Source organism: Hyalella azteca, unplaced genomic scaffold (genome assembly GCF_000764305.2).
Source record: "Hyalella azteca isolate HAZT.00-mixed unplaced genomic scaffold, Hazt_2.0.2 contig5032, whole genome shotgun sequence".
Taxonomy (NCBI): Eukaryota; Metazoa; Arthropoda; class Malacostraca; order Amphipoda; family Hyalellidae; genus Hyalella; species Hyalella azteca.
The window spans coordinates 100,545-164,086 of record NW_025935237.1 but is presented as its reverse complement, the minus strand read 5'-3'; the positions used below and the strand labels follow the sequence as shown (position 1 = coordinate 164,086).

Genomic DNA, 63,542 nt, shown 5'->3' with positions numbered 1-63,542 from the left:
ACAATACATCAGTTTTTACTTAGGTTACTTCACAATGCCAGACTTGGTTCCTCTGTTCACTGGGCAAGCGCAGCAATGCAGGCACAGGCAAGGGTTATAGGCGCACACTTGAGACGAGACTGACGGCTTCAGCGACTGCAACTCTTCATTGTGTGGCAATACTGCTGAGTTGCTGCCGCTACACTGCTGTGTTGCTGCCGCTACACTGCTGTGTTGCTGCCGCTACACTGCTGTACTGCTGCCGCTACACTGCTGTGCTGCTGCCGCTACACTGCTGTGCTGCTGCCGCTACACTGCTGTGTTGCTGGTGCCACTAAACTTCTGTACTGCTGCCACGAATAACAATTATTAAAAAACTACAATTTGTTCCTGCTTCTGAAAGATAAATGATATTTATGTGCTAACTGGTCAAAAGAAGCAGTTTAGAAAAATTCTGTACAGTTTGTTTTGCTCAAACTCATGATATTTTTTCAACGAATTTTATGCTCCGATTCAGAGTTGCGCATAATTACCACTCATATAGACGCTTAACGAGGGCATGCTTGTTCATGGCTGCCTGCCAATTAAGTAATCATATTGAGAATGTTACTGTTGTTTAATTTATTAATTAATATTACATTATATTTAGTTTATATATTAATGTAATTTTTCTATTACATAATTTAGTATTTTATTTATTTTCCATTTTAATATTATATAATTTTAAAAATTATGTACTATACTGTATAATATAATGCGTTTAAACGCTTATAAGAACACGCTATTGAGCTGTCGACAACGTTCAGATTCTAAACCTTTCAAATGACCGTAAACACTGAAATCGGGCCTTGTCTCATAGGATTCAAAGAGCGATCTTTTTTCGATTACCAATTTATTTTAAATTAATTTATATTAAAGACGAAGGTCCTATCATCTATCATCTGCCACGTGAAGCCATTGGTTTTCATGGCCAGCTTTGCCCAATTCCACACTTTAGTTCATATTTCTTTTCTTTCATATTCCGTTTCGTTCATATTCCTTCCTAGAAAGCAAAGCAGCCTGTTAGGTTAGAGGCTTGAAGCCAGTCCGTTGCGACGGCCTCGGCCATTCATAGAATTATTTTTGTTATAAAAACTCATCAAGAAGTCTGCATTTTCCATAAGTTCGTATATCTTAAACTTTTGAGGAGTGATTGCCTGCTTCAATTTTGAGGAGTGGACTGCTTCACCTTTTGAGTGATTGACTGCTAACTCTTGATGAGTGATTGACTGTTTTACCTTTTGAAGAGTGATTGATTGCTAATTGTTGAGGAGTGATTGACTTCTTTACGAGGAGTGATTGACTTCTTTACCTTTGATGAGTGAGAGGAGTGATTGACTTCTTTAACTCATGAGGAGTGATCGACTGCTTTACCTCTTTACTTGTATTGTTGTAACGCAAAAAATGTTCGTTCGCCAGGAATGAAAGAAAAAACACGAGTAAGACAAATACTATATTATGATTAGTACAGTTCCTAACATTTATTTGATGCGTATAAGTTACATACCAGGTAATTCTCACGAAACAAAAGAAAACACTGAAAAACACGTTCACAATATACATAATAATAGAGGCAGTTTATAAACATTTATATTTGTACTGTTGGTAAGTTGGTGGTGGCACGCAACTACTCTCAGAGGCAATATTGTACTATAATTTTAAGAAATAGATTTCATAATATGTACAAATATAATAATAACTAGCACTGAGCAAACATTATTTGTATTAACCAGGAAGAGGAAACAATCCTGCATCGGAAGGTTTTGAGACGAAATATCGTGGCCGCTTTGCGAGGCTCGTTTATCCTGAATAATTTCACCCTGGACCAAACACGCTGCGGTTACTCAAACAAATCTATACTGATTCGTAATTACTTCATAGATAGTGACATGCTTATCATCAGTGAGTTCCACGACTGTTCTGATACGATTATCGAATACATAAAATGTTCCAATGAACGCGATCTAATTTCTAGCGCCTGCTGGGTGAAGGAGACCTACAATTCTGGCGAAGAAGTTCTGCCGCGGACAATTTGGCGAACGACGCAGAACCTGCATTAAAAAAACTCTCGATTGATTGGGCAGTACTTCAACCGTGGAACTAAACCATTTCTGTGACCAGAAAGTTAACTCTTTTAACCAAGATCATGTATAGACTCTAACAAGGCGCCATCACACACAGGAACAATGCGCAAGCCATGACTGTAACCCACGAAGAAAACTTTCCTTCCTGTTCGGACTTGACGCTGATATGAGACTAAATTCCTTTTAAAAGCACATGAGCCAGAATTAGTTCAATCTAAAAACTACATTTTTAATATGACTCTACTAAAATTTCCGACACAGCGATTAAACTTTAATTATTAATGTACAATGAATTTCGCACCATAATAGGAGCAAAGAACGCAATTTCGCAAAGCATTTAATACCAGTGAAAACTGCATGAGAAACGCAAGACGGGACGCCAGGTACTCGTGTAGGAAAGAAAGTGTCTACCGTTGAGTCAAAAATGCAGAGGAGCGCACTAGTTGGTGCAGGACTTCATGCAGAGCCATCGTCCTCAATACTCTAAATAAATAAAACAATATCTAAATATTTCAGAGCCTAATAATTCCAGCTTGATTGTCAATCCAACATTCAAAGATACTGTGGGTAATTATACGATTTTAGAAAAACAGACGAACGACTTGAAGCTATGGCAAATGCTACCCCAGTGGTCAAATATTCACAACCGTACTCAAATAAACAATATAGCTCCAATTTAAAAACAAACAAGAACACCGATTGTAAGTTTGGATTTGCGATCGAGTAACAACTGATCGCCATAAAAAAACAGCATGTAATTTTTGACACTCTTAAGTACGCGACTGTCCAAATCAAGAATAAGAACGCCGCTCTCAATGAGATCGGATACGATGTCAAATCTTTGGCGAAAATCAGAATTTCTGCAATGTGAAGCGATTCAAATTGCAATACCTTACAAAATAGGGTAAAGAAGCCAAAGTTGAAAAAAAGCTTTCGTACTTTATAAATCTCCCACAGCATAGAGGGTTTTCGGCAGCATTTTTCTCCGTACCAACTCGCGCGCTTCCCGTAGCAGAGACCTCGAGACTAAAATGACGCTAAGCTCGTATTTCAAATTACAATCGAATTACACTAAAGTTAAACCACAAACTGTAGTGGACCTGGAGCCTGGCTAGTGACCCGACATTTCTAGTATGCCAGTCAAAAATATTATTAATGGACTGCCAAATGCAACAAACTGAAGCTTAGTCCCGACCCATGATACATGTACAAATAGAGATCAAAATGGAGGTAGAGCTCAACAGCGGATCATGAATATAATGTATAACACACAAATATGTGGCCATTCCACCAAACCAACGCCATCGTGAAAAAAAAGGCGAAGTAACCTCATTTTTCGTACTGCAATACAGATTAAATATAATTTTATAAGAAGAAAGTAGCAACGAACAGTCGGCCAAATTGATCAGAATTTTACATATTTTTACGTTGAAATTTTCTTAAAAAATTCAATAAACAAATTTTCGCGAATAATGAAGCAAACGTGTTAGATCTTCTCATCGTTCTCGAATGATTCTGTCTTTGACGACGGATTGCCGTAAGACAAATCTAGATCGTGAATTTCGTCAGATGCAACAATTTTATAGGAATGAATGGTAATAAAGATCTTACAATAGACTAAACTCTCAATAATGAAATAATAGTAGTAAGGATAACGACGCTTGAAATTATGCAACTGCAATCAAATCAAAATGAAGCCTCATCAGCTGTGCTGAGCATAGGTAACGATAACAGGTTATTTATTTCATCACTTCAAACAGGACGACATCGAAGAGTCCAGTCAACATAAAGATGCAAGCGGTAATTTGGTCAGCAAGTTAGAATAAAATAATATCTAGCGACATGAATAAATTTCACGACGTAGTCCATGCCAGCAAAAAGGGGTTCTTCAGACCTAACACATTTAATGCTCCAGGTTAGATTCAAGCAAATCGACCTAATCAAAAAAATGTACGAACATATGCAATGACATATACAGACATAACCTCCACACAAAAACACGGCAAATAATGACGATATTCTTGTACTTTAAAGAAGGCGCTGACCCATACCACACAAGCATGGGCGCTTGCTAGCTCATTGTATAAATGCTATTATCTTTTACATTGTATCAACCCAATTAAATTAAATACCTGGATTAAACAGCGAATACCTTGAGAAAACAACGACCATTGAAAAATGTTGCATAGTTTTTTGTACGATAATTGAAAGTTCGGCCAAACATAGAATGTACAAAGTACGGAACGGTAGGTAAGTCTTCTAGTTTTGTTCATATGAAATTTATCAAATGTTGAAGAAAATTGCATTTCCAGCTAGTAGAGAGTTTGTAAAATAAGATATGGTAAAATTACAATTCAGGAGCAACAGTAATTTCTATATAATTCTTATGCCTTGTATTAAAAAATTCACCAGAAATCGCACAAAAATAGTTTTTCTTACTCGTGAAAAAGAAAAAAATCGGGTTAAACGTAAATAAATCGATAATGTAGTCGGCTTGATAGTCTAGAGAACAAAATTTATTCGTCTAACTCATCAAAAGAAACCTGGGCCCGAGATCTCCTTCACTTCGGAGTCAGAAGACATTCGCACATCAGCCTGTTACTAGCTGTATTCAAGCTGCCTATACAAATTCGGATCTTCAGATTGTATAAAAATTGAATTGCATTACTCACACTAACAAACAAATGACGTAATTGCCCAGCACCAAAGTCCCAATTAACATGACTGGTTTGAAATGAATATGCCAATTCAGTTCAAACCACGCAAGTTCACTTCAAATCACCTTTTCAAAAGTAAATTCGAAATGAGTATTCATTTCGAAGAACAGCCTTAACTTGGCAATAGAAAGCTCACATGCATCATATAGTCGTTCACATACATTATTTTGAAACTGAAATTTCCACGAAAAAGGATGTGAACGACGTTGCGAGAATTATGTAGTTGATGCCACAGCTGCTCCTGGCCAACCGCTTGCTTGATTGTCAAAAAACTCTTTTTTTTTAATTCTCCCATCTTTAAGATTCTCATGTGCGGGCCTTTTAAATATACTCTTATTCGAGCATTTACAGTAAATTATGTTCAAGCGCGAATCGAAAAAGCAAGATTTCTTCCTCGCAGTCACAGCTAAAAATCGTATTTCTGTTGAATTCTAGCGTACATTTGTCACGACACTAAAATCTCGTATCTACTCGGTTGTCTTTAGAGTTAAATCCGATATCGAACGAATAAAGTCAAGGACAACTATCGAAGTACAAAAGCTACTCTTATGCCAGAAAAAAACTCATTTTTTTCAACGATCAATCAATAATTGCTAGTTTGAAAGCTGAGGATCATTTCGAAGAAAATATTCAACGGTGAAGAAAATTCACAACTTTTGCAATTCATGTCGAATTGTCGATACGAATTCAAAGATTTCATCGAATGAAGTTAAGCACGTATAACCTATAACCAAAATAAAAACTTTTTAAACAATATTTCTAGGTAAAACATTTTCAAATATTTCCTAGATCATTACGGGTGGCTAATTCACAGCTAAAAAAAAAACTGTGACTTCATTTCAGTGAAATTCACTCTCAGAGGCCACGAATTCCGTTGATCTTCGTCGAATTACGAAATAAGTAACGCTTAACTTCAGTGCTGAAATATTCACTAAACAAAGAAACTTAAACACTACAGTAAAATTAATGTACAATAATTACTAAGTTGAAATCCCTGAGAACAATAGAGAAGATGTGAACAAGAAAGTCTTAACGCTGATCGTGGTATCAGAGCAGCTCGATGACGTCATCCTCGATCTAATAATACGATATTTATAACGAAAATTGTTGAAGAGAATCCGGTACATGATGAAATTTAAATTAGAGCAAAATATTTCGATTGTCATAAACTACAAACACAACAAAGCAAGAATGCATACAGACTTTAGGAATAACTGAGAATATACGACAGAAAATAGAGAGAGAGAGAGAGAGAGAGAGAGAGAGAGAGAGAGAGACAGAGAGCCTCTCTCTCTCTCTCTCTCTCTCTCTCTCTCTCTCCTCCAGAAATACCCGTGAGTGCAGTGGGAATTAATGCAGTTGCACGCACTCTTGCTAAGCTTTACAGTCGAGATTAAAGTTCAGGTTCAGATTCTTCATGACAATAGGAGAATACTAACAGCACCCGTTAATAATAATATCTAGCATGGAATGATAGCCACATAGCGTTCTGTAAAATAATTGAGAAAGATGGGGAAAATGTTGATTAATTTAATAATAAATCTTAATTGGGCAGAAAAATCGCACAGTAGGTAAGAACGAAGCTGGATCTGTAACTAAAATCGAATGCTTTTCATGTAGTTCCAGACAAAAATTTCTGTCTAAAACCAGACGACATACTGTAAAAAAAGTAATACTGAAATTCCAGTTGTTTGCAGCAAGCACAGACGGCATTAAGCACTTTGCAATCAAGATAAAAACAACGAACATTCAATGAAATGAGTTCCCTCTTGAGTGGGTCATCCAGACTCAGTTTTAAAGGGCGTATCATTGCTACGCACGCCCGTTCGTTTCTACGTATGACCCGTTCGTTTTCTTGAGTGCATCCTTACAAACAACCATAATCATAATCAATACCCAGAGATGTTTTCTTCACAGTAAAAGATGGCACCAGAAAAGGGAAAGAAACTTGATATTAATTGACTAAGTTGACGAGGCGAGGCTCTGTAGCCGCGGCAGGAACGCTTTAATGCAACGTTTAGTGAACTGCAGAGCAGTGATGTCGAGGTATTTATTAATACTCAATACGTAACAGTTACTCATAGAAGAATTACAACTAAAAGAAACAATAAACTATAGCAACCGAACAAGTTTGGCTCGAGACGCTGATAGTCGCGAGTTGTAAGTTCTAGGAATAAATTATCGGTCTATTTACAGAAACCACTGATGAAAAATAAAGAAAAAGTACCTTTTAGAATAAGAAAAAAAAAGAAAATATCCTGTGAGATACGGGCTATTATGATAAAATAATAGACGAGTTCTAGGAAAAAATTGGCATTTAAATTAAATACATCATGAAGGAGTACAGACAGAATTCCTATTGAAAAGCGAAAACAAAACTTAACAGATAGATAATAAGGGAGAAGAATATATTAGCAGAACAGTACCCGTAGTAATGCGCAAGGAAGATAGGAACGCAAAGAAGCGATGTTGGTGGACAATGAAAGTATACATGATAAGTATACGAGAATACTTATCATAGATAGATAACTCAGATAAGTATCCGAGAATACTTATCCGAGGTCACGAGGGCTAAAGCTAACTGGATGCCGTACCCGTAACTGAGCTCAGCGTTTCGTACGTGAACGACTTACTTATAAATAGCCATCAAACATCGAAAAAATATAATAAGGAGATGGATGTAGCCTTGCACATAAAAACTATGCAATACTAATGGTCTAAAAGCCTGAACAGAAATAGAGGTATTGTAGATGAGAGGGCTCCGTGCTCTAGACTACCACCGCCTTCTTCGTAATCAAACACACTACGTACACTTAAATAATGTTTAACTTAGGCATAGAGTTTTATATGTTAGATAACATTCAGGTTGCAAGAAGCCTTCACATTTGAAAGCAGACGAATTCAACACAGGCTAACACGCCTTTCTATGTTACATTTGTTGATGTGAGAGTTGCAGTTAACTATCAAACCATTTTGTATAGTAATAAATTCAGGTCGTTTTGAAAATATCAGGTACCAGCACATATTTCTCAAAGTGAACTAGATGTGATCTATGTACATTCAAGTCTATACTTACTTACTAATTTACCGATAGAGCGTGATTAACATCCATCACAAAATAATAATCATTCAGTAAATAGTAACACGGATCTCCATATTATATGCCATTAATTTTCCTAGTCTCATCTTAGGAACAGATGCTAATGATAGTTAGAAGGTAAAGCAGAAAGCGCAAAACAAAACGAAGCGCAACGCATAACTCACTTTTCAAGAACACTCATTTCCATAGTACTGGAATATTCTAATATTCGAGTCCAGTCTCGTATAGAGGGTGCAGAAACATTATAATAACGTTATAATAACATTATAATAACATTATAATAACATTATAATAATATTTTATTTCTACTCGATGATATCCTCTCACCATCAAACCGCCAACTTCCATTTGACGCGATGTTGAAGTTTTCTACGCATCCAACTTCCGTTAATTCCGCAGAACTATTTTCACATAATTTGATGGAGTTTGCGATAATGAAGTTCTAAGTTTGCCATATCGTTTACACTTTTTAATTCGACCATATTCGTCGTGCTAACTCGATCTTCTTTGCAGTTGCAAAAGCAGAACTTCTACGCCATGATGGAAGAATCAATCATTGTCTGGATATAGTGATTAATTAAATGCTGCAATCATTACGATTATATTATATAGGAAACAGTTTACGAAGGTGGTTGCCCGATATCTCAGTAGACAGTCGTATAGTTAGCTTCAAGATGTTCCGATGTTAACAAACGTCATTTCATCTTCGTATAGAAATAAATGAGTGCGGAGAATTCTGATGTTAAAAAATTTCAGTTTTAACAGGATCACAAAGTGAAAATTCAAAGTGTACCCTGAATTTATCATAAAAACTTTTCCAAAAAACATGGCCATTTCAAGCATGGCCTTTTTATGTCTATAAAGCACAGTACAATCCAACTACACCATGGAAAGGAATCTGGTATTAGAGTAGATTGCGTCAAACTGAGCATTATTTTTTTCATCATTCTATTAATTTCACACTAACAATTTGAACGAACAAACATCATGAATATATTTACCCGCAAAAAAAAAACTCGATTAAAAAAGTGCAAAACTACGGGCATCTAAATTCTAAGGTATAAATAGCACCACGAAATTTGTAGCACAAGAGATGAAGCTGAAGATTTGTAGGGTAGCTTTGAATTTCGAGCTTATCCTCAGGAGCCGTACTATCAAAACTAGCCAAGTACACGTAGCGGCTTATGTACATGTAGCGGCTTAGGTACACGTAGCGGCCTAGGTACATGTAGCGGCTTAGGTACACGTAGCGGCTTAGGTACACGCAGCGGCCTAGGTACATGTAGCGGTCTAGGTACATGTATTGGCCTATGTAAACGTAGCGGTCGTTTTCCCGCAAGTGACAGGTTGGTTTAGGTTGAGAAGTCGTCAGTGTTTGGCTGAATACTACCGGTATTATTGATAGTACGTCTCCAGGGCCTATACTTTCAAAAAAAAAACTTTCAGGTATCGTAAGTTCATCAGCCAATCGTTGACGGCCTTTCAAGCAAAATCCACCAATCACAGACAAGAAAATAGAGCGTAAGTACTTACGTTCACTTAGTGAGTTTTGAAAGTATGGCCCCTGGCCGTCATACGAAGGCACGAACTAAAAACGTCGCAAGCTGAGACTGCAACACTCGCACGACACTCCCCCGCGGAAACTTTAAATAAATCCTAAATAATTTACATGTGCTCAGAAAAAGGATTTTCGATAAATTCGAAAAGGATAGTAGCAAAATTTCTAAAACGTTTGTTTTAAGTTCAATAAATACCGTGCGCTATGCTGCAAAATTAATTACTTCAAACAGCACCCAGAGCGCAGCAACCATAATTTGTTATGTAATCGTGTATTTAAAAATCTTTGTAATCAGATAGCAAATGAGACAAAATGTATCGTTTTCTTCACGCTAATAAAACAATATTAATTTGTGAGTGCACGAAGATCTCTCAACACTAGGGGCGGAATCCAATAAACATAAAATACGAAGATTCAAGTGTTGGACAAGAAGTTTAATTTTTTAGAATTCAAAAAAATATTTCGAGTTGGGACTTTTTAGAATTCAAACGTTTTCAGCACGTGTTCGTCGACTCAAAAAATGCAGCAAAATGTATTCTAGAGAATGTATATTCTTGAAAGAATATGCTAGTATTCTAGAGCAATGCAAGGTGCATTATCTAGCTTGCCTCTCCTAGACCAAATTAATGGCTGAGACGATGAACCTCCGTGGGCCGCACAATCTTGAGACTTTTTACTGAGATCAGAACTCGAGAGTTTAATTTCGGGAGCTTTTATTGGGGGTAATAATGCCTCGTGTTCAGACATGGCATTGTCTTTTCCTTGTTTACTGTGACCGCTTGCATTCACATGCGGTTGCTTACGTTCCATCATTTCAATAGTTTCGTTCTCACTATCATTTCCACCACCCAAGTTAGCGACCAAAAAATCATTAGTGCAGGAGCTGCCATCTGGATTAGTGTCACATCTTTTAATTTCGTTACTTAATGAAATTTTTGCTTTTAGTTTCGGTGCAAGATCACGTCCACTCTTATCCAGCTCTGCACCTATATTCTTTCCACTGCGTTGACCCGTATTTCTTATAATTTTGTTCTTTTCATTACTTTCCGGCATGGCAAGTTTCTTATCTTGTCCTTCGAAGGGGTAGGAATGCCTTGAGAGGGATCCTGATCCCAGTTTTGTCTGCCTTGAACTAAGATTTTCACTGCACTGGCGGCCAAGCTGCTGTTTAGGACACAAGTTCAGGTCTTTCTTGGCATCAGCGATGCTAAACACCGTGATGCTGGGAGGCGTGTAGCACTGCGAGACCTGACGCTTTTTCTTGAATGATGTGTTTAAATCCATTTGTTCGTGGCCTCTTTTGGCCCCCGTTTTTCCGAAGTGAGATTCAACAGTTTGGACCGCCTCTGAGCAGTGACTGTCTTTAGGCATAAAATATTCACGATTGCGGAGGTGAAACTTTGTCACATTCTCCAGCTCAATTCTGACGACGTCATTAGGTGTGCTGACTTCAAATCGATTTTCGAATTGGTCTTCACGTCGGAAAGTTCCATCGGGCATGAACTTGCTGCCTTTCTTGCGACAGAAGATCTCTTTCATATTATTTTTCCTGCTGTTGAGGAACTTTTTAGAGTTTTTACCTCCACATTTCCCCGTCCACTTTCCCCGGGGATGAAACTTCTGAGCCTCGCGTTTGAATTTCCCATTCATGGAAGACTCGTCATTTATAAAGTTTCCTGAAGAGGCTCCAGGCTGCGCGTCTTCGGGCGAATGATGATGGTAATGTTGATGATTCGGTTGTTGAAGATGTTGTTGATGTTGATGTTGATGATGCAGGATCAAGACTCGCTGAAGCATAAGCAGCTGGAGCCGGCGCGGGAACCGTCATGCAGTCATGGGAGCCTGTGAGGACGGAGTCGTAGAGCCGGAGTTTGCTGAGAGGTCGTAGCCAGAGTTGCGGGGCGCCGCCGGCTCAGGTCTATGTTGCCGACGCGGGTCTGGAAAATAATTTTGTGATGCTTTTTCTTATAAAATAATTTTTATGCTTTTTTTTAGAACAATTTTTTGATGTTTTTTGGTATAATAATTTTTAGCGCATTTTCTCATTTATGAAAAAAATGCACTATTGTGCTCGCCATGTAAGTCTGTCTGTCCGTCCGTCTGTCTGTCCGTCCGTGACTTCAAGCTTTCGTCGACGAGAAAATGCGCTCTCTGTCACTCACTGCATTGAGTACTGAGTTATATTTTTATGCTTTTTTGTGAAATAATTTATTGATGGTTTTTTGGCGAAAAAAATTTTTTTTTGTAAAATAATTTTTGGAGTTCTCACGACTCTCAAGGTAAGTTATAAATGACTATGTAGTTTCTATTCCGTACAATAGTATGATTATCAGTGCCGTTAACAAGTTAATTGACGCAATGGTCTGCTATGACTTTAATTACCTGTGGATGGGGCTCGTGGCTGAGCCCCAGTACCTGTATGCACGTGGATGAGCCCAGTACCTGTATGCACGTGGATGAGCCCCAGTACCTGTATGCACGTGGATGAGCCCAGTACCTGTATGCACGTGGATGAGCCCCAGTACCTGTATGCACGTGGATGAGCACAGTACCTGTATCCCAGTACCTGTATGCACGTGGATGAGCCCCAGTACCTGTATGCACGTGGATGAGCCACAGGACGCCCGTAAGACACACGCCAATAAGGAAGGATGAGATGGAGATGCCGATGACGATCTCCGTGGCCACGCCCTGGATGACCGTCAACGGCTGCTGGCCGGAGCTCGGCGCTGCTGCGCTCTTAATGGCTGAGCCATCCTCATCCATGGCACCTTAGCGAGGTAATGATAAGTGTATATTAATAATATTTATAGTATCATTGACTGTTGATTACGAATTGTTTTCGTTGAAACGACATTTTATCAACGATATTTCAACGTCAGATAACAAAAAACTGACCTTCAAGGTCCTCATCCGTGGCACCTTAGCGAGGTAATGACAAGTGTATATTAATTTATTTATAGTAATACTATTATTGGTGACTACGAATTGTTTTCGTTTAAATGACGTTTTATCGACGATATTTCAACGTCAGATGGCAAAAAACTGACCTGCGAGGTCCTGATCTTTGGCACCATGGCGAGGTAATGATAAGTGAATATTTAATAATATCTAGTATATCCATGATTGTTGATTACAAATTCTTTTCGTTGAAACGATTTTTTATTATCTATATTTCAACGTAAGATAGCAAAAAAACTGGCCTCCGTGGTCCTCATCCATGGCACTTTATCGAGGTAATGATAAGTGTATATTAATAATATATATAATATCCATGATTGTTGATTACAAAATTGTTTTCGTTGAAACGACGTTTTATCAACGATATTTCAACTTAGGATAGCAAAAACTGACCTGCAAGGTCCTCATGCATGGGCAGAGGGCCCGACACGAGCGACTTGAGCTGCGACGCCGGGGTGAAGCTGAAGAAGATCGGCCGCACGTCGAGCTTGTGGCAGTACAGGCTCGGCTCGCGGCACTGCAACATGTGCAGTATTACAGTGTACAGTGTCACGTAGTGTTACAGTGTACAGTGTCACGTAGTGTTACAGTGTACAGTGTCACGTAGTGTTACAGTGTACAGCGTTACAGTGTACAGCGTTACAGTGTACAGCGTTACAGTGTACAGCGTTACAGTGTACAGCGTTACAGTGTACAGCGTTTTAGTGTACAGTATCCCGTACAGTGTTACAGTGTACAGCGTTACAGTGTACAGTATCATGTACAGTATTACAGTGTACAGTATCACGTACAATATTACAGTGTACAGTATTACAGTATGCAGTATCATGTACAGGATTACAGTGTACAGTATCATGTACAGTATTACAGTGTACAGTATCATGTACAGTATTACAGTGTACAGTATCATGTACAGTATTACAGTTTACAGTATCATGTACAGTATTACAGTGTACAGTTTCACGTACAGTATTACAGTGTACAGTATCATGTACAGTATTACAGTTTACAGTATCATGTACAGTATTACAGTTTACAGTATCATGTACAGTATTACAGTGTACAGTTTCACGTACAGTATTACAGTGTACAGTATCACGTACAGTAATACAATGAAAATATATAAATATAATTTATATAATATGATTCAAGCGAACCTGTTGCAGGTTGTACTCCTTGGCGAGGTCAGGGTCCGTGGAGCAGATGCCCACCTTGCAGTGCAGGAACACTTGCTGCTGATGCTCGTCTACCTACATGTCACAACTCATATTAAATATACATAATAATATACAAGTAATTTAGATAATATGATATACTATAAGTGAAAATAATAAAAAAATGTATTACATGTATAAAATTACTAATAAACATATTAATATTACATATATAATAATAATTTAATATGAATAATAAATACCCATCTAAAATAGTATACATAATTTATAATTGTGCTTTAAGTCAAGTACTTATTAACGATGTTTGAATACGGGAATATGGATAATGAGTAAACTATTATAAAGTTCGAAAATTATGAAAATGAGGTAATAACAGCTAGCTGAACAATATCACACACGTAAGAAAAATTAAAGGTCCTAAAATTAAAGATATTTTAAAAATTAAAGATATTCCTTTAAAGGAATATCCTCACAACTTTGAGCACTTCTATCACAAAATATGATTAAGGTTGAAACGTTTGGGATTACAAAGTTATTGTAAAATTACAGCTCAGCAAGAAATAGAAGAAACGTCATCACCCCTGTGTTTACTGGTAATCAAAGTGTGATTAATCATTCTAAAATCTCATGTTTAACAGCAAAAAGGCTCTTACTCCAAAAGTGAACGAAGAAGAGTGATGATACTGTCGAGGCAGCATGGTGACGGTGGTGTTGACGCTACAAGACTTGCGTACGAGCGTCAGCTGAGGGCGTTCTGGTTCACGTTTACCTGACACCCAACAGTGCTCCAGCACCAGCCGTACCCATGCTTCTATTTCTGCTCAAATAAATATCAACTCAAATATCAACTTTAGATGTCAAATATCATTGAATGATGATACGAACGAACGTTTGAGAATAATATAGCAAAGGAGGTGCAATAATATAGCATTATAATATAGAAATACAATATAGCAATTAAGGTGCGATTTTTATACAGGCGTCGACTTCTATACAAAAAAGAATCAACTTCCTTATCAACCCAATATCAACTTCAGTATTTCAGGAAGGGAATATGATACAAAATTTTTGAAAACTGTCTGGTCACTAATTTTCATGTAAAATATCCGGTTTAATAATTCAGGAACGGGTGTACAAGTTCAATTTTGCACGCAGAGTGTAACACGTAGTTCCATCTTCAGCCGCACACAATTATCCAATACTACATCAAATCCAATTTTGTAGCAGCAATGTAGCAGCAATATTGTAGCAGCATGTGTAAAAAATATGACTAAGTGGTTTATATTATAAAAACTGCAATTCGTACAATACGGGAAAAGTTTTTAAGCGTAGAAATTAAAACAATTAATTTGAGGCGGATGAACGATAATCAGAGGCGGCGATCCATCGTGGCCTGGGACTGCTATGTCCCAAACAAATACTAAGGGAACTAAGGAAACTAAGGCACCTGAGGCAGCAGAGGCGGTGGCCCTGAAGCGTACCCACACCCTAGAGGCGTCCACCACATTAGGAATGCGCTCCACGTTCAGCACGTACGGCACGGGCTCCAGCTTCTGAACGTCATGGAATTAGGTGTATTAATTAAGATACTCTATTGGTATTTAGTATCTACCAATAGAAAATAATAATAAAGGTTTCATTGTTTTTCTCTTGTAATCAAGCTCGAGCTTCTGCAAGTGATGGAATTAAGTGTATTAATTAATATAGGTACTCTATTGTATTTAGTATATTCTAACAGTGAGTAATAATAAAAGTCTCATTGTACTTCTCGTGTAATTAAGCTCGAGCTTCTGCACGACATGGAATTAAATGTATTAATTAATATACTCTATTGGTATTTAGTATCTTTCAATAGTAAGTAATAATAAAAGTCTCATTATTATTTTCATGCAATCAAGCTCCAGCTTCTACAAGTGATATATACCTCAACAGATAAAGATCGTCCTATTTATCTTATTTATTTATATATGTTTATAAGTCTAATTTATCCTTTCTCGTAATCATAAAAATTACTTCTACTTCGTATGAAGAACGCCGCATGAAATGTCCGGTCGTCAAAAAGTTATTGTTATTTAAATCTATAATAAATATCTGCGGTCATTTGCACATTTTAAAAAAAATTACACCTGAATTCAAATTTACAGTTCAAAGACTTGAGATAAATTGCCACTCTTGCGGTTACTTGTTCGGCTCTCATCATCGCGATAGAAATTATAGTTTATTTTAATTAAAAAATTACGATTTTATAGTTGAAATAGGGATATTTTGAGCAGATGATGGTAAATCATTTACTCTCAATGATATTCATGACTTTAATAATACAAACAATCGTATAGAGACATAACGGAGGCGCTAGGGTGACGTTTACAGCCCGTGATATTCATTTAAACATCTCAATATATGACAGTTTTATATCTCTACAATGTGTCTTCTACATCTAAAGTAAAATATTTATCCCTATAATAAATGCAAAGAATCTTACAGAGACAGACGAAGGCGTTGGAGTGACGTTGCCCTTGGTAACGTTGGGGCGCGGGACGGTTGGCAGGGAGACTAGAGTGCTCTCCGGCAGCGCTACGGGGGCCGGGCAGTCAACCTGCACAAACACGATCACAATTACATAATTATTTATAATAATATGTATATTTATATTTTTCATTACTATTAATATATTATAGATGCAGAAACACGCCGACAATTATTTGTATATTTTTTATATGTTGTATTACTATTGATATATATTGTAGAAATTAGAAACTATTACAGTGTTATTTGTGACATGACATTCATGAACAATGGAAATCAACGTGTATAACTCGTGTAAGCAGTGAGCATCCCTCACTTCATGTAACCGTAAAGAAAAACATTATATATATGACATCCTTGTCAGCTACGTTTACTTTAAAATGATCTTTATTCCTAACATCATATCAGAAAAATTTTATGTTATAGTGTAAACTAATAAAATTTTATAGATTTTTGAAAGCGCAATAATATAATCGATGCCGCTCGGTTCTCTTGTCACTTTGGAATTTTGTTTTCATTATCTGCATAATTACTAACATAATATTCAATAGTTGAATTATGCAGCAATAAATTTATGTTTCATATTGCTTAAATAGTGACACATTCTCTGCATGTATCAATGACATGTCATTTTGCGGGGCCGAACTAGTTCGGGATGACCTATACACAACTGCAGAAAGCGCAATGCAATTATAAAAAACATATCTCTATTAGGATAAAGTCATGCTTATTTCTCTGATTGTTAAAACCTTAACATTGTTATAAAACCTTAACAGAGATGAAAAAAAGGATATCTCTGTTAGGACAAAGCCATACTCATTTCTCTGCTTAATAATACCTTGACAGAGACGAGGCTGGTGACCCTGAAGCGCTGGTCTTGGTCAAGATCTTCGTCGTCGTCTCCTTCGTCAATTCCTGAGCCGCTGCCCGCCAGCTCATCGTCGTCTGAGTACACCGATGACACCGTCTGCATCGTCACCTGTGAATGTGTTCCTCGTCTTAAATACAAGGAAAGTGAGTGTTCCTCTTCTTATATACAAGGAAAGTGTGTGTACCTCGTCTTAAATACAAGGAAAGTGTGTGTACCTCGTCTTAAAAACAAGAAAAGTCTCAACGTCCTGAACACGTAGTCTCTAAGACTTGATCGTTAAATATAATATAAAATACGTCTGATTCTAATTCCAATTGATTGATTGAAGGTTATTGCTTAAAAGATTTTGATTGCAATGGATAGGATTATCCCTCCAATAATTTTATAAGTATCCAATTATAGACTGGTTATCCATTATCTATACAATTATATCCCAAAAATCCAATCAACCCACAACATGCATAAAAAAAAATTCATTTACCGCTAAATACCAGCACCTCATTAATAAAAATGCCTTCCTATTTGCAACTCATTGGCAATGAAATAATTTGTACCTCATTAACAAAGTAATCATAAATACATCATTATCAAAGCAATCGTAAATAGCTTATTAACAAAGTAACTATAAATGCCTCATTAACAAAGTAACCATAAATAACTCATTACCAAAATAACTATAAATGCCTCATTAATAAAGAAAACATCAATACCTCATTAACAAAGTAACCGTCATTCTTCATTAACAAATAAAACTTCAATACCTCCTTAACAAACTAACCATAAATATCTCATTAACAAACTAACCATCAATACCTCATTAACAAAGTAACTATAAATACCTCATTAACAAAGGAACTATAAATACCTCATTAACAAATAAAACATCAATACCTCATTAACAAAAAGGCCTACGTATTTGTTCGAACCTCACTAACAAAGAAATAATTTGTACCTCTTTAACAAAGTAACCGTCAATACCTCATTAACTAAGCAACCATCAATACCTCATTATTCATTAACAAATAAAACATCATCACCTCATTAACAAAAAGGCCTTTCTGGCGGCGCATATACCTCATTAACAAAGTAACCACCAATACCTCATTAACTAAGAACCGTCAATACCTCATGAACGAATAAAACATTATTACCTCATTAACAAATAAAACATCAATACCTCATTAACAAATAAAACATCANTATACACATCTAGATGTGTATAAGAGACAGCATTAATACCTCATTAACGAATAAAACATTAGTACCTCACAAATAAACCATCAATACCTCATTAACGAATAAAACATTATTACCTCATTAATAAATAAAACATTAATACCTCATTAACGAATAAAACATTAGTACCTCACAAATAAACCATCAATACCTCATTAACGAATAAAACATTATTACCTCATTAATAAATAAAACATTAATACCTCATTAACGAATAAAACATTACCTCATTAACAAATAAAACATTATTACCTCATTAACAAAAAGGCCTTTCTGGCGTCGCATTTGCTTCCAGAAGCCGCAGCCGTTGAGACGGGCGTCCAGGACGAGGTGCGTGCCGTTGTTCTTGCTGTGGCACTCAGGATGGTCGGTCATGGCCATCACAAGGCGGCCACCTAATGCCTCTGTTACTTTGTCCATCACCCATCGTGGTAGTGATGCGATCATGTGCCGGGGTGGACACTCCACCACCAGCCATTTCTGCACCAGCTCGTCCAGCTCTGTTCCGTTATCATTCATGAATTTCATTGTAAACCGAGAATATGTTTACTGTAGGGTTTTATGTAAGAGTTTTATAAATAAGTATTTTTTAAATAAGTATTTTAATAAGTATTTTATTATGCATGAGTTATATATATTATGTTTGATAAAAAAAAGTTGCTGCAAACATATAAATGCAAACATATATAAATAAAATGGCGAATATCACCTTGATGAAGAGAATTAATTGTATAGTATTAATTAACTTACCGGGAACAGGCGAGATGGTGAGGCGTATACGGGAGGCTGAAGAGGAGGCATACCAGTTGAAGGGGCCGATGTTGTTCAAGACGTGCATCAAGAGCTGGTCAAATGAAGAGGGAAGTCGCTGCCGCTCTACGGCCACCTCCACACCCGCGTCAACTTTGGTCTCCTCCACAAGCTCTGCATCTTCTGGACCCTGCGAAATAAACACAAAATATAACTCGGTACTCACTGCAGTGAGTGACAGAGAGCGCATTTTCTCGTCGACGAAAACTTGAGGTCACAGACAGACGGACGGACATGACGAGCAAAATAGCGCCTTTTTTCCATAGATAAGAAAATGCGATATAAAAGGGCCATTAGCAAACGACATACAAAATTTAATTCAGTACTCACTGCAGCGCATGCTGTAGCGCATTTTCCAGTCGACGAAAACGTGAAGTCATGGACGGACAGACAGACGGACAGACGGACATGACGAGCACAATAGCGCCTTTTTTCCATAAATGAGAAAATGCGCTAAGGAGCGAACTTAAGCAAACAATATAAAAACATCACTAAACAACCGAGAAAAATAAGGAATTAAAGTGCTTATTAAGCGATGCAAATAACCCATAAGCGGATGAAACTGAGTTTATACGAGGACCTGTCGGGGCTGAGGGAGGTGGTATCCTGGGGCGGCGCTCCAGCGAAGGTTACTAAGGATACCTTATGGTTTTAAGGATACTAATGATATTAATGATATTAAGGATTCAAAGGAACGAAGAATACAAAGGATACTATGGATTCTAGGGATGCTAAGAATACAAAGGATTCTAAGGATACTAAGAATACTAAGGTTACTAATAATACTAAGGATATTAAGAATACAAAGGATGCAAAGAATACAAAGGATACAAAGAATACTAAGGATACTAAGAATACTAATGATGATAAGGATGCAAAGGATACTAATGATGATAAGGATACAAAGGATACTAATGATGATAAGGATACGAAGAATACCAAGGATATTATGAATACAAAGAATTAAAAAGACTCACAAGGACCACGGTGATAGCCCCACGCAGCCCCGCGGTGGTGAGGGTCCAGGTGGTGGAGGGGAGGGGGGAGGCCAGCACCAGGGTGAGGTTCTCTTTCCTGGTGGGGGGCGACGCGGGGTGGGGGTCGCCACCGCCCCCCACCACCTCCACCGTCACCGCGGGCTGACTTCCGTCCACAGCGATGATGTGAACGCCGCTGAAAAAATATTCCGTGTAGAGTTTAAATGAAAGTAAATAAAATCGGCAATAAGAAATGAAACTAATTGTCTAATTCTTATTGTCGATTAAATGAAACTAAATAAAATCTGCAATAAGAATATAACAGAAATATAATTCAGTACTCACTGCAGTGAGAGACAGAGAGCGCATTTTCTCGTCGACGAAAACGTGGTCACGGACAGACGGACAGACAGGCAGACGGACGGACGGACGGACATGGCAAGCACAATAGTGCATTTTTTCCATACATGAGAAAATGAGCTAAAAAGAAACGAACGTCAGAAATGGACAAAAAAAATCAAAAATGTAAATGCATCTGGAGTAAAAAGTGGAAATAAATTGAAGCGTTAAGATCACTTGATTGCTTGGATTGCAAATTTACAAGGAATTTAAAAACAAAGAAGATGGCACAATTGGTGTTGAAGAAAATGAGATGGTGAATTTTTGTGCCTTCTTTTCTGTTTTCAAATTCATTGTAAATAGAAGCGACATGAGAATTATTAAGGAAAAACCCGATCGTCAAGAATTGATGAATATAAAAAGAGATCAGAAAACGTCTCAAAATAAAAAGCAAGCGCAACGAAATTTATTTATTTAATCAATTTATTTAATTTATTTATTCATTTAACGGTTTTATTAAATGAAATAATTTTTCGGACGTAAGTGAACACAGTAGTTATTATATACTGAGTGTGTGGTGGTAGCTTGGGTACCTGTGGAACATGTTGGTGTGGTGGTAGCTTGGGTACCTGTGGAACATGTTGGTGTGGTGGTAGCAACCAGCCAGGGGCACTGGTCTGGTGACGTAGCAGGAGGCCACAGGACTTGTCTGCTGGACGCTCGTGTCGCAGCTCTGCGTCAGGTTGCCGTTCTCTGACACTGAATAAAATTATAATCAATATTGATAATTATTAATAATGTTGAATTTATTAACTAATTCAAGTCAGGTTGCTGTTCTCTGACACTGAATAAAATTATAATCAATATTGATAATTATTAATAATGTTGAATTTACTAACTAATTCAAGTCAGGTTGCTGTTCTCTAAGACCGAATGAAAATAATACCCAATATTCATCATTTTTAATGCTGTTGAATTTACTAATTCAAGTCAGGTTGTTGTCTTCCATGACTAAATAAAAAATTATGTTTTCGCCGTAACGAAAACAATATAATATTCCGTGATCAAACTACATCAGTACAAATGACATCATAATATTAGTACATCATGATGATAACAAAATTTAAATACTAAAATGAAACGGTTTAACATCTAGGTTTCGAGAAGGTCTAGGTCTAGCCTACGGCTACACGCACTGTCATACTCAAAGAACCAACTTGGACTTTGTCTAAACGGCAATATAATTATTGCGCTTATGTGTGTCATTTTGACCCAGTTTAACTCGGCAAAAGGTCGTATCAGTGCTACGTTTGTCCTCGTTTATTCATTAAATGAACATGTTTCATTATTTGGAGAAAACGAAAAATTTTATATTTCTGAGCGTGAACCACCGGCATCAAGTCGTATCATTTTGGATTTGGACAATTTGACCACACACATTTCTGAGCGCGAACCAACGGCATCAAGCCGTATCGTATAGGATTTAGACAATTTGACCACTCAACTTCTATGAGCGTGACGTACCGGCATCAAGGCGTATGATGACACGCGTAGCTTTACGCATGCGCGTGTACGAGGTGACGAAGCCGAGTTGCGTGTAGGCCGCGGCGATGAGTTGCTGCGTGGGGAACGCGTGGCGGTGGCGCTCTACGTGCGGGCCTGCGCCCTGTACGCGGTCTGCACCGCTCACCTGGATCATTGCAATGATAATAATATGATTACATTATATTAATATTATGATAATGATATGATTGTATCATGTAATATTATTATTTTAAAATACTTATATTATGTTAAGTATGATCAAGATCCTGTACGCGGTCTGCGCCGCTCACCTGCATGATTAAGATGATGATAATATGATTATATTATATTATTATAAATATTATTATTACAAAATCTTACATTATGTTAAGTATGTTCAATATTTTCAATAAAAAAGTTGATATTCGGAATATGAATAGAAAAATAGTTTTAATATCATGAATAAGAATTTGAATAGTAGGTTAATATAATAAATAATAATATGACTACTTTGGTAATATAATAAATAAGGCTATGAATTTGATGTTAATATTAATAATAAGAATATAATAGGTATTATCGTGATATTGTCGAATTAGCACTAATATGTTACGTGTATACATAAAATTGTCAATAAAATAAGAAAATAACACATCAAACAATCAATAAGTGAGTTGTTAACATTATTAAAACACGATAACGAGTCACGTAAGCAATATCAAACCATAAATAAAATGCACCATAAGCAGGCACATTCAGAAAATAAAGGAATTTAAACGAATTTATTAACAAAATATTGAGTATGTAGCACTGACACACCCTTTAACCAGACCAAATTAGGTCATGAGGATCTACTTAATGATAAGAAAGACATCACTATTAGGACCAAGCCTCACTTATTTCTCCGAGTAAAGTAAAGTAAGAAGTAAAATAAGTAATACTACGTGTATAAGTAATGCTAAGTGTACTTTCTGTCATTATAACCCACGAGCACAACGGGGGGCTTGAGCGCCGTGTGCTGAGGAGCGGTGACGGTGAAGACAGCGCCCTGACGGAGGGACGAGTGCAGCAGCAGGGCTACCCGCCCCCCAGACGGCGGTGACCCCCTCAACATCACCAGCACCCGACCTGACGTAGGCGCTGACACGTGCACCACGTGGACCTGCCCGGTGCACGTGAAGTGAAATACACGCGAATTGCCACGGTACAACGTGAGTTGAAACACACACGAATTGCCGTGAACCTGCCCGGTACACGTGAGTTGAAATACACACGAATTGCCGTGAACCTGCCCGGTACACGTGAGTTGAAATACACACGAATTGCCGTGAACTTACATGCCATCACCCGCGATATAATTAAAATACACGGGAATTACCGTAAACTTACATGCCACCACGCGTGATATATTATATTATTATATATTGTATGATTTTTATATGAACTGCTACAATTGCTCAAAATCATAAAAGATAAATTTGTCAGATTTTCTTTATAGTGACAAACTATCTTACAAACGAAAAGAGTAGAAAGAGGACGAAGTAAAATGGTAATACTAGAAACATGAATTTAGTTCATAAATAATAATGATTATATACAAGTATATACGTCACAGTACAAACATATATACGGCCGACACATATTTCTGCCTCTCTATAGGCCTTGATGGGCTCACTTACGATTAATGCTGGCCCCTCTTTGCCTCTCAGCCCCTCTGTGCCTCATATATAGCCCCTCCATGCATCAAACCCCTCCCTGCCCCTCATCCCTCCCTGCCCCTCACCCCTCCCTGCTCCTCACCCCTCACTACCCCTCAGACCCTCCCTGCCTCTCAGCACCTCCTTGCCCATCACCCCTCCCTGCCCCTCAGACCCTCCCTGCCCCTCAGACCCTCCCTGCCCCTCAGTCTCTCCCTGCCCTCCACCCCTCCCTGCCCCTCGCCCCTCCCTGCCCTTCACCCCTTCCTGCCCTCACCCCTCCCTACCCCTTGCCCCTCCCTGCCCCTCGCCCCTCCCTGCCCCTCACCCCGGAACTGGGTCAGGATGACCCACACAGGATCATAAAGGCACATGGTCATTTGGACAAAGACTCCCTCGTTTGTCTGAGTGCAGGCAGAGTTTGTATCACACACCCGGTCCACATACCAGCGGCAGGTCAATAGACCTAGGTACTCAATTTATATTCTAGGCCTGTGTGAAGAATGTGTACAGAAAATAAATGTTATTGTGAAATCATGGCAGATCTCTATTCTATAGCCTATTTAAACTTTACCGTCAAAATTTATGCATCAGAGACATTATTTAGTGCACCATCAGAAGCTGTACGGAAGCAGTATAGTGCGGTAAAACTTCGGCAATAAAATATAACACCATTACCGAGATTAATGCCTTCTTTACGTAACGAGTGACAATGAGTAAATGTATGCATTCTCACCTCTTGAGTATGAAATAAATCTAAACCAGCCAATGAACATTTTTCAACAAATAATTCTCAATACCGCAGCATAAAAACGATTCTAGATGATTAGCCTCATGGCACGGTAGACTCATGGTCGGCCTTCCATAGCGCGGTGGATTCATGGTCGGCCTTCCATGACGCGGTGGATTCATGGTCGGCCTTCCATGACGCGGTGGATTCATGGTCGGCCTTCCATGGCGCGGTGGATTCATGGTCGGCCTTCTATGACGCGATGGATTCATGGTCGGCCTTCCATGGCGCGGTGGATTCATAGTCGGCCTTCCATGGCGCGGTGGATTCATGGTCGGCCTTCCATGGCGCGGTGGATTCATGGTCGGCCTTCCATGACGCGATGGATTCATGGTCGGCCTTCCATGACGCGATGGATTCATGGTCGGCCTTCCATGGCGCGATGGATTCATGGTCGGCCTTCCATAGCGCGATGGATTCATGGTCGGCCTTCCATGGCGCGATGGATTCACGGTCGGCGCGGCCAAAGCTGGCACCTTGAGGCCAAAAAGGCAGCAAAACGCGCGGCAAATTTGTCACGATGACCGCGACCCTAACGAGCCTATTGAGGGCAAGACAATGAGCCAACCCAGCACACTGGAAAAAATTATGGGTCATTCTGATACATTTTCTTTGCTTCGCATTTGGCTGAATTTTAATCCAAAAGCTACTTCCGAGTTGAAATGCAGTTTTTTAAATTATCGTCCACAAACTTAGTAAATGAAGCTTGTTTTTTTATTAGCACTAGACAAAGCTTTATGATTTTCTTGATAAGAAATACAAACCGTTAGCACATATAAATACAATTATTGCTAGTCAGTACGGCGAGCAAAGGCTAGCATGAAACATTTTATACAGTAATACAGAAATAAAGGACAAAGACGAGGTTGTTTATATGAAAATTTTCGTGAATGACTGAAAAATTAGCCGCTCATGTACAACCAACAGAAAAATATTTTATTGGAATCATAGCAAATGTGTGAACCCTGAACTAAACACAACAACGTGAAGGCCAGCAAAACAAGCAGTTGTGACTAATCAGCTTTAAACTGACTTATGTCAATGCTCCATGCGCAAGTCGTAAACTACATGAATGACTGAAACAAATCACATCGCAGAAACAGTACAGCAACATCAAGAAATCGTTGCCAGTTGTAATTTCTCATAATTAACCTAGAATGAAACAAAGGGACACATTTTCTTTGAATAGAAGAAATACTGGCACGACGCAACACTGAGCAGGAGAGCAAACCAGCTACGAAAGTTGAGTGACGTTTAAATTGGTAATGGTAACTGATTGTCACGTTTTAATTTAGTGACGTATTAGTTGGTAGCAGTAAAAGATCTACTAAATGGCATGAAGTGCAGCGAAACAACGTACTGAACCATCTTGCTAAGTGTACTTAGGCCGCTAAGTGTACCACAGCCGCTATACGTGTACTTAGGCCGCTGTATGTACATAAGAGAGTTTTGATCGACAGGACAGAAAACCAAATACTCCCTCAACCAGCTCTCAAGGGTTCACATATAATTGTACTTCCTTTCTCCTGAGCTTTTAAGCTTTAGTTCACTGTAAGTTTTTTGCAACATTGCGCAGAGGATGTTTCAATCGAACATTTTTAGCGCATTTTCTCATTTATTGAAAAAATGCCCTAGTGTGCTCGCCATGTCCGTCCGTCTGTCTGTCCGTCCGTCCGTGACTTCACGTTTTCGTCGACGAGAAAATGCGCTCTCTGTCACTCACTGCAGTGTGTACTGAATTATATTTTTTAGTAAATGATTTGGCGTAGTGTGTTTTCATTCTTATTATGGCATAGAAGTTCAACGTTCTTGCGATGTGAGATTATATGTGAGATTATATTCTTACACAACATATAACTATGAATCACGTCATGTTTATTTTTATTAATAATGCGACATCTGTTCAACATTTATTTATTAAAAAGTGACTTCCCACGTCGGAAAATCGAAGGCAAATAAAGCAGCATGCACATCGTCGAATTGAATCTTTTTTCGTTTTTAGTATAACCTTTTCAGGTAATAAAAATGTTCAAGAATGACTTTCGCAGAGAATATGTTCGGTGCAGTATTGTGCGCTCAGAAAAATTGAGGGTTTTATTTCATAAATAGTGATACACTTCCTGATAGTAGCACTGATACCCTCTTTCGTCGGGCCAAAACGGGTCAGGTAACCCCCCACACACGAACAACAGTGCGCAGCTATTTGGACAATGAGTCATTCATTTCTCTGTGTATAGGCTAGCGTAATTCAATTGCAATGCGTTGATTGGTCCATCAATGCGGCACCACGAAATGCCGACACAAAACCTCTGCAAGAGATCGCGTCTTCCCTCCTGAGGGAGGCGAGGGCGACGTGTTGCACCTCGAGGGACTTGCCGCACAAAAGCGGACTCGCGCAGCCCTCATCGTCCTCATCTCGGCACGAAGATGGTGCAGAAAGACGGGCTTCTTTTCGGCGCTACACATTTGGGATGTTAGTGCGCTGCAGCAGTGCACCAAAAATGTTGCTGCAGCAGCAGTGCACCACGAATGTTGCAGCAGCAGCAATGCACCAGAAATGTAGCTGCAGCAGCTGTGCAGCAAGAATGTTGCTGCAGCAGCAGTGCACCAGGAATGTTGCTGCAGCAGCAGAGCACCAAGAATGTTGCTGCAGTAGCAGTGCACCAAGAATGTTGCAGCAGCAGCAGTGCACCAAGAATGTTGCTGCAGTAGCAGTGCACCAAGAATGTTGCTGCAGCAGCAGTGCACCCGGAATGTTGCTGCAGTAGCAGTGCACCAGAAATGTTGCTGCAGCAGCAGTGCACTAAGAATGTTGCAGCAGCAGCAGTGCACAAAGAATGTTGCTGCAGCAGCAGTGCACCAGAAATGTTGCTGCAGCACCGAGCCTCGGCCACGACAGGTTGACGATAAAAAGTTCAGGTCATACAACAGAATCGGTAAATCTGACGTATATAATTTAACAAAAAGATGCTGGTAATGAATAGAACGCGCCAGGATAATTGAGACTATGAGTGAAAGATTAATAGGAACCTCAATATTACGATTCATTCATCGAAATTAATAACATAGGAGAGTATAAATTCAACGAGACAGAATAGATAAATCAGAGTAATATAGTAAATCGACCTCAATGTTGTTAATGAGGTTAATTTATTAATTCGTCGAGATCGAACACCAATTCATTTCAGCAAAAATTATAGAGTTGGTGCGCCTTTTCATTTCAATCATAAACAAAAGCTTTGATACTCAAATAACGCAAGTCATGCAGTTGCAATAAATAAATAAAATATGTCAATTGAACATTATCCTTGTATTACTAGCTGCAGTGGGCCAGTTTGACACTGCGTAACTATCCGAAACGCGAATGCAAGTTTGAAAGTAGCACTTGCAATTAATGTATTCAAAGATCTGTATTTTGTATACAGAACAGCCACATCTGAAGAGCCGAACTTGCAGACCTATAATGAGACACCAGAAAACAAGTGGTATACAAAAGTTCTCAAATACGTACAAGGTAAAATGCACTTAATGTCAACTTAGTCACCGAACTGCCTCTTATACCGGTACGTATAACGTCATTAAAAAATAAAGTTGCGTGGCTAAGTACACATGCAACATCCGACCGTCGGAAGCTACAATTCGAAATTTATTTGTAAATTTGTAATTCACGCTGATAATTCAATTCTTCAGTTATTTATACATAGAGAAATATAATAATTTCAAGTCCATCACAAACTTTTACTGGCTAACGCATCTGAAAAAAGGCCCAAATCGTGAAATTTGTCCGGAAAATGCCCTACTGGCAACCCTGCAAAGTTCCTAGAAGCATGGAGATGCCAGGGCTCTCACCACAGCTATGTTACGCAGAGCACAGCTACTCTTGTTGACAATGTCAACAGATGTGCACAGATATCTCTTTAGTTAATTGAATATTTAGCGATGGCATGGAACAGAAAAATTAATTCCTCTTTTAGTGATAATTATTATTATTGTGGCATATTAGACAAAAACACAAACGCACAAGCAGCTGTGTTGTTAAGTAAAACGTTCTCCCTTCAATCTTGTTACTATTATGAAATTATGAGTAATCACTACAATTTATCCTTCAGCATGACATATAAGAGTGATACAGTTTATTGCAGTTAAATTTCTTATGAACTTTCACCGCACGCCACTCTTACTCTCTCGCTCTCTCTTTCATCCCCTCTGTAGTCTATACGTCGGCTGGGAAAAAATGTAATGCAAGTGGAATTTTTCGGCTTATTAACCTGTTATGACTAATTAAATGGTATATTTAATTGAATACGTTTCGATTTCGGTGAAGTAATTTCGAAAGTAATAAGTTCTATTGCTAATTGTAACTTTAAATCATTGTTGTCGTGGTTGTAACTACAATAATAAGACAATATTGATAACTTGTGTTTACCTTAACTAATGGAAATATTTTGACAATAAATACGGTCTTTGCCAGCCTGACGTAATTATTGAGACGGCGCGTGCTTTTTTAACTTGAGTAAAATGGAAACATGGAATCGGAGTTCATTGTCGCATATTTATACAATAAAACAATTTAATGCCCAGTAACTTTGTAATTATCACAAAATGAGATCTGTAATACTTCCTTGCGTTTAATATGAATTCCTAATGATTTTTATTGATAAAACTTGACTTATGAAAGGTCCAATATAAAAGGCTGATATTTACTGAAATCAAAGTTTGCAGATGAAAAACACCGGCTCCGTTGAAGATATCAGGTGCAATTTTTTGAAAGAATTTAATTGTTTTGACCAACCAAAAATAATATTTTAAGCAATCACTAGTTTGGCTTTGAAGCCAAAATGTCAAGCATGCCTGTCTCCCTTGAAATAATCTAAATAGAGAACATTTCAGAGCTGCTATCATTTGTACAAGCTTTTGAAATGGGAGAAGTAACAAAGGCGCGGCTTTAAGTAAGACTATCCTATTGAACAAGTCTGCAACAGACAGCACTTAGGATGAAGCATAATTACGCTCCGAGATTATAATCAGTTTCCAGAACCGCTCAGTAGAAGATAAGCTATTTATTAAAATAGCTCCATACCAGCTCCTGTTATTTTAAATAATGTAATCCAAAACAGTCAACGTCTAAGAGACTTGCCATGCGTATGAGACTCAACATTGTTAGCAAAATATAATAGAGGTAAATTAAACCGTCGGAGTCAACGCCTGAGATACTTTCCACGCGTAAGAGATTAATCAATTCGTTAATAAAAAAGATTAGCGGCAATACAAAAAATTTAACGCATATGAGCCCTAGTTTTCTGTTAATGAAGTACAATGGCAGCGAGCACGTCTCTGAACAGGTTTATTATCGATTCCATCAGCCAGGTTTGCCTAGGAGTTCATCAATGACTGGAATTAATGGATAACGAGCTGGGAGTCGCAGAGACCAACTTGTCACTGCCTCAGCGGTCGCCCGCTCACATTCCGTAACAATGCTCATTCTTTCTCTCTCAATGAGAACCATAATTAACCATGCAACAATAATATTAGAAACATATCTTCAACTATGGAGAAATAAAACTTTGGTCTAGCGTCTAATTCATTTATTACCTAAAATCATTAAGTCAATGTTGAGATGGAAGATACTTGTATTTTCAAATACGACGATTTTGTGATTGATTACTAAATATTCTTCGAGTCACGATTGACAAAAATTTAGATGCCAAAATTTATTAAATTCCACCTTTAAAAACATATGAAGCTAAACTAATATATCATGGAGCCCCGAATATTCCTGCATATCAAATTCACGCGTAAAAATTATTTTGCACAATGACACTGCGAGAAAACCCCAGCATTGCGTGATATTCAGCGTGAGAAAAAAATTCGCCCTGGACATAGCGTGATAGACTTTGTTATTCATAGATTTGAATCTTTTCCAAGAAGTACGGCATGTCCATAGAGAGTTGGTATTGGGGGCACGAGGCAGCAAACTTCATGGGTAGCATTTAATTCTAGTTATAAAAAAAAGAATTAGGCCTACCAATAGTCACAAGACCCAATGCGTGATAGCGCACGCGATATTGGCAAATGTGCGTTCTTTTCAGAAGCTCAACGATTGAACACCTCAAAGCATGAAACGCCGTTTCTTTCAGATAAATAGTTATTGTCACGAGATATCAGTTTCAGTCGGGTCGGGGACATCCGTCTGAAGCAAAGAAATGAAGAGCCACACGCAGCTTACCTGTTCAAGAGGACCCGATGCTTCGGACGGCGGGAAGAGGCACCCGTGACAAGGCACGGGGTCATCCACGACGCCCGTCAGAAAAGGCGTCTCCAGAGGCGTCTTCACAACGCACAAATCAACAGGGGCGTTCAAGATGCCTGTTTAAAACACAGAAATTTCAATGTAATACATAATCATGCACATATTTAACTGCCTTAATTACACGGAAATGCAACGTTAATTTTTGTTTCTTCCCATTTAATTTTGAATGTTTATATCGGTCAACTTGATTTTAAGATTCAACAATAATAAAAATTTGCCCTCACATTTTATACATTTACCCTAAAAACATTTATTAACAAAATTGGCGCTTTACCCACCTTGTGAATTAGCCAGAGTCCAGGGGCACATTAGAATTAGAAGATATACAATCATTTGTCTCGTGAAGGAACCAAAGTAGCGGCTCGCATCTCTACATCGCTGGAACAAACTCGGGCCAATAGCACGGGAAGAACGTGCAAGCCGCGCGCCAGTCCGCACTTCATTGCAGAACTTGCGTGGGCAGATTGCGGAAGGCAGAGCAGGTGGCGGCATTGGGATGTTACTTGACCATTTGTTAGCGTTCCGCAAGTTAGCCGAGGTAGATACGGAAATCTCTCCAGGATTGCGACGGAATGATGGAACGGCGTCTTCCGTAGCGTAAGCAAGACGCTCATGCATCAGAGCTCCCGCACTTTCTTTGAGATAAGTTTGACAGGAGGAACCGCAATCGACACTCCCGACTGAAGAATGAACTTCCACAGCCCCAGATTCAAGAGGTAATTTATGATCTGAAGGTGGGGAAGAGATAAGCGAGAAGCAGGTCCGACTGGGGAGCAAAAATGGGCCAAAAATTTGTTTCCACTTGCTGGAGGAAGACGAAGATTGATGGAGGAGAGTCACGCGTGACTCCTTGGGGCGTTCTTTACCGAACGCCCGCCATCGCCTCCGCTTTCTGGCGCGAAGGTTGGCCGCCTTAGAGGCGTTATGGGGCGCCAGGGTAGCAGCGAAGGAGGTCGTAGGCATGATGGCAGCTCTTGAGGTAGTTGACGATGACGCTGGCACTTCAGAATTACAGAAGCAGCGTTTCGTGAGGTGGGTTTGGCAGGTACAGAGGTAGTATGCGTTGCAGCAGCTGGCGTTGCAGCAGGAAGATGAGCAGGTGCAACAGTACTCACAAGAGGTAGATGACGCAGCAGTGCACAAGGCAGTGCATGAGACAGTGCACGGGGCAGTGCACGAGGCAGTGCACGGCCTGCTGCAATAGTGACTAGCGAGGTTCTCTGACCCTGGGTCCTTGGAACGCACCATGAGCGCTCCCAAACAATCTTTACTACACCGCACTAAATACCGGATGCAATAACGCTCAGGAAAATGAAATGAAACATCATACATTCATCCCAATTCCCGGAGTTGCGATCCTCGAGGAGTAGGTTGTTATAAATCCCAGGGTAACGGCAGGTTGTTGAGTATTTCTTTTTTTTTTGCAGGTAACTTGTATGTTAAGAAACAAACTTTTATCGGGTTCCTATCAAATACAGTTCCGATTCTTGCTTTCAACCAATTAGCGTTCGAGATGCAAAATATTTATCGAGTTATCCAACACAAAAAAGTCCAACGTTAGTCAAACGTTCAAATAAATCGATATTTTTCCCGTAGAAATTGAAGAACTAACTACCCATACTAATCTTCCGAATGCGTCAAGTATTGCTGAAGGAGCCAGATAAGAAGCTTGCGTGATTGATCTTTAAGGAGTCTTAAAGTGCCTCAACTTTAGGGGCAACGGAAATGCTCAACGCTATGGGGCTATTCGAGACAATTTTGTGACCGCATTGTTGAGAACGGGTTCCGCTTATACCTATTAAATACGAGCGAATGAGCTGAGAAACACGAAATAAAATCGCAGAGCCCAGTTTAATGAGTGACAAACGTTGTGACTGCGCAAAAGGTTGAGGTAGATGATATTTGGCTTCACCTGAGACGGATGGCTGTCTAGAGGTTGTCAGGTTAGGAACTGTCGAGTAAAAGGTAAACGCTAGCGATGATTGCTTAGGTAAACGCTAGAGATGATTATTGTGTACATGAACGGTAGTTGCAGTAGTTGAACTGTGAGGGCGGCGGTTTTCTCTAGAACTGGAGGAGTAAACGTGATGGGCGGGTTGCGTGGAGATCAACTTGATTTGTTAGTCTTAACCACAGTTGCGGGCGGTGACTGCTCTACACAAAGCAATTGTGTGAAGTGCAGAAGCAACAGTTGACTCTTCACAATAATAAGAGCGAGCATATGAGCAGCATGTGATTGCTGCTCGCGATGAGGGTGAACTGAGTAGGAGAAAGTAACCAAGTCTCCGCCGCTGAGCGGGCCCAGTTAGTCTGGGGCGTCAAGTCCCCCAGCGATGAAAAGCTGCGCCATCTTCAGAGCGGATCTGTCAACAAAAGAAAAAGAAATATTTATTGATTTTATCATCTGTTACTTATTTATAAAAGATTATTAATATCTATTTTCATGAATTTCAAAATATAATGAATGCAGCTGAGGTTCGCCTAACGCCAACAAACGCAAACATTCCCGCAATAGTTCCATTGTCCGAGCATCACATTCGGATTGTATGAACATTAGCAAAGTCGTATTATTTCCCGAGCATCACATCCGGATTATTTCAACATTCGTGCCGTCGTATTATTGTGCGGATCAATCTTTATCAGGGGCGGGATCCGGGCGGGTGGAAAGGTTAAGGCATAATAGGTCAACTTATCACGTCATCGCTCAGAAAGAAAGCGAGGGACGCTCCCTACCTACCTCAACACTAAGGTTGATTCCGTCACTTCCTTGACGGGTTAATGGACTACAAATGTTTTAACAATCGATTGTTATTTATGTAAACGTAAATCTTTAATAAGTTTAAGGGATGTGACTTCGATGAATTATTTATTCCGAGTAACTTATACTACACAATGATTTTATCTTTCGCCGAATAAAATAATATAACATCATAAAATTTACAATTAACGGAATGAGATACTGATCATTTCAATAAATAACTTCTTTGTAAAAACAATTTAAGCTTGGATAAAATAGAAAAAAAAAATCCTATTCATTCCGTTCTCTTTAGGAGATTGATTTGTGGTATACAGAAAAAAAACAGCATTGCATGCCAAAATGAGCGGCAGGTAATATATGGGTATATATACACTTGTTTGATAAAAAGTTTAGCAACACACACTACATGCAATTTGGGAAACCAATATTAATGTGTTAATGCAGCTCTAATTTGTCGACCCAATAAAAAAAAGTCTCCATGACTTCTTGATTAGAGAGAACAACTAAATCTAAGAGAAAAATTTCGACGTTCATGTTTACAAGGGAGCATTATAAATAAGCTTGAAAACGTCTAGATGATTCGCAAAATCACGGCTAAGAAATAAGAATAATCAGTGGGCCGGTTTTTACAGCGAAGACATCTGCGAGATCACAGATCAAAAAAGAAAAACAATTTAATGAATAGTTTTCACTCAGATGAGATCAGCAACATCACAGTTGAATAACAAAATTATGAATGAATGAATGAATAAAATTCACAGGGAGGACATCTATCAGGTCACAACTGAAGAATAGTAATAATCCAGAGAAAAGTTCTCACAGCGATGATATCTGTCAAGTCACAATTAACAAATAAAATCATAAAAAGTTGATAAAAACTATAATATATGTAGGGATCATTTCTAAAAAATTATGAATATAGATATGAATAATGAAGAGCAGCAGGGCGAGAATAGAGACATTAATCGTGGCTGCGACGTCGCAAGAATATCAAGATCACAAACCGAGTCTTGGCTGCAAAACAAACTAATTTAAATAATATGATCAATTATCAAAATACTTCTGAGTAAAATGATCCAAGTTTCTACTCTGGCCTGCAAATCAAGATTAATATTCAAACTAAGAGAGTAAACAAAAATAATGAACCCACGAACCGGATTCTCTCAATAACAGATTTAAAGCAAGCGGTAGGAGTGACATGACAAAAGAGTGTTGATCATCAGACATCGCTCTGCAATGAGGGCAGGCTTCTTTTAACACGTGTACTTTCTCAATTACTATTGAAGCAACATCGCCCAAACGAGTTATAAATGCGACGCAGGTAGCCCATATTTAGAGCTTCTATGGCCTAGCGCCATACGTCAACGTCAGTCCCAGTGATCTGCCTATGAATCATGCTTCCTTAAAGAGTGCTACGCCGACAACTGGTCCAACTAATTCAGCAATCCCAACATTCCCACTACTGCCGCTCCATCAACATTCTACTTCCTACGCGAAGACATCGACAACTGGTCCAACTAATTCAGCAATCCCAACATTCCCACTACTGCCGCTCCATCAACATTCTATTTCCTACGCGAAGACATCGACAACTGGTCCAACTAATTCAGCAATCCCAACATTCCCACTACTGCCGCTCCATCAACATTCTATTTCCTACTCGAAGACATCGACAACCGGTCCAACTAATTCAGCAATCCCAACATTCCCACTACTGCCGCTCCATCAACATTCTATTTCCTACGCGAAGACATCGACAACTGGTACAACTAAATCAGCAATCCCAACATTCCCACCCGTCGCTTTATGAACATTCTATTTTCTACGCAAAAACACCATCTTCCCTGATTATCGCACTGTCAGCGCCATTTACATATCTTCCAGTAATTTCCCATTTATCTTTCTTCTTCTTGGCCACTCCATGACACCTTATGCTTTTTCCTCACTTTCCTAGCAGCACTGCACACGCGCCGTATGTTGTGCTCGCTAATTGAGCCTGATTGTTGGAAGCTTATAATTAAGGACTACAGTGAACCCACTCATTAACCTGAAACCAAGAAAGGTTCGTGAAAAACCTCCATATAGATATAAAAAAATATAACTCAGTACTCACTGCAGTGAGTGACAGATAGCGCATTTTCTCGTCGACAAAAACGTGAAGTCACGGACGGACAGACGGACGGACGGACATGGCGAGCACAATAGTGCATCTTTTCCATAAATGAGAAAATGCGCTAAAAAACAGGTTAACCAACTCAGATCGGTGTCACAAGGTTCATTCCAAGTCAAATGCTGACGGTATCGTATCATTGGTATCAGAAATTTGCAACGAAAATGCATATTTACAAGCTAGGAACTAAAACTTTTTCCTCACTGACAATAAATCGAATTCACGATGATAGATAGACTTACGATATCCAGGAGAATTTTTAAGTTTCTCGCTTCTTAAAATTGCAGAGCAATATCCTGCATGACGGCAACAGGATTTGGAAGTAACATTTGCAAACTTGAAACTTAAAAATAGTACGTATGACAGTAGAGGCTCAAGTTGATATCATAAATAGTTAATACACAAGTTTATATCATTAATATTTCATAGTCAAGTCTAAAAGTAGTACGCTTCGTCGTTGTCACTCATTCAACTTCTATTAGTAACAGGCGTCTTATACCACCCAAGTATTCAGCCCGTAGAATTTTCCTGTCGTCATTAACGATGCAGAAGCACGTGTGTTTTCATTTCGCTATGAGATGCTTGCAGCACCAGAATATTGAATTAAGAATCTTTAATATTGAATTAACGATAAAGAATCACACGTGTTTTCATTTCGCTATGAGCTGCTTGCAGCACGTGAATATTGTATTAACGATCCTTAATATTGTATTTACGACGAAGAATCACACGTGTTTGCATTTCACTACGATCTGCTTGCAGCGCCAGAATATTGAATTGATGATCCTTAATATTAAATTAACGATGCAGAAGCACGTGTTTGCATTTCACTACGAGCACGTACAGCACCAGAATATTGTATTAATGATCAACCTAAATCATTGAATCAACCTGAAAGATACGCCGGAGGTCTGACAGCGATTGTGCACCACTTAGTATAGCGTCTTCCTCGGTTAAACTTTGCGGTGAGGCGGGCAATCTAGGAAGAGAGGTCCTATTATCCTGGCCACATGGCCAGGAAGTTTGTTATTGCGTGTAGCAATATGTGTGGTTGTTGCGTGTAGCAACCTGTGTGGTTATTGCGTGTAGCAACCTGTGTGGTTATTGCGTGTAGCAATATGTGTGGTTATTGCGTGTAGCAGCATGTGTGTTGATTGCGTGTAGCAAGTTACGGGAAGTAGTTATTGGAAACTACCCTCAGCAAGTGACAAGCAACAGCATGTTGCATCAGGTGGCCCAAAGGAGGGCAAATAGACGGAACACGTCCAACGTTACATCCGACGACTCGGAGACGGAGGACGACGAAGGCGGCGCATCAGCGTGACCGGGGACTAGGAAGTCCCGAACTCATCATAAGGTCACAAGGTCAAGGTCAAAATGTGCGGCTCGCGTTTGTGGCAACGTATGTGGCAGCTACAAGAATGGTGTCATGCAGTTGCTTCTGTTAATTAATAACAATGCGTGTACCATGTAGTAATATATATGTGTTATTGCACACACTACACGCAATACACCCGTAACAATGCGTGTACCATGTAGTAATATATGTATAATTTCACACACTACACTCAATACACCCATACGAGGACACACATTGCTACACGATGTATAAGACGCCAAGGTTCCGGTACAAGAGTCATGCCGAAGCGTCAAGGCAGTGCAGACTAAAGTTGAGTGCTCGACGCTCTGCCTCCCACATGCACGTGCTCTAGTTTGTCACTCTTGCTGCATTGCGTGACCTCCTCACTCTGCTTAGTGCCCTGCCCCTGCCAGCTGCCACCACTAGCGCTGCCATCTGCCATCACTAGCGCTGCCATCTGCCATTACTAGCGCTGCCATCTGCCATTACTAGCGCTGCCATCTGCCATTACTAGCGCTGCCATCTGCCATTACTAGCGCTGCCATCTGCTATCACTACCGCCAAACCTATCGCTGCCATCTGCCATCACTAGCGTCTAGCCTGCTTCAGTTATGTCTTGCCCATGCCCTGCCTGTTGTACAACTACTTGACTCTAACCTAGCTGCCTCTGCCCTACTATGACTTTACATTATTTTTTGGAACCCTGAAGTAATCCTGTTTTCCTCTGCCTCCAATTTTTTTTTACTTATCATATTATCATCGTCTAACCGCATCAACTACCTGCGGGTACCATATTTCGCAACCACTTTCCCTAAATTCTCTTTGCTATCCTCTAATTCTAACTTATTCTGGGATCACTAATTACCCTAAACTGCTGCAACCATGTGCTGCCTGTACCCTACTTTGCAACCACTTTCCCCTAAAGTTTTCATGTCGTACGCAGCGAACCCAAGCTCACCCAACTGGCCTGTTACAACAGTCCCAGTTTTTTCCCTAAAACTTACGTTCATTCAGATTCTATTCTTCCATATAATTAATTTTATAACTGCTCCTTTCATAGATTAACTCACCGTCAGTTAATTCTATAACCACTCCTTCCTTGTATTGCTTATATCTACTGCTGTCATGCGCCACCCTGCCGATAACATATATACAGTATGTAAACCGTTGTATGTATATGTACGCACACATATTAGCCTCTATATACTCGTACTCGAATATGTATGAGGACATACGCACCTGAGCGTTATATATGCATGAGAACAGAAGCATATTGACCCTAATATTTGCATGAGAACATACGCATATTAACGGTAACATTTGCATGATAAAATACGCATATTAACCATAATATATGCATGAGAATATACGCATATTAACCGTAATATATGCATAAGTATAAGTACACACATTTATGAACCGTTATAAATGCCTGAAGGCATAAGCGCACGAAGCCACGAACCGTTATATATGCATGAGGAAATGTATATGTGAACCGTTATATAAGCACGAAAACATACGCATATGAGCCGTTACATATGCATGAGGACCTCAGGGCTAGAGATGGCACATGCCACGCAAGATTTAGCAGCAGAGGATTCACGTGAGTAAAGCATCAAACAACACACAATATCTGCAACACGTTGCAAATATGAGTCTAAGCGATGCGTGGTCACTAGACCAGCATAATGCATGGTGGTCACTTCACAACACACAAAAGAATATTCAGTGAGAATTGCTCGAGGCTTAATGGCATGCCCGTAGGCCTCTAGACGCATCCCTAAATTAAATACTAGAATTAAATTTGTAGGCCTACTACCGGCATAATCTTCAGGTAAAATTGTAGTGCATAAGTGTCTGCAATATTTACTTGATATCAGAAAAAATTTGCATGCCTGGCACAGGCTTAATTTTCAGACGATTGTAGTGAATGAATGCATGCAATATTTAATAATACGACGTTTGTGAAGATAATATACCGTATATTGTAGCGTTATGATTACGTGAGACCATCATTTGTGTCGTACGAGGACTTGTGATCGGGCATATATTTGACCCTTTACGTAAAATGTCTGGTATGATCATACTATATGCATTGAAACTAACAACGAGAATTTCTGAGGTCCAGATTTCAACTTCTGCGCAGTATTAAAAAAATGTCGCCGCCTACGCATGTGTCTCATAAAATCAAATAAATTGATAAGGGACTCCATTCTATACTGATTTAGATTTGCACGCAAGATTAAAAAAAAAAACAGGTCTAAATATTCACTGAATTTTCGATGATAACATCTCGGATACCAGCTCCATGCATGCTTCTTTCATAACTTCAGAAAACAGGTTTATAAATATATATATGGTGCATTGTTAAGACTCAATTTACAAGGCAGACATTAAAATTCGAATTGACGATCTATTATGAAGCAAAGCCACTGGGAAAATATCCATCAATAAATTTTATTTAATTATAACTATACATGTTGTTTAAAAAAGATTTTTTCCTAAAATGTGCGTAGATTTTTAAATCTCAAGTCTTAAATATGCCGATGGCATATTTAGGACTTGAGTTTTAAAGGATATTTAAATTAAAACTGTAGAATATTTAAAGATTGAGATTTAAAGGATATTTAAATTAAAACTGTAGAATATGTTTCAGATAAATTGCACTGTTCCGTGTGAATGCACGCGGCTAGATGAGGTGGATGGGCAAGGAGGTTTCCAGTATGGCAACTTCCCTGCCTGGCTAATGTAAAACTTGCATGACGTCATACCGACGTGCGCCGCTTAGTAATGCGTAAAACTATATATATTCATAAATTAGAGAGGAATATATATGAATATATGAATATGATCATATGAATATATATATGACTATATATATTCATAAATAAATATATATATTTATTCATAAATTAGAGATGAACGCATGCGAACATGTACATTGTATGGGTATCATTACAGCCGAAGAAAGAAGTAGTTTTAAATCATTTCAACATTTGGAAACTATTTCACGAGCAAAATTGTAAATTCTTCAGACATGTTTCGCAAGCAGGTCTGAAGTGTAGTAATAAGCAATGAAAAAATTTCTACTATCAACAATTAGAATCGAATTCAGAATATTGGTTTGACATGAATTTTTATATTCGAGCAAACACGATAGGGAAGCTACTTTTCAATAATCCAAGAATCAGGGTAACTACTTTTCAAGAATCCAAGAAATAAATCTTTCAATAGAAAAATTATTACGCAAAATTAGGATTTGGCACGAGTACCATAGGATGTTAAGCAAGATCGACAGCCCTGGGATTTTAAAATAACTAAAATTTATTTAAATTGATCTCCACAATTTGCAGAGTTAGTTCATCGAATTTCGAAAAGAAGATGCAGCTGGTCGTTGAAACGTTTCCACTCCAATTTCCGTTCCAATTTTCTTGGCATTTACTTCCCTATGAAATTCGAGATTCAGGCAATCATTTGCCTATTTTAACTAAATTGGTATGTTATTAGAAGGGGTATAATAGTGGTCGGTGTTTGAAACAACTATTCATGATCGTTTCAATTATGAAATGATGTTCATTTACATATGCTCGACAATGTTAGAGCTGAACCCACTAACCCGGTATCGCTATGTTTGTTTGAACCCACTAACCCGGCATTGCTATGTTTGAACCCACTAACCCGTTATCGCTGTTTGAACCCACTAACCCGGCATGGCTATGTTTGAACCCACTAACCCGGCATGGCTATGTTTGAACCCACTAACCCGGCATCGCTGTTTGAACCCACTAACCCGGCATCGCTATGTTTGAACCCACTAACCCGGCATCGCTATGTTTGAACCCACTAACCCGGCAACAAAATACTCTCAATCAGCTCAAACAAATAATTAGCTTGTCCTTCATTAATGTGTTGATAATTTATATGATAGGATGGATAAATAGCAAATGCAATAAAAGATTTAAAATATTTTCACTGCAAAATTCAAATCTTCCAGCACATTGGCGTGATCCATAATACACTAAATAGAGATTACACTCCTAACACGAGCGAAAAATAATATGATTGGTCTGTGAGCAACAGTAATTTGTCAACGCATTCAGAAAAAATATAAAAATTTTTAATACATACTTCTATGTCTACATACAAGCAACCTTTCTGGAAGACAGAATTAGAAAACGTGCCATTATTCTCAACCGCTTGCCTCGCGATATTCGTATTTTTTAATAACTTCTTTACATAGTCGAATATTACTATTTATTACAGGGACCGATATTTTAACACTATTATTAGAACGGATCTAACGAGATTTAATCTGTTACCTAACTGAAGTAACCTTTTCTTCGTACCATGAACAACGTACAGGCAGCAGTAGCAGAAACATTGGCATCAAAACATTATGATCTAAAAATACAGTAAGGAAGCCATTAAAATTCTCATCAAAGCCAAACAGGAAGCTAAAAACGAGAGGAGCAGAAGCAGCCCGCGCAGTACCAAAGCTGAGGCGTAGATGCCCAGCAGATCGATGACAGGAGGCAGGCGGCAGCGGGGCTAGCAGCGGCAGCGGCAGCGGGGCTAGCAGCGGCAGCGGGGCTAGCAGCGGCAGCGGGGCTAGCAGCGGCAGCGGTAGCTGAGCGTTACAGCTCCATAGGAACCGAAGATGCAGCGCCGCGCTTCGCAGATTGAAGTGCTAACTTGAAGTCAGAGATGCTGCGCCAAGTAGGAGTCAAACGCCCTTACACTCCGAGCACTCCTACGCATGACTGCGATATCTACTCCTCGAAGATAAAATATGGTATCACAGATACATAGGCTCTTAACATACCCACCTACACAAAATTTCTAAACTAAATTGTGTACGAGAATTAGCTAATCTAGTAGAATATGCTAATTAGCAAATTCTAGTAGCAAATCTTCTACTCAATTGTAGAAGAAAACCATTCAAAATAACGTCAAATAGAGTATAGAATGAGCCTGTTTTAAGCAATGTGCGCTAATTTCGCTAATCAAAATCAATGCTTCGAACTAAAAAATAAACACAACTATTTCCACAGTATTTAGTAAATTTTAAGCTAATGTTGTGAGCGGACGTAAAAAAAGAAGCAGTAACTAAGAAGGAGCTTTGCAGGTGGCACTATCATTGAAAAGCGCACTTTCCACCAGACATTTGGCGCTGAAACAAACGTTTTTTCGTCGAATAAACGTTAGGGCAACGTTGTTTCAACGTCACTTGCCAAGTGAGACGACATGCAAGCGAGTTGCGTGCAACGCGCAATTATACCTCGCAACATCAACAAGTGTTCACCGTCAACCACATCTCGCTAAATAGATACATTAGAAACAACTCGCGAAATTTAAAGGTAATATGTCCTGCTAAGTAGAAAAATGATTAGAACAATCAAAGAATAGCGCACAAGCTTTATGGTTTCAAAATAGAGAAATATTAAGAACGAATCTGAGCGATGATTCATGATTATATACTAAAGAGTATAGTTGCCATCCTGGGACACCATGGAACTGGAGAGGTGAGAGCAACACAAAGTGAATATTTTTTGAAATATATAAATGCACTCGAAAAAATTATATCAAATGCTTCACAATAATTCAGGATTTTGTGCATATAAAGTTAGTGTTGCAATTTAGGAGTTACTTGAAGTTGAAATCACAAGAAAATCGTTAACTTGTAGGATCGCATAACGTATATATATACGTGTAACATGGAAGATTCCACAAACAGGTTAAAAAACGGCCATCACACCAGAACAGTTGCCGGGACGAAGTTGAAGTAAGTTCATAATTTTACCAATTCAATACACAAAATAGTATTATAAATAGTGACTAAGCAATAACATACATATTCTATGTACATATAATTTACTTATTTTGATTACTTTCCAGATAATTGGACACAATTTCTAGTGATCTGGTCACAATTCAAGATATTTTAAAGATTTCTCGAAATGTCGATCAATCTCAACTGTAGATAGAAATTTGTGGAAAGATCATTACTTGTAATTTTTTTATGTAAATTCGTCACATCACAAACACGTTTCTAGTCATTTCAGTCCTATTGAATACTATAATATAGCACATACTGTATATATACTAACAAAAAAGTGCTAAGCTAATATTTTCAGTAGGCGTGTAGATTTCACTGTGACGTATTAAGCAAATGTCATGGATATTTTATCCTGGACGGATAATTTGTAATGAAATAATAACGTCTCGGGTATATGTGATATCACTCGACAGCGCATAATAGATCACGATATTTTGCAGCGCTAGAAAACATACTGATAAATGAGCAAACGACAGCTTATATTAACATAAACTAAAAATAAAAGCTATAGGCTAATAATTTGGAAACGAATACGCCTGATTCATGAGCCATGAACTGGCGATCTTCCTCCGCTGCCACCAGCTTTCTTAGTCTTTTGTGTGCATGTTATCGCGTGGTTAGTGTGGAAAAATTATCAAGTTGTGGAGAACTTTTGATAAACGATTGTTTCTGGGGTGTTTGGCAGGAAGGTAAGTAGGTTGAATGATTCACGGTAGCTAAAAATGATTTTAGACCACGTCCTGTTGCTCAGGACAGCCCTTTGACTCGGTTGTTTGCAAAGGACAGTGCTGCATGATAGCGATATTTTCGCATTGTTCGAGCTGAGTTCGTTGTAGTGTGAAGAAAGAACACTGTTCTTTTTTATGACTTATTATTCCACTATTTTTTAGTAATATTTTATGAATATGACTATTTTCATTATTTATATATGTTGTAGGTATATTTTATACATTTACATTTTATGGTTTACACCATGGGATCAAAACTATGAATTGAATACATGTTCAACTAAACAAAGAAGTCTACGTGGAACAATCATCATATTTTATTATCAATATTATTTAATGACGATCTCATTAACTTATGTACGTAGCAGCTTTACGAACAAGTTTCACGGGCTTTTCAGTTCTCCAGTATTTTTAACGAATGTTAAGTCTTTATGGCATAATTAATATTGAACGGATGTAGCAACAGCACACATCGAAAATAAGATCTCACGCAATAACAAGTAAAGTTTGTACAGGAATTACGAGTAAACAAGCTAGCAGGCAAAATAACACCGTACAGCATCCCAACTAAAAACAATCACAACCCAAAACTCAGCCTTGCAAACCGCGTTGCAACAATCGTACAGTCTCGCCACTTATTTCGTCAACAAGAGCAAAAAGAATTCAGTTCAATGGGCACTGGTTGGAGCGTCAATTTACTGCAATACACCGACAAACACTCCAATAGCGACAAAGAGAATGAAACTGACCGCGCAGCAGAGATGGTCAGCATGATATGGACCGAGCGGGAAACCGCCTAATTTTCTCTGATTTTCTGCACAACATGGCGGGCGGCATATGAGCGAGGCCTGATGTACTGCAATATCAACGTATTATATACTTGCTTATGGCAACGTATTAATTTATTCGCATTACAATGTATTTATTCGTATTATTAATTCGTATTACAATATCAGCGTATTACATGCTTGTATGCGCTGCGACCAATGCGAAAATTCGTGTTGAGACCAAACTTTGATAACATGCCAATCTCATTCGAAACAACGAGCGGAAATATTATTTTACCATTTTAAGCAAAATCCAACAAATCCCTGCTGAACTGCACGAACTTTTCATTTCAAGTTACGTTTCACTCTTAGTATCCTTAGGATGTGTTTCGGATGTAGCATCCCAGCCCGTACTGGAGAGGCAGAGAAAAAATGTTTTAAAAAAGTTCGCAAAGAGCCTAAGTTCCGAACTGGATTTGAATTAGGCCACTAAACAAGAATGGCGTTCAAAATTTATTATTTGGTCGTGTTTGGAAAGATAATGAGGAAAATAATTAGCATTCATACGAACCAAATTATAAATCGTGAAACATTTAATTGTGCGATGACACTGCGTTTCACCGCAAAAGTTGACATGAAACATTGAAATCTTCCGGAAGAAACTAAATCGTAAGTGTAATATTACGATATTATAAGCGAATGAACGAGACCAGCAAGCAAAATCATAGTTTTGAAAACTAGAAAGCATAATAGATTGTTATAAGTCCAAATAAACAATAAGTTTGCATCATTGTAATATATAATGGGAAATATAAAAAACACACATATATGTAATAAATTAAAAAATTAAACTCTATATAAGACAGAAAGCCTCATGAACATCTTATAGCTTGTAATTACCTCTGCCGCTATAAATCCGTGAATTACGTGATACTTGAAATATTAATTCACCATTTATTATACGAGGCGCTAAACTGATTATATCGAGAATATTAAAAGACTCATTAATGATACGGTGGCGCTAAACAAATTGTATCGAGAAAATTAGAAGACTCATTAATGATACGGTGGCGCTAAACTGATTATATCGAGAAAATTAAAAGACTCATTTATGATACGGTGGCGCTAAACTGATTATATCAAGAAAATTAAAAGACTCATTAATGATACGGTGGCGCTAAACTGATTATATCAAGAAAATTAAAAGACTCATTTATGATACGAGGGTGCTAAACTGATTATATCGATAAAATTAAAAGACTCATTTATGATACGAGGGCGCTTAACTGATTATATCGAGAAAATTAATAGACTCATTTATGATATGAAGGCGCTAAACTGATATATAAAAAAATTAAAAGACTCATTTAAGATACGGGCGAGCGTAGCTGATTACATTATATAATACTCTTGTGCGACAGACGCACTTTGGATTTGTGTCAGTAAACTCCCGAATTGTATAACTTTTTAATGTCTTCACGGAAAGTGATAATATTAAAGTTAATTAAGAATCTCAGGTGTGATACAGAGGAGACAGGTGCGCGTAACTCTGACGATGTTAGCACGCGTACCGAGACAGGGAAACAGAAAGTCTGTATACTGACCGTAACAAAGCCTGTATACCGAACAGGTATACAACGTGTGTGGGCTAACCAGCGTATGACGTCATCAACTTCCCACTGTAACGCAGAAAAAACACTCCCATGCAACGCGGGAAGCTGAAGTGTTGACTAAATTATTAGCAATCGTACAACTTTGAAATATTCATTTGTATTGATGGTTTGTATGAATACGAAATGAATGCCATTTTGCAGAGCCGTATGACACTGTAATAATAAATAAGCCGATTTTTTCGATGATAGTCAATTAAAAAAACGGTTATTGCTTTGAAAAAAAAATTGGAAAAAACGCAAAAGATTTTCACTCGTCCAGAAATAAATACTTGGAGATATTTTGTTCCTGCTCGTCCTATGATAATTCAATACATTTCAATGCTCCAAAGTCTGTGAAATCAATTCATTCAGGAAATTAATTCGTAATTGAAATTCAGAAATCAATTCGTACGAATCAGTACGAAGTTCATAAGTTTGAACAATATATTAAAACTAAAATTGCTCCATCAAAGGACTATATTTCTACAATTATTCAAAGACAGTCTAAACAAATTTTCAAAGGGTAATAAATAAAATTATAGTAGAAGATTACAAACTACGATCAAATGTAGAGCAGAGTTTAAATATTGCACTTAGCATAAATTGAAGCGGGTAACATTAAAAACATATATTATTTTAGACCGGACAAACAGCCCATACTTACAAGAAACTTGTAAGTTTGTCGCCGCGACAATAAATAAATAATACATCACAACCATGAATTATCACAAAAACAAACCAAGAACGGATTTTTGGAATGATAATTTAACGTATTCTTACCTGAAGAATAATTTTCCAAAAGACAAACTCTTTTTAATATTATATTCTGTTGGTGTCCCGTGAGTTTCCGAAATGGCAACGTGTTATCCAAACTAAAAGGGCAGCCCTTATGCAAATCAATAAAGCTCAAGCAAGTCTGATTAATGTCTCAAAACAAAACTGAACAAATACAAGTGAAATACTAAATTTTCCAAAGCAAATCGCACAAGGAATCGATATATAATTTTAAAACACTATAAATTAACAATATAAATAATATTAATCTACAAATTTATATCATATAAATATAAATTTACAGTTTGCACTCTGGGAAAAAAGAAAAAGATTTGTCTAAAAAACGTTTTTATTTATGGCGTTGTGTAGGTCATCTAGACCCAGTGTGGCTCGGCAAGGCGTATTTAGTGCTACGGCAAGAAAGCGTGTCACTATTTGAACAATATTCCCTATAAATTCTTTGAGTAGAGGCTATATAAGAGAAAGCTTATGGTGCCACTCAGAAAAATGCATGGGTCATTTTATCAAAATAGTTACACACTTGCTGCGTTTAGCGCTGATACATCAATTTTCCGGACTAACTGAGTCAATTTGACCCACATACCAAAGTAAAAATTAAGGGTGGCGCATCGATGATTATAGGTGGCGATGGTAGATTGCAGGTGGCGTAACGGTGGGTGGCCAGATCTGCCAAAAATCGACAATAAAACTCCAATAAATCGAGAGGGTGGCGAGTATAGGTGGCATTCATCGATGAATCATCGATGATTTATAGGATCTGAATCATCGATGGCACATTGCTGGTAAATCTCTTGTACGCCATTGCTAACCGTTTTCCCAAACAGCACAATACACGAAGGAATTTGCCACTGTGATTTATCCAAGGTAGAAAGGAGTTATTGGGTTGCGGTTCATTCGAGATCCAGATGAAACCATGATTGCGTTCTGCGTGCCTGGCTTGTAAGATTTTGATTCACGTTTAATTTAGCGTGAATTCGGTAGGTACGAGTAAAACTGACGGACAGTTGTAGGGTGTTCACAAATTTTTTATGCTACAGTGAAGTAACTGGGCATGTATTGGACTGCTCCTGATATAAATTTTCCGAGTAGCAGTGGAAAATTTTGTTGCGAAAAAGAAAGTTTTCCAAAAGATGATGGCGAATTCAATTTTTCATATGTATTGCAGCTAACGGCCACAATCTTCATGATATTGTTTTCAAAACATAAGTAATTCTAAATGGTATCTTATGCTAACCTCGAGGAAAATAAACTTTCTTCTTTATGTAACTCCATTACTCTTTTATTTCGCCTCAAGACTGCTCAATCGGTTTGCCCCACCCTGTATATTGCGTAAATTTATTGCGAATTTTGTGTAGGCTCCAAGTATGCTGTGCTTAAAATATTGCGATCAATTGAGACTAATTGATTGTATCATTAAGTATAAATTATATGGTTCGATTATGTGCATTCCACGATATTTATAATATTTTCAAGTTGACGCATTTATCTAAAGCCACGTTGACGTAGTTGACAGTGGCCCGGCATCTCTAAAGCGCAGCGACCAGCTACACGTGTACAAGTTCATAACTTCATACCTGTTGATTTGGAACACGTCGACGTTGAGCTTCTTTCTCATTAATCATTAACACGTCCTGCTTGGAATACGTGTTTTCCGGGTAATTTGCTTGTCAAAATAGTATCCTCTTTACGCAGAGGGATACGAGTAAAAATTCGGTTTCCTTTCGCTGACTTCGATAGTGAAATTCAATTATTTTGGGGAAATTTTCTTAAACCGCCAGATAATTATTTTGAGTTTACGTCTACATTTCTAATTAGTGGAGTCTACGTCTTTCCTACGAAAAATATTAAACATTAGGCTGCCGAAAAATAGTGACACGAAGTGATGAAGGCATTTCACGCCTAACTTTTCAAAATCATCGAGTGATAATTCGTTAAAACACGCAAGAATATACTTGACGAAAATATTTCACATCGAGCCGCTGTTAAAATTGGTGTAATGTTCACATCATGAAACTTCGATACTCATCAAGCATTTTCCTGTAGCCTTTGCTCTGAGCTGAACCATCGTTCGTTATGGATAAACGAAGTATCTTTCAGCGGCTGTTTTCTCGATTATAGCAGCATGTTCATTTAAAATGACGAATGGAACCATCTAATCACCACGGTGGGAGCATTAACTTCTATCATTCGATGAAATTAATATTTTCAATACTTCAGTTAAATCTTTTAAAATTACTCGACTGCCATGTCCTCTCCGATGGCGCAACGGTAGAGAGTCTGCTTCGCGTGCGGGAGATCGGAGTTCGAATCCTGCAGGCTGGGACTTTCTTCAAGTCGATTTCTCACGAGGTATGTGCATGGTACTCTGATAATTTGATCCTGTTACATGTCTGACATTGTTACTTGTACTGCCAGGATGTATATTCATACGTAGTCTTCAGAATATGGTTGTCTGTAGCAATGTCAGTAAATGTAAATGCATCATATGTGAAGGTAAAGGAAAAATTTTTATCGACTTCATTTTAAAGGTGGCCATCTGTGGCTCATCGATGCGCCACCGGTGCCAATGGGCAGTTATTGGTGGAAGAAGGGTTATTCGAGTAGGGTGGCCACAGGCAGGTTATAGGTGGAACATAGGCTGGACACGCCATCGATGCCGCATCGATGCGCCATCGGTGCTCCACCTGTAATTTCCACCTGTAGCCACTGATAATCATCGATGCGCCACCTTAAATTTTTATTTGGGTATGAGCGAAATTGCATCGTTATTTTGACAAAATCTCATAAATTTCTCTGGGTGCGCGGTATATAGAAAAAGCTGTGTGCCAGTAGCACAGCTCGTGCTCGGGAATACCGAAGCTTAACTATAAATGAATCACAAGCCTATCACTTTCCCAATCACGAAGTCGAATTCAGCATTAGAGCACACAGAACCAGAAGCTCCTTCATAAGTTTCGTACTCAATATCACGAATCTAATCCTCATAATCATATATACGCCAAAACTTAAATGGAACTATGACGTAGCATCTGTTGCTTTTCAAATGATCAGTATTGAATTAAAAATTCATGAGATATTCATGTATTTAGTCGCTGCTATCACAGATTCATTAAACTTAATATGATACACGATGACGTACAGTCGTGGCCAAAACTTTATTTATAAGAGATATGTTTTTTGGATTTTTCAACCATGAGGTTTAAAACAAAATCAGAAAATGTCATATATTTATTTTCTAGCTTGAACACAAAAGAAAACATCAAAAAGAACGCAATCTCTCACGGAAAATTCTAGATATGGAAAATTTCCCCAAGGTATCGATTGCAGTGCTGAGCTCTATTACGAAGAACCTCTTCTATTCTCTTAATTGGGCACGCAGGCAAGAAATCTAATTCTGAATGATGTTGATGTTTACATCGAAAGAACTCCATTTATACAAAATCAAGTCCTGTGAGTCCTTTGTAGAACTTGCGTTTATATATAGAATAGAATAGAATAGAATAGAAGTGTCGGCGTTGGAGAAATAGGCCCATGGCCTGTTGCCTGTTGTTTACCCTCTTTGACTTGTGTTTTCCTCTGTTTTTGAATGACCCGTAAATTTTCGATGGGGTTCAAATCTGTAGAATTTCCAGGCCATGGTGTCAATTTTTCAATGCCAAAATCTTTGAGAATCTTTTTGATGGCACTGGCTCTATATGACAAGGAGCTCCATCGTGTATTTGGTCAGGAAACTTATTGTCAATTGGGGGACTCAACTCATAGATCAGCACTTTTTCGTACAAAACTGCATTCATTGTCGTGTTTGTGGGAAGAAGATGAAGTGCTCCTGTTCCCTGAACTGAGAAGCAGCCCCAAACATGGACAGTGTCTCGATGCTTCACCGTGGGCGCAAGACATTCCGGCTCAAAACGCTCACCTGTACTCCTTCTGACAAGGACTTTTGCTAGAAGGGCCAAAAAACCTGAATCATCGCTCTGATAACATTCTCATTAAAAGACTCAAATTATCCAGATCTGAATCCTATCGAAAATTAATGGGCAATTCTCAAACGGAGGGTAAACACAAGTTCTACAAAGGAGTCACAGGACTTGATTTTGCATGAATGGAGCTCTAGCGATGTAAACATCATTCAGGATTAGATTTCTAGCCTGCGTGCCTAAGAGAATAGAAGAGGTTATTCGTAATAGAGGTCAGCCTTGAATATCAATACCGTACCTTGGGGAAATTTGACATATTTTGAATTTTTCGTGTGGGATTGCATTCAGATTAATATTTTCTTTTGCGTTCGGATTAAAAAATAAGTATTTGACTTTTCTGATTATATTACAAACCGCATAATTGGATAATCCAAAAAAATATTACTTGCGACAAAAGTTGAGACCACGACTGTAAAATATACATACATAATTTATTTCGTATTCTCTCACTGATGCCTCGTATAATCATTTATGGGGCACGGTCCTCTCACAATATATAGTCTATTGCAATGTGACTATGAGTCATTCAGCTGAACTGACGTCAGACGCGGTGAAAGTGGAGTTGCCTCGATGTTTTAACTTTAAAAGAAACGTCTTATTCTTTCCCACCTTTCATGAGATACTGAGCGAAATCCTCAATTAAATATTGAGAATTTTTCACAATAACTATGCATAAAAAACCGAGCGTAAACACTGGTCGAAAACGCTGCTGGTCGTCAGGTTTGAAAAATTACGTACAGCGCTCTATTCTAGCAGCCGTTGTTTCAGTGCGTCACAACAAACTCGTCTGAAATGTATACAATAATATTATTGATTTCAAACCTCGCTTCGAGAGATGATAAGAACTATAGGTGCATCTACTGAGTTACAGGAAAAAAATATATAAGCGAAATTTATTCATTGTTCATTAAAAAGCCAATAAGTCTTCAGAGAATTCGATAGACAATTTGCGTTTCATTGAACGAGATCATTTCCACAGGACTGAGTGGTCTGAGATGTGTTTAATCTCGAGTTGGAACAAACAATGAACCTTTTATTCAGGAGGGCCGGCATATATCTGCGCGCATTTCTACAAAGGCTTTCTCGTTAAAAATTAGACATATGAGGCTTCCGCGCAAACACTTCCTCAGAGTCATATTTCAAATATCTACATGCATTTCTGCATCTTTATTATTTAACTATTTAATGCGAAGAAACGAGCAGTGTGAACACGAAATTATTAGCATTACTGCGTCTTTTTTATTTAAATATTTAATGCAAAGAAACAAGCAGTGTGAACACGAAATTATAAATATTTAACTGATTGCATTCTGTTGACGAGTGAAGCGTAGTTAAATACCTGATATCAACTGATACCTGAAATACCTGATATCAACTGATACCGTACCTGAAATACCTGATATCAACTGATACCTGAACTACCTGCTATCAACTCGACAACTCCGTTGCAACACTGGTACGAATATCATAATATGACGACAACTCAACGGTCTCAATCCCTTCATTAATCATTTTACTAAGGAATTGAGCTAATTTTAATATGAATTACCATCCAAAACAACGAAAATTTTAAATTTAACTCATAACAATAAATTATACTGCCGTGGTTTAACATTCTCATTTTGAATATAACATGTATATTGTATAACTATACAATACTTTTATCTAACACTTGTATAACTTTACTTGTAAATAATATGTATAACATTTTCATTTTGACGCGCTGGAGATTTCAAATGAGCTGATTCTGCCGATGAGCAATCTACATGTAAAAAATGTACAAAAAAAGATGCGTTTACACTCATACATTCATTTATTGTATAATAAACGCGAAAGAATTCACAGTACACTGAAGTACTAGCCGAAAATACCGATAGTAAATTGGAGCTGCACGTATAATTGCATGTACCATGCATGCACCACTGTAAGTAAAGTAGAGTGTAAACGACAGGTTAAACGGCATTGAAAACGCGACTCATGCAGCCGAGCAGAAGCCAAATGCTGCTAATTGGCTCGAAAAGGAAGCGTTCCACTTCCGGTGAAAATTTCAGAAAGAAAATAGCACACAAGTTGGAACAGTATAATGACCAAACATAAATGATCGATGAATTACCAAATTTTCGATGTTAATTTGCTTTTTAATTAATCTCATGAGAGTGAAATTACGGTTGAGAATCATAAGATTCGAGCAGAGTAGTGCAAGCGGCTGAAACGCGTCATTGAGAAAAGGCTGATGCGTAGAAAGAGACCTACCTTTGACATACGCAACACGATTGCAAGAGATGAGTTGCCAAAAAGACATTGAAGACACGAACAATGTTGAGCAGTTCATACAAATCCTCGAAAGTTTTAGTGCTAGTTATTGTTTGATATTATTTGACACTGAATTTGTGAAGATCACTCAATGACGTCAGAAAAACATCTGAAAACTCTCGCGATCTGCTAACGATGTTGACTGTTTGTTTAACGATTTCTAAAAAGCAATGTATCATTATTCATAATTAGCTTTTTCTTACTCAACACATTGAAGTTGCAACAAAACATCAAGTGACAAGAGAAATGTCTAATACATTCCAATCACATGCCAAGCGAGCTTGAACTCGACACTAGTTCACCTCACTCACTATAGCTCACTGCAACTGAAGAGAAGCAGCGCCACTACGGCAACTGTACGCTGCCCGTGCGTAGCTGCCGCGACCAAGCTATCGTACGCCCCAAAACAGGTTTTGCGTCTTCCTTCTAGCTTTCACGTTAGCTTTAATTCTCGTTTTCAGTAATATATTAAATCAAACTTTGAGGTTAAAGAAGTAACCAAATCATCTAGCGAATGCGGATTTGGTTGTTGTTTTTATTATACCGAAGTAAATTACTCTACATTAGAGCAGCATCCAAGATATCGAGTTCTCGATAAAATTAATATGGGAGTAAAAGTCGAATTTATCATAAAAATAACAAGGTATTTTCTGAAAAAGTATTGTGTATGATTGTAATTGAAAAATATGCGCTGTATTTATTCCACTTTAACTTTCGGCCTTCTCAATTTCATTCATTTGAACGTAGTTTCCTTTCATTCGCCTGTAATTGAATCCGGTTATTCCTAGGCATACGGGTGTAGAATCGGAGAACATATTGCGCATGTTCACAGTATTTTGCTTTATTTTAATTTGTGTCTAAATCACAATAATTTCAGCAGTATTTGGTATAGTCATGTGTCGTGGGTGGTCACAACATAAGGTAGAGGATCACAAGAGCATTGAACGTACCTAGTGACCGCAGTGCTACTCCTACGTACGTGTAGTCGTGACCAACCACTCTTGCATTGCACTGGTCTAGCAGCGCACCAATGGTGAAGCGTGCCGGATGCGGTGCAGCTCTGCTATCTGCTACAACATACATCAGAACGGAATGTGCATGTGAATGAATGAATTAGGGGAGGGAGATACTGGACTTCCCATTCACTCAACAGTTCATCCGTTCACCCTCGTATGAGTGTGTACGTCAGGGTGAATACTGAATCTCTAGGTATTTCTTAGATACACAAGGGTACTGAGAAGTCATTTCTTCGATGTTCCAAGTTATTTATTAGATGCTATAGGGTACTATGGCTCTAGGCCATTTCTTTGACGCTCTGAGTCATTTATTAGATACTATAGGGTACTGAGGCCTTGTACCATTTCTTCGATGTTCCAAGTTATTTCGTAGATGCTATCGGGTACTGTGGCTCTAGGCTGGCTGCTTCGTTAAAGTGCATACATGATATCTTTGATGACGCGTAGCTCCTCCTAGTCTATCTCGGGACCACAGCGTGCTGCGCAGTTATCGTTGGCATTAGGAGCTAACAATAGAAATTTAGCTCACCGGAGACTGTAGCGGATTCTGTAGAATGGGTGAAGTTGCTCAGCAATACTGCCGACAGCTCACTCAGCAGAAACGAGTGATACTTCGTCCAAAAAACCATACATTTTTTGTTATTGTGTGGGTTGCCCTGACCCAGTTTAACGTGGCGAAAGGCGTATCAGGGATACGTGCTGATTTTGTGTCACTATTTGAACAATATTACCCATCCATATTTCTGAGTGGCCGGATTATGCGTTTCAAGGTCACACGCTAGTATACACATCCTTCTGTAGAATTAACCTTCCTGTTGAGAGCCAATTTAATACTATTATATTTATTTTCTCATGGAACTAATCCGTTCCTTGGCACTTATAAATGTGTCAAATAGAGTGTGTGTCAACCTTGTTTCAACCTTGTGTCAACGTTGGCACATATAAATTTTTCATATATAGTCCAAAAGTACAGGTTGAAGCCGATTTTTTGTTTAACCAAATCAATATTTGATATGAGTATCTAAATATTGTTACAACTGCTATTTGCAATCTTAATTATAAAAAAATTCCAAGTGAGAAAGAAAGAGATAAATCATACCATATGTTTTGGGAGCAATGATGTTTCTTGAGAAGACTGTGTAAATTGTTTTTAATAAAATCTTCTTTAAATCATAATACGAGAAATAACAACCAAAATATGAAAGCGTTACGAACTATTTCGAAAAGCTGAAAACAAAAACGATGAAAGATAACCTTCACTCCGAATCGTTAATTTATTTCGGTGTGAATTTTTATTTCTCGAGTTCCCTTTAAAATGGTTATCGCGCGTTCATGCAAAGCTATTCTGTGATTTATCAACTCGATTAATACCGTCCAAGATGATCTACTCAACGATAGCAAAATATTAATTATGAATAAAGTTATTAAAACGGCTTAGTGAAAACAGTAGAAATAATATTCATGTTTTTTTTATGTTTCAATCTCAATTTTCATTCACAATGATCACGGCGCTGAGTTCTCTGTGAATGCAAGCGCTGGACGTCAGTCATCTGAGAAACTTACGGAGTTCCGACTTGGGAACTTTGTAAAAATGTGGGAATTATGAATATTACTTCTACTTCTTTGCCAAGTTCTCGGAGCGAGTCCGGCCCCGTACTCCATTTTATTTTGACTATAAATGTGTCTTGAATAACTGCGGTAATGTCACGCGATCTACCACTTAATAAACATTATTCATATCAATAAACATTATTCATATCAATAAATATTATTCATCTGTTCGATATTTTTATTTAGATTTTGGGATAGGGAAGGATTGTCGTGGTTACTTTCTCTTCTCTGTTTTTTTAATGAAACTGAAATATTGCATGATAAACTATTATAGTAACTAGTAGTCGTCAACATATTAGAAATAAACTAGATTGAAACTGATCTATTTAGTTTTAATTTAAACATTTTTCTAGAATCTAGATGAACCAGAGAAAAATTACTCTTTCGTCAGCAATATTCAATGTTTCATATTTCATTAGAATTTGCGCTGCTTGCGAATATCTGCGTTCCAGAAATAATGTTGGCCACGAAACTACGTATCAATTGCGTGCAAATGAAATATCTAATTCAAAATTGAATCATTTGCAAATTTTCTTACGAGCAAAAGTGGGCGTCGTTGCGGACGCAGGAGTGGGCGCCGTTGTCACGTCACCGTTACGGACGCAGGAGTGGGCGCCGTTGTCACGTCGCCGTTACGGACGCAGGAGTGGGCGCCGTTGTCACGTCGCCGTTACGGTCGCAGGAGTGGGCGCCGTTGTCACGTCGCTCTCTGCTGCAACTAAATGACTGTAACGCAAGTGACGTCTCGGTTCGCTTGCCACCAGCTTGCTGTGTCATGCCAACACCAGGCCATCACTCCACGTCCTGCTTCCAACACTTCTGTCATTCCTACGTATCACAGACATCATTTCTCCTACTTATATTCATACCTGCTTCTGTTCCTCGGCGTTAAAGACATAATTCCTCCTATTCCGCATACCTGCTGTAAACATTCCTTCATGCCACAGCCGTTTTTCATAGTTGTTCGAAGCCGGTATTCGAATAAATAATTTTTTTATATATGTTGGTACAAAAATTTCATGAGGAAGTCTGAAACTTTTTAGTTCCTTACAATTCTGATTGTAGGAGCTGAATTTTTATTAATACTCAATTTTTAATTTTGTGCTGAAGGACGAGTCAGCGTTTAATCCGTTCGATTTAACCAGTAGTCGTTTATTTGAACAGTCGGGAAAGAGTAGAATCTCACGCAGCTGTGAAAAATGCTAGTTTTATGCAAAAATTGGCAATTTCGTTTCCGAATTCAACATCATTTTTCAAACCTTTTCATTCTCTGATGTGAATCATTGGGTGAAGCCTACCTTGTACTATATCTTAAAATAAATAACGATAACCGAGTGATATATATGTATTAAAATTCACATAATTGAACTTTCCGTCACAGCGCATCGATTATTGTAACTCGTGTTTCCCTTCGATAAGGATCAATTGTTTTAATAAAAGCAACGAGAAAACTATGATCGAGGATGTCGTCACGGTAGTTGAATCCACGAGCAGGATATACCCGTCTTTGCAAGCATCAATTGTTTATTTTATTATGCAGACTATTTTTAGTTTATTAGTTTAATTTATAATGAGAAGAAAGAGGGATTAGTCCGAATAACATATTGTTTTCTGCCCTGACATCCATGATGCCTTGACATGGTTGGTTGGTTACAACCGCGAGTCGTGTATCCACAGGATCTTCGGTATACTTGTTTAAGGACATTGTGTGAGACAATACATTCCCTTTCACTATTCAAGCCAAAACTACAAATCCGGGTACATTAGACAAAGCTTTGCTCCCACAAAGACTTTTTTATTCCATCGTCCGCAAAATAATCATGGTTAATACGTAGATTGGCCATCACCAAGTGCAGAAGACGCAGACACAACTAATCGCAGCGACTCAAGTTTTTGGTCACGAAAGTCAAGCCGAATTTGATTTCTTTCAACTACGAATGTGGGTGTGTTGACAGTAGCAAATAAAATCAACTACGGTTTGCACTTCTCACCAGTGAAACATACAAGCAAACTGAACACAATTATGTGGAGTAATCCCAACGTGACCATATTACCGTCTATAACCATAACAGTTCCAAATGACACCGAAAGGACCGCGGTAACAAATCATACAAAGATTGTAAAGAATTTCGCACAACGTTAAACCTATAAGAAATGTCGCAAAGTGTTTGCCGTACAATTAATTTGATTTCGCTTTCCTGAATTTAACCCAGTCAACCCCAGCTTAAAAGGAAACTAATCGCTCTCAATGCACAAGTAAAAGAAGATGCATGAGATCTGTTGGACCATGATCGACTTTGATATAATCTTCTCAAGGAGGTTGAAGAGAAGACACGAGTTTACTTTCGAGGTCGAATCTATGGGGCATCATTGATGCCAAGGGTGGATTCATAGAGGAGAGGTACGACTGAAGTGTACTAAATATGGGACAGATTTATTCTCGCAATATTGCATACTTTATATATATGTTTGTGATATCGCGTCTGCGAACCAACGCCTTATTACTCGTTGCTTTAGCGCAATTATAAATTTTGAAAAATACCCTGAAAACTGTAAAATATATCTTTGTTGGTTTAATACAATATTCAATAAATTTAATTAACATATTATGGGCGTTTTCCGCGCAAGTAAGGACACATTATTATTCATGAATGGAGTCGGTTAAGGGCGATTGAAGACGCAACAGGTTCTTCCACGACAACGTGACCGACAAAACTGAAAGTACTTCAGATTTTTTTATAAATTTTTGTTCAGTTTTCTTTGCTATTTTATAGATGAAGTGGTCAGTAAATATCCTTGCTACGAAACTAACTAATCAAATTTACGTCCATTTGTTATAAAACAATTGAAAACGATCAAAATAATTACTATTATTACCATAACCCTAATTATTATTAAATTATTATTACAACGCAAATTATTATATTATGAAGTGACGGAAGATGTTATTTTAGGATTTTTGATTCAATAAATAATCTTTAAAATACTCTCTAATTCATCCTTGAAACAACATAGAAGAAAAACTTTTAATTTTCAGGAATTTACACAAATCCGTGAATTCGTTTTTGTGGTATTTGAGCTTTATTCATGTACGAATAATTCGATCAGTTCGATGAACAGAGACAATTTATTTCTTGCTTACAGCACCGGAAAGGCACCTTATAGTGCTACAATAACTCTGAGACATATTAATTGCGGTCTAATGGCTTAGATTTAATTCATTCATGAGGATAGCTTAGTGTTCGTCCATTACACGGGCTATTCGTGCGGCTAGTTGAGTGTTTGTACACTACGTACTCTACACGAATTCGTGCGGCTCGTTGAGTGTGCGTCTACTGCACGAACTTTTCGTGCGGCTAGTTGAGTGTTCGTCCACTATACGAGCTATTCGTGCGGCTAGTTGATTGTTCGTCCACTACAAGAACTATTCGTGTGGCTAGTTGAGTGTTCGTCCACTACACGAACTATTCGTGCGGCTAGTTGAGTGTTCGTCTACCACACGAACTATTCGTGAGGCTCGTTGATTGTACGTACTCTATACGAACTACAAGAACTATTCGTGTGGCTAGTTGAGTGTTCGTCCACTACACGAACTATTCGTGCGGCTAGTTGAGTGTTCGTCTACCACACGAACTATTCGTGAGGCTCGTTGATTGTACGTACTCTATACGAACTACGTACGGATAACGACTCCACGCACGACTGCACCTGCACCGCAGTTCCTAACCGAGCTGGTATAATTGCAAGAAAAATGTCTTCTTCCCCAAAAATGTCCACGTACGTCAAAAAAAAAACATAGCAATTCCCAGTTGGCAAGCCGCAAACGATCAGCCTGAATTTAAGGTTATTGCAAATATTTTCTTCGTTTGTAGAATTGCACATTTTTTTCATCTGTTTAATTTCCGCCACGTGTCGCGAACAACCACATCAGAATGAATCCCAAGCTTCGACCAATTTTACTGTCATCTTCGATCTTTCGGTTGGAATTGAAATAAACTAGAACATAACCACCTGAGAGGAATGTAAAATAGGTGTCTAATTTCGCAAAATAAGTAACTGAACATGCAAATTTTAAACTCATCTACAAGGCTATAATTAGCAATTTCACACTTTCCAATTACTTGTAACGATAAACTCTAATTCTCTTTAGAATGTTACCAACGTATTATTTTTAGCGCATTTTCTCATTTATGGAAAAAATGCACTATTGTGTCCGTCCGTCTGTCCGTCTGCCTGTCCGTCCGTCCGTCCGTCCGTGACTTCACGTTTTCGTTGACGAGAAAATGCGCTCTCTGTCACTCACTGCAGTGAGTACTGAGTTATATTTGTTATGTTATAATAGTGTCATGCATCCATACCTGTTAATTCGTCCAGCCTGCTGCTAGTACTGTAACCTGTCAGAGAGGGGAGGGGAAGGAGAAGCAGGTGACAAACTATTGCCCTGATGAACAATGTTGACATTGTTCAGCAATCGCCTCGTATGTTACATGATAAAGTAGCTTATATACGCGATGCTCTGCTCTCGTCTCTCCACTTGATAATATTAGCTTGACTTGAATGTTCCAGTTTTCATCATAAAAAGAACTGATATGAAGCTTCATATGGAGAACCCGTATGAAATTCCAAATGGAGAACCTGTATGAACATCATATGGAGGCCCCGTGTGAAAATTAAAATGGATAACCCTTATATGAAACTTTATTAGGGGACCCATATATGAAACTCCGTGAGGAACAAGCGAGGAAGAAATTTGTTCCTACTTATGAGGAACAAATTCGTTCCAAATGAATTTTCATCTAAAGAACCTATGCATACAAGAAGATTAAAGATTAAAGATAACCTATGCATGCATAACTTTATCAGGTCTATTCAACTTCATAGAATGGCTTGACAAACCTGCTACCAGCAAAATTGATTAACTCTACATTGCTAAGGACAATATATAAAGACTAATGGCCTGTTTGTCGTTGCAGGCGGCATCACGGCGGGACACACCAAATTTTCCAGTGATCTAAAGCATGGCATTAGTGATATTAGAAACGTCGGCTGTGACCAGTCATTGGTATTAGATGATATCGCCCACAATATTGAAGTGCACCAGCCTGGTGGTTTTATAAAAGGTCACCGGCTCACTAGCTCCATATGTGCGCGATCTATGGTCCTCAGAGCATCAATAAAGGCATAAAGAACCAACAGAACATCAATATAAAGGCATAAAAAACAACAGAACATCAATAAAGGCATAAAGAAGCAACAGAACATCAATATAAAGGCATAAAAAATAACAGAACATCAATAAAGGCATAAAGAACCAACAGAATATGAATATAAAGGCATAAAAACAACAGAACATCAATAAAGGCATAAAAAACCAACAGAACATTAATAAAGGCATAAAGAACCAACAGAAAATCAATGTAAAGGCATAAAAACAACAGAACATCAATAATGGCATAAAAACCAACAGAACATAAATAAAGGCATAAAGAACCAACCGAACATCAGTAAAGGCATAAAAAACAACAGAACATCAATATAAAGGCATAAAAAACAACAGAACATCAATAAAGGCATAAAGAACCAACAGAACATCAATATAAAGTCATAAAGAACCAACCGAACATCAATAAAGGTATAAAGAACCAACAGAACATCAATATAAAGGCATAAAAAACAACAGAACATCAATAAAGACATAAAAAACCAACAGAACATTAATAAAGGCATAAAGAACCAACAGAACATCAATATAAAGGCATAAAAAACAACAGAACATCAATAAAGACATAAAAAACCAACAGAACATTAATAAAGGCATGAAGAACCAACCGAACATCAGTAAAGGCAGAAAGAACCAATAGATTCAATAAAGGCATAAAGAACCAACCGAACATTAATAAAGGCAGAAAGAACCAACAGATTCAATAAAGGCATAAAGAACCAAAAGAACATCAATATAGGCATAAAGAACCAACCGAACATTAATAAATGCATGAAGAAGCAACAGAACATCAATAAAGAGGCACATACACAACAATTTGGCCTCATTGAAAGTCAGAGAAGTTGTTTTTTTAATTGTTGTTTCAACGGACATTTCCTAAAAATATCTAAAAAGATCTGTTACATAAATATCTGTCAAGTACAAGAAATCAAGTTGCAGCAATAATAAACAGTATATCATTAAATACGTAAAGTTTTTATTGTTTATGACATGTTCAAAGATTTACTCGCAAATTGCCAGATGTTTCCATAATTTTGTTACCTTATTTTTGGTATCAGGCAAAAACTTGCTGCATATTTTGATTTTTTTCGGCTTATATGAGATAATTACAACAACATCTGGTTTAACAAGCCATAACTATACTTCATTAGGGAATTATATTTTGACAGTGAAATATCAATATATCAATTTGAAGACAACCGGTTGCGCCTAGTCAATGGAGATATCAGACCCATGAGTGTGAATGAGTGGGGAATTTCGCTCATCCCGCTTCCGGTTGTGTTGTATTACAATAATATATCGATTGCAAACTTAATTATAACCAGCGTATATGCTTCATTCACTGGAAATAGAAGGGTTTCGAAAACTTTTCTATTTTAAAGCCATATTTTAGGTTGAATGATAAAATTGTCGATTTTTTATATTGATGCACAGATAGGCAAATGCACATTCTTCACGCACTGCATACCAAATTGCACAATATTTATGCGATGAAAAGTAAAGCTAATATTAAGCTATCATTTCACGAATCGACCCCCCAATTAATGAGGCGATGTCTATAAAACAGGCATATAAAATTTTTGCGCATTTCTACATAATAGAGTAACAAAAAATTTTGTTATATAAATTACAATTTATATTTTAAACGCAAACCGATTTTTATTAGAGATGCTTCATGAGTTTCTCGTACTGGAACATTGATTAAATCTTTCAATACCGTATGCATATTTTACATGACTTTTTATCGCGCATAAATTTCCTGAGAACAATCTATAAGAAAACGACCGCATGTTTGAACATTCCAGAAGAACCGAGTGATTGTGAATAGTTCGCCACTCCTTAAAAATTATCTTGTACTGAAATTAGAAGAAATTCTTGCTAGATGAAGGCGTTCACCGTAGCACAGAGAGCGCCCAGTCAATTGACGCATTTGATCGCATTCTTAAAGCGACAAAAACATTCGCTATGGCGGTAAAAACTAGACAAGTGAGCTGGATATGTGAGTGTCGCTGCTGCTGAATGAGATCACAGGCCCTAGATACTCACACTCCGTATGATTCGTAGCCTCATTGAACTCATGGATGATATTCATATTCTGTATGATTCGTAGCCTCATTGAACTCATGGATGATATTCATATTCTGTATGATACGTAGCCTCATTGTGCTCATGAATGATACTCATATTCTGTATGATTCGTAGCCTCATTGAACTCATGGATGATATTCATATTCTGTATGATACGTAGCCTCATTGTGCTCATGGACGATACACACATTTTGTATGATTCGGGGCACCATTGTACTAATGGATGATATATTCCGAATGATTCGTAGCCTCGTTGTACTCACGGATGATACTCACATTCTGGATGATTCGTGGCCTCACTTAAATTCATTCAATATTCGTAACCTTTGTTAATTTAAATAGTGATTCAATCACTATTGAATCGCATCCATTTATTCGTGATTGCCATCAAAAAACTGTTAGCTGCATCCTAGACCAATGCCTGAGTGAAGGAGTTGAATGAGGCACTGAGTTTATTGTGTGATTGCCTGTACCTAAAAAATATGCAGCTTTGAATATATGTATAACTAAATATTCCATTCAATGTTTTCTTCTTAGATCGCTTCTAAACTTTCTAT

At 38.1% G+C, this 63,542-nt stretch overlaps 2 protein-coding genes across 2 annotated transcripts; one reads left to right on the top strand and one right to left on the bottom strand.

Annotated features, from left to right (window-relative positions):
* Positions 1-9,461: 9,461 nt before the first annotated feature.
* On the bottom strand, positions 9,462-23,621 carry LOC125177801. The gene is made up of 15 exons (XM_047880231.1): positions 23,589-23,621; positions 22,885-23,058; positions 21,897-22,062; positions 21,002-21,131; positions 20,034-20,229; positions 18,997-19,186; positions 18,499-18,746; positions 16,978-17,118; positions 16,096-16,209; positions 15,061-15,166; positions 14,267-14,430; positions 13,596-13,688; positions 12,832-12,955; positions 12,072-12,248; positions 9,462-11,414 (listed from the first exon to the last, which is right to left on the bottom strand). Exons 1-15 carry the CDS (start codon positions 23,619-23,621, stop codon positions 11,302-11,304), a joined length of 2,169 nt encoding a protein of 722 aa, XP_047736187.1. The 3' UTR covers positions 9,462-11,301.
* Positions 23,622-23,634: 13 nt separating this feature from the next.
* Positions 23,635-24,057, top strand: LOC108674933 (alpha carbonic anhydrase 8-like). The gene has a single exon (XM_018162917.1). It carries the CDS (start codon positions 23,635-23,637, stop codon positions 24,055-24,057), a length of 423 nt encoding a protein of 140 aa, XP_018018406.1.
* The last annotated feature ends 39,485 nt before the right edge of the window (positions 24,058-63,542 follow it).

Excerpts from the sequence above, each read along its gene's own strand:
- LOC125177801 (XM_047880231.1), bottom strand. The coding sequence starts at position 23,621 with ATGAGGCACAGAGGGGCTGAGAGGCAAAGAGGG. Across the intron at positions 19,187-20,033 it reads GGGCTATCACCGTGGTCCTT|GGTCCAGAAGATGCAGAGCT; the intron begins GTGAGTCTTTTT and ends TTTATTTCGCAG. Across the intron at positions 12,249-12,831 it reads CATGCATGAGGACCTTGCAG|GTGCCATGGATGAGGATGGC; the intron begins GTCAGTTTTTGC and ends TACCTCGCTAAG.
- LOC108674933 (XM_018162917.1), top strand. The coding sequence starts at position 23,635 with ATGCATCAAACCCCTCCCTGCCCCTCATCCCTCCCTGCCCCTCACCCC.